We start from the raw sequence: 72,089 nt of genomic DNA on the forward strand, positions 1-72,089 counted from the left end.
ATGAGATTCTTATGGTCAGGCAAATTACTCTTCATCTTCCCAGATGACCATAAATCTGATATCTACAAAAAAAAAATTAACAAAGGAATGAAGAGTACAAATTCTTTAGGTTCTATCTTTAGGCAAGTTTTATATTAATTAAGAGATCATTAACACAAAGACATTTAATTAACTAGTTTAAAAAGTATGGGGTGCCTGGCCGGCTCAGTAGGTTAAAGCTTCTGCCTTCGGCTCAGGTCATGATCCCAAGGTCCTAGGATTGAGCCCCACATCAGGCTCTCTGCTGAGCGGGGAGCCTGCTTCCCCCCTCTCTGACTCTGCCTGCCTCTCTGCCTGTTGGTGATCTCTGTCTGTCAAATAAATAAATAAAATCTTTACAAAAGAAAAGGTAATACACATGCATGTAAATAGTGTAAGGTAATGCAAATTAAAAGTAAATTTTACCATCTCCAGCTCATGATAGATAACCATTATTACTAGTTTCTTGTTTATATTTCTAGAAATGTTAATATATATAAAACATGCATATGTAGATATATATTTATTTCATAAATATTCATATATGCACAGTTATACAAATATCCCTACATATATGTTTGTTTTGTGTATACTTTTATACAAAGAAAATACTGCATTTATATCTAAAAATACCATATTTATATCTAAAAATACTATATTTATATCTTGGAGAAAATTTCACATCAGCTTATATAAATCCACTTCATTTCTTTTATTGGCTCTCCTATTTTATGCACACATCATAATGTAGGTACTTAGACCCTTCCTACCAGATATTCAGGTTATTTTCATTTTTCTCATTACAAACAATACTGCAATGAATGTCCTTGCATATAAATCTTTGAGCAATTTTTCTTCACAATGGATTTCGGATAGATATTTCCAAATTAACCTCGAGAAAGACTATCACAATTTGTACTCCCCTAAAGAAGACAAGAATGTCTGTGTCTCTATACTCTCATTAACTTTGTATTATTCAGTTTATATATTCGGATGATCGCAGGAGTTTTAATTAGCATTTATTTACATATGAGTGAACAGGTGTGTTTGTGTGTGTATATTAAGGATTAGTATCTGAAGTACGTTGGTTCTATATTTTCTTTTATCTTAGATTCTATTATATCTCAATTTAACTCTGCTCTACAGCTCTCCCAAAGTTTATTTTTTTATGCTTTTGGTCACTACTTTTCTGTTCATTTCTGAAGCCCTACCTTTAATACCTTATCTTATTTTTTAAATATAAAAACTGTTCTTCAACATTTGCCTATTTGAAATAGTTGACAATTTAGGTTTATGATTCATATAATGTCAGTTTGCCAATTTTGCCATTATACCCACTCTAGAGCTCTGGGTTTTCACTACCTGCTCACCTAGAGTTAATAATGCTTATTACCTAGCCAACAAGTACAGAAAAAATCTTTTAAAGCTAAGAAAAGTTCTAAATGTGAGGTACATAAAGACTCTTTAGAGTGGAAGGCACAGGCTTCTAGTTATGGAATGAATAATTTATGGGGATGAAAGGCACAGCACTGGGAAAATAGTCAGTGGTCTTGTAGAGCGCTGTATGGTGACAGACGGTAGCTACACTCGTAGTGACCATAGCATAATGTATGGACTTACCAAGTCACTGTGTTGTACACCTGAAACTAATGGAGCATTGTGTGTCAGCGATAGTTCAATAAAAAATAATATTTATTTAAAAACGTGGCATGCTTCTTGATTTTGTGAATCATCCCTGCAGGGGGACCATGCAGATCTCTGTCTCGTTTTAATTTTATCATATGGGCTCCTGAAGCAAGCACTAGACTTAATTTTTCTGATCATAGAGTTGTCTATTCTGGTATAATTTGTGTATGTACACAAGCACTTGAATGTGTGTTCCAGTATTTAATTTAACTTGTCCTCCTACTTAAAGGCTTTATCTGTTGGAGCTGCACTTGAGGAAAAGCCCTAAAATGATCTGCATTCTAAGTTTTGTGTATGTTCTAAGCTTTAGCATATTTCATCTATCTTTATCCAATTCCAAAATAATAAGGGTAAACGGGAGATAACTTTTAGTTATTCTCAGGTTTTGGTAGTTTTTGAACACTGAGTGTCACAGGTATCTTAAAGTATTAGATCTGTTGCCATTTAATATCTCTCATCTCCATTATAAAGTTTAACATCTTGCTTTTTACCACCCTAGTTTTAAAAATGTATTTTAGAATTTTGTGTCTTAGAAGACTGATGCTCACACATAAAGAAATGTTTATGTCCTATAACCTTTTGCAGGGGTATCTCTTTCTCTCTCTTTCCATCTCTTTCTCTCTGTCTTCTTTTCCCTTTTCTCTCTCTCTCTCTCTCAGGAAGTCAGGAATAGAAAGCCAGAAGAGACAGGTAATTGACCTCTTGACCAAGTTGTTCTGTTTGGTGAGGTTGTACCACATTGCCCTTACGAGATTTACAGTAAAAGCCGAGCAGAGGTCTGGAGTAGAGGGACTAACCGTGTTAGGATCAAAGGCCTAATTGTTTGTTTTCTTGAAGTTAGGGTTATTGGCAGCTGCCATTACACCATCCGTGCTGCTGTCACCCAGCACAGCCAACCAGCATGCACTAATTGCAGTGGCCTTTTCATCAAGTAAGATCATCCCACTAAACACAAAGAGCTGTCTTTCCATTAGCACAGACAGTAGCCAGCTAGATCAGCTGGGCTCCTTGAGTATGATTGGACTGTCATATTGTTATGATTTGTTCAAGTTTAGAGCATTTAGCAGATACCCTTTGCACCTCTCTTTGTACCTGAATACTATAACCTGACTGCCCCTATCATTTAAGAGGGTACTATAGCTTTTCAAAGTTCAGCAACGCACAATTGCAGGCAGGCAACTGGTTTCTGACAAGAGATCAATACTGTCCTTCCAAACGCTGGAGTCAAGCTGCTGGGTCTGTCAGAGGGATGTGTGCTGTAATTGGATCATGGATGCTGCGAGTCATCTGAGCTTCCCTTCAGCACTGTCACAGCTGTCAGATGTCATCCCTTTGTACAGCTGTCACTGCGGGAGGGTTGGGGCTCTCTTTCCGTTCTAACCCAATGCAAATGTCCACTTAGCAGATGAATATTGAAGATATTAGACACTTCTTTATGCCTTTATGCAAAATAAAGATCTGTGTCATCTGTGAATTTCATGGAAATAAGTTGCAATTTATTCACTGTGAGAAAAGTGAAGTGAAGCCTGTAAAAATGAGAAATTATTTGGTTCAGGCTATTAAAAAAAGGAATATTTTACAGAATAAACAACAATATGCAGATCTTTTCCTTGAGATGGAAAAACTAATAGTGCGAAGTACTTAAATGGTCACCTTATATTTGGAAGATATTTAAAATTATGTATGCACCCTTTACTTCATCCATATTCTCAGAAAAGAGATAAATCTTGGATAGATTTAGGTTCATTTAGATCACTAAAATATCTTGGAAAATATAAGCCCAATATGTCTTAATGCATCAATATGATAAGATTAAAGGAATGTAGTTATATTTAGAATCAGGTCAAGGAGTCTTAAGAAAGTTGTTAAGACAGACAAGACAATCTCAATAAAATGAGTCTGAGGTTTTGGCCCCAAATAATTTTTTTTCTAAATTATTACAAATGAAATAGAGGGACATGTCCATAGTGGGCAAAATAATTATATAACTAATGAGTGGCTTCTATCAATTTCAGTGACTTTTGCTTCTGTTTAAATTAAAAAGAATGTCCAAATAGAAAACCATTTTATTTCACTGTACTATACTTATAACACTCTGTTTTTAGGAAGTGATGAATGTTTAGCTTTGGAATTGTCTAACTTGAGTCAGGTACATCTTCAACATATAGAAAAAATAAAGAGATGTCACTGATGTGGCTTTGGCAATTATGGGTCCATGAATTTCCCTCAACTACTCCAGAACAGAGTATAATTTTCATTTTTTTTTTCATCATTTTTTTTCCTGCCTCTCTAAGCTGATGTCAGAATCATTTTTGGATGGCCGACAGAGTAATTTTTGATCTGGGTGGCTGACTTCCTTTTTCTTGAGGTCCAGACCACACACCACCTTCTCTGTCAAACAGGCAGCTTGCACTCGCCCTACTGACAGAGTAGCATGAACCCTATTTTCCAATATCTAACCTTAACGTCCTGTCATCTACCAGGGGAATTACACTGGGTCAGCCTCTCAAAATATCTGAATTTTTTGCCTCCATCTAGCACGATGGAGTGACCTCCCCTCATGTGACGTGGCTCAAGGTTTTTAGAGCCTAAAATTAGTGACTGCCAGAATCGAAACATATACATTTGGTCCATGTTGGGGGGTGTGGCAGTGGGAAGAAAGGGAGCCCACAACAAGCAAACACACCCACTGTTTTCATTTAAAAGATGAGGTGTTTGAAATGGTAACATTCCCTAAGGAGGAAAAGAAGTCACATTTTCCTGCCTCAGTTAGCATTTTTCTTTCAATGGGATTTTACTTTTATAAGAAACAGGCTAGAATCCTATGAAAATTAAAATGTTTTACTCCAATGAAATGAATTATTTAGCAATCAACTCCTAGTTGACTATCGCTGGTACAGTAAAATGATCTCTAACAGTTACTTGGGCAGAAAATATAAGAATGAATGAAGTAAAAATTTTAAACTTAGTTTCTTAAGGTTATTCTTCTGTGATGATAACTGTGAACTTTACATGCAACTCTGGTGACTCAAGTAGGCACTCCTTTTTTTTTTTTTTTTTAAACATGGTTTATGGCTAATTACATCAGAGATCCAAAACACTCTTTTTTACATTTGCATTAATAAGGGTGTCACATGACCACATTGAAGTAGAAGTATACATCAAAGGTAGATTAAAGGTTGGTTAAGCATCAAACCATGTTCCATATGTAAATTTATAGCAATGATGTGCTGTAGAAAGATAGCTTACCCTCTATTTCTCTGCTACTAAATAAAATTAAAAATTCACAACTCTGGTTTATGGGATTTTAAATGAATTTGATCTCTCTTTTGGGCAGGGCAAATAAGTGTTTTGTGATGTATTATTTTATAAAAAAAAAAAAAAAAGACCATCGTTCTGGCTCATTTAATTTTGCGAGTGAATGATCTAAGATTAACTACAGACTAGTCAGTGCAGTTTAAAAGCTGAAAGCAATTTTCAGCCATAGATGGTAATGCCACATTCAGTCCACAACCGAATGACTCTAAATGACTAAGCTTCGAGGTCTTTGTATATGACCACAGGGCCTGATAAAGCCATAGGAACACAGTAAAAGCACAAAAATAGTTCCAATTTATTTGGTGCCATCACCTTAATGAGATTAATACAGACGTGTTCATGTGCCTAATTGGTGATTTTGTTTTAACTAGTAATGAAGGATTAAAACTTCAGGCAACAGGCTGCTTACTGGAGAAGGGGATTTGAGGGGAAAAAGTTTTAATTATAAAAGGAAGTCGGTAAAGGATACCACAGCAGAGTTAATAATAATCCTTTAAAAAAAAATAAACTGATTAAAATCTGTACCCTGGATTGCTCTTGCCATTTGAGGAGAAAGCAGGATTTTATGAGCAGTACCACATACTGCTTTTATTTACCGATAGACCATTTGGCACACAAAAACCTATAGAACTGTTACTTCCGGTGAAAAATCCTAAGAATTGAAAAAGCATTGGCCCCCAGGCCACTGTGGGATTTTGGTTCTAATTTATTAGTATTGTGTTCTAATTTATTCTTTTAACAGTGACTACAATGGGATGACCTGTAGCTAGCTGTCCTAGGTCCCACAGCATCCCAGTAAACCAGAGCCCCTTTGGAGGAACGTCACCTATGACTTGCATCGGGATTGCCCTCCTCAAAGTCGAGTTGTAACCGTTTAAATGCTAACAGTCTTGAGCACGCTGCCAAAACACAAACACTCAGCCTATGTCATTAAAATTTAATTATAAGGGGGCAGCTGAGCCCCGTTGGAGTTTTGAATCTGAAAAATCTTGTTTAAAAAAAAAATAAAAAATGAAAGTACCAACCAAATCTATTAGCATCTGTCTCTACCAGCCCAGTGAACTCTATTTAAATAGAATTGCAGGTTTTATCAGAGTTCAACAGTATGTTCACAATCCTCACATTAAAACCTATTTTGATTATGGCTCCTCTGTCATAACCATGAGGTGGACCATTGTTTTATCTCGCTGGTGGCGGTGAGTGATCTAACTTGGGCCATGTGTATCTGCCCGCATGCTCTTTTTTTTTTTTTCCCCTTTCAGCACAAAGAGTAAAATAAAGGAACTCTATCCCCACACTGCCAACGGAATAAAACAATATTATCTTAGCAATTATTCACACCCCCCTTCCCCAAAACTTGGCCCCAACGCTGACGGTCATTTTGATGAGGGAAAAAACCCTGAAATGCACGAATTTTGTCTTCGATGTTCTATTAAGAACCACTTTAAAAGGACTCTGGGTAGTGATATGGTGCAGTGTAAGATGCTACCTTCCCAGAGAATGAAGACAGAAATATATTTTACATTTCTTGTCAGATTGAACTTTAAGACATCCTGACTGCTTTCTCTATAATTTAAACATCACAGCCAAAATGGCAACATGCTTTGTTCAGTTCCAGTTGTGTGGAGTTTTAGTGCTTCATTGATTCAGAGGAAGTCTGAGGCTGGCACCCCGAGCCGGGCGTCAGAATCGCTCTCTCACTGCAGCATGTCAAGCCATTATATCTGGGACCAGAATGTCACCGTGGTCTCAATGGTTCGTCAGCTGAAGGATATGGTTAACAAATGTAAAACCAAACTTCAGAGGAGTTGGTTTTCTGTGCTAAGTGATCTGTATTCCCTCTGAATTTACTTTCCCCTAACCCCGTGAAATTAACAGTACTTTCTGACATTCGACCCCCTGACCTCACACATAATAAGAATTTAAAAAGCACCATGCATGAGTGTGTCTCTGTAATGCAAAACTGGAAAAAATGACCATGTCACAGTTTTATTATACAAAACCTTCTCAATCTCCATTGCATGCTTCATATATGAGCGCTCGGTTTAAAGTTATTATAAAGAAAAACACAATTTTAAGAGTAATAATTCACCGCTCGTGACTTTTATAGACAATAAATTGTAGCAAATACGTATTGCTACCAAAAAGCTTTGTACTCCATTAATGCAGATATTTACCAAGATAAGTGTTAAAAAGAGTCCGCTGGAAGACTCTGGTGGTTCAAAGGCAGGGGCGACCGGGGAGCCGGTTGCCAGGGGTGCAAGTGCAGGCACAATGTGTAGGTCTCGAGGTTTAAGAGGCAGAAGCCGGAAAGTGTTATGTGGAAATGATTTTGTGTTATCAGGCTCAGGGGATGACAGCATACAAGAGTAAGAACAAGGTGCTATGTGGCTTTTTCTTCACTGTGAAGTAAAGATTGGCAGCTGGAAGTAAGGCTTACAGACAGACCTGCACACAGGACCTCTTCACCTAGGACTCGTAATCACTACTCAAAGGAAAACGCATTTACCAGGGAAAAGCGGCTGTAGCCATCAGAAGTGTGCTTAAAACACCACTTAAATATCACTTTATACGCTATTACTTGCAAACTGTGGCTTCGTATTAAATTATACTTGCATAGGCTTTTGCTTAGGTGCTGATAATGCTTTTGAGGTTGCATTGGTGAAGAAGAATTTAGGCTGCTTTACAAGAGACGTGACCAGAATATTCCACGCAGCTGACAGTGACAGGGTGAAAAATTGCAGAACTGTACTTTCTTTCCCCATATAGATTGTAATTTTAATTGTCATTGTGGCCCTTCTGTTTTAATTATGGGACTTCTTTGATATATACCAGGACATCGTATTGAATGAAAATATGGTGCTATAATAGTCTCTTTATAATTAATGACCACATGTAGATCTTGGTGCATAAAAGGGAAGGAATAAATGAACAATTTATTTAACTAGGTTTTGGATTTCTTTCTGTCTTCCAGTGAATATAAAATGATCGTAGGGCTTCTGAGAATGTTTGATGTAAGAACCTCACAGAATATCTAATAAAATTACTTTAGGCTAGATTACAAAACATATTATGTTTTAAAATGTTCTGCCCACAGATGGTAAAATTGTTCTATTTACCATATTATTCTTTTAACATTTTATCTCAAACAAAGGATCTTCTAAATTTATCTGCAAGTGTATTTTAAATGTGGCTTCTTAAACAGATTTTACTTGTGATATAATTAATTTTTACAGGTAAAATGAGGGTTCAGGAAAGAGACTTTCGGAGCTTGATTTATCAAATTGAACAAAAAAAAAATCTCCCTGAACTTTTGCTTTCAAAATACAATAGATCTGTGCTGCATTTTTTTTTTTTTTCCTGGAAGGAAGAATACATTTTTCTCAGTTCCCACCACTAAACAGAAACTGTTTTTCTACAAATCAAAAATAAGTAGTCTATTCCTAGGCGATTTAAAACCCTTAAAATCTGTGAAGAGGACAGGGAAATTCAAAAAAGGCTTAACATTGTGCTCAAACTCTCACATAACATAACAAGCTTACCATATAGGATACTGCAACATAAATATGCTGGGCTCATATACATTTCAAGAGAGCCAGACCTCTGTGGATTTCTGGAAAGCAGACCTATTTGTCCAGAGTCTGTCACTGTAGAACAGGAAAATACCCCCTGACAAGCTTCTGCTAATTTTCTTGTGGCATGGAGTTCTGTGCATACATTCTCTACAGTATGACTGCAGTTCAATTGCAGAGCAGGATGAAATTGGATCGGCAGGGACAGGGACTACCCTGGGGTCAGCTGTGACCATGCCACTTCCATGTGATGTCTAGTTGGGGTGATGGTGTGTAAATAAACGTAGAGAATTGCAAATCTTGTCATGGCCACGCAGAACAGCTCAAGCATTTAAAGATGGTTGCCCGCAAACCTAACTGGAAGGTGGTTGCTCGGTGTGGTGGCTGAGGAAATACTCAATCCTCTGCCCGAGTCGCCGTCCCGTCTTGACATATCAGAAAGTACTGACCCAGCATTATGTTGCTGAAGGGATTAATCACTAAATTGTTTTTCACTGTGGTGGAAAGTAAAGAAACAAACTAAGCATGTTTGAATTTGGTGCTTTTAAAGCTATTATACGGATAAAAAGATACTTTTTATTTATATTATCCTACTTTGATTTATTTGTTTTTTTAAACGAGTGAAGCATCTTAATGTCCTACTGCTTACTGAATTTAGCGCATTAAAGTTCCATGAGTTCTTGTCATTATTGTGAACTTTCCTAATGTTAGAAAATAAAATATTATAGAATTCACATTTTCTGCTTATGAATCTAATTTTATTTAAATACTACTTACAGAACTCATTAAAATATACTTAGGTTTTCCTACCTTCAACCAATAAGATGTATTTTTTACCAGTTTTGCATTTATACATATCTGTTTTTCTGTTACTTTTCCCACATGACAATTACCTTTCATTACAAATTTATAAAATCATTTACATTTTAGCAGTTTAAATGTTTCTGCTGACATTTTGTAACTATTACCCTCTTCTAGAATGGCATATGTTCAGGCAGTTAATAAAAAATTAAATGGAATAGCACTAGACAAGGTGAAGCTTTGTATCAGGGTGTTCTTCACATTTCTGAAAATACCATCTTTGTGTTGCAAACTGTGAAGTGAGGTTAGGGCTGTGCCAATATGTGTATTTGTCACAACTGTCACAGGGACCGCGAACTAGCCAATCACGCAGCCCTTAATTAGACAGTTATATTTTGCTTTTTAGAAATTGTCCTCATGTAAAATGGTGTCTATGATTCAAGAGAGGTGCTGAGAGTTAAGAGGGCAAAGAATGCCAGCAGAAAAACACTTTAATTTTTTAAAGAAGACTTATTAACTGCTGCATGGTATTTTAAATATAGAAATGAAAAGATTCAATGCAAAAGAAATTGTATAAATTTAGCAGGGAAGAAGGGTATTAGAAGGATTTTTGTAATAGCAAGAGGCTGAATTAAACAGCACCATGGTATAGTTTGTTGTCATATGGATTTTGAAATTACAAATTTAAAAATGCAGAAAATAAGCATTCGAATAGTAAATAGATCATAGATGTTTTAAAACATCTTTATATCTGTTCACAATTAGGACATTGACTTCACTGGAAAATTTCATTTAAATTGTTTGTGACAGAAGGTAAATTATGTATCTTTGTCAGAGCTTATTTATGCTTTTGTATTTTTTGAATTCTAGAAACATCTATATAGCATAATTTTATATTTAAAAAATGAAATCAGGTTTCTTCCTTCTCAAAATAAAAGGTATTTAACACCTTGCCTTATTTGAAAACACGCTTTTAACTTTTATAATATATGTATACACAATTATAAAGTTTCATAGAGAATGAAGCAGACAAAAATATATCAGTAAAATTGTGCCAGTGTCATAATTGTATCTTTATATGTATTTTCCTTGTCTCTAAAAATACACACTAATATACCTTTTTAATGTTCTTATCTCCATCCATTTTTACATTTTGAAGATTGGAAACTGAAATTACATTTAACTTTTAAGTAATAAATCACCAAGATACTTGGTAATGTTTGCCAGCAATATTGCCTTTGGATAAAAATGTGATGAATTTTATAATCTTGCATATAAGTAAAAGTAAATCAGAATGATTTAAAAAATATTGTAAAACTTATTATAACCTTTTTCTTTTATATGATTTCTGAGTTCTTAAAGTTTTTAAGCTAATTCCAAGCAGAGCAGAAACATTTTGAATTCCTGGAACCTGAGGGTGTGAGTTTCTAAAAAAAATCCAATAAATGAAAGCGACACTACATCACAAAGAGCCCTTTTTAAGATATTAATTATAAAGCCCAATTTAGATAAAAGAAATATGGCTTATTGGTTGTTGTTGTTGTTGTTTTTTTTAATAGTGAAAATTTCATGTATTTTATGAGCCAAAAAAAGTCTAATTTGGGGTAACTTGCATGGTTCATCCCATTTTAAATCTTTATTCAATAGGCATATCATAGAAGTTTTAACAGTCATAGCAGATTAACCTTGCCTGTGCTTTTGGAGGCTAGTCATCTGATGAATTTACATGCAGCTGGATGAAAATGCTATTTGGAGAGAGATTGAGAGTTTATTTGATTAAATCCCTTTCTCCACTACCTTGACCTCTTTCTTGTGAAATAATCAGAACTGTTTAGCAAGAATATTCAGGCATTAATAATGAATTGCTTTTGAGCTGGTTTCTTCTGCATGCAACAAACCCATTGATGTCTCTGCTTTTTTTTTTCTTTTTTTCTTTTTTTAATAGTGCTTTATTTAATGAGTACTATGCTTCAAAACAGAAACATATCTTTGAGGAGTTTTGTTTTGTAATATGTGGGCCATTTGGCTGTTTGTAGTACTAATTGCTGTGGTTTTATCTTCCTCTTCTTCCAAAGATGGTCTCCCTACAATCTGTATAAAGATGGGATGTGTTAGGCCAGGACAAATGCTTCAGTGTGATTGGATTGCAGTTACACGGTTTATCCTCACCAACTATAAGGATGATCTGGAGAGTTCACAGAATACTAGAAGCTTAAAGAGTAACATAGTTCATGATTCCGTTGTTAGTATATTTATATACTTTGCCTCCAGAGATCTACAGTTTCTAACAGTTTTGTTACTCATTTGAATCAGTTCACAGTTGTTTCCCTGAGCAATTATTAGATCATATTTCATAGAATCTTTTATTTTTAAGGGACTTTAGAGATTGTTTGGTACAAGCTATTTTTTTTTAGAGAAAGAAAATTACCTGCAAGATTAAATTAATTTCCCATCTTGTACAGCAAGGTACAGACAGATCTGGGTTGATTCCAAATCCACTCCAGGCCAGGAAAAAGCAGGGCAAGATGTGACTATTGTCCTCATCTACTTAAAATACAGTTGAAAGACAAGATACATCTAAAAACTAGTCAGCAATTAATACTAGTTACAGATGAATGAAATAGGGGCTTCTTTCCCTGAAAGTTGAAAGGCAGAATTTACCTCCTTCACAGCTCCTTGGAGTATTACTGGATGAATCCCAGGCTTTATTTGGCAAAAATAGCATTGGTCAGCGTTTGGAAGCTAAGATAGCTTTCAAAAGTGTCATTCTGCCATGAAATACCGGGAGCAAGTGGAAATCTTCAAAAGTACACTGCTTATCACTCCTGGTATATTTAGTGCTCTCGACAGTTAAATTTTTCGGCAGGTAGTGTATTTGCTGCATACATACCCTATTGCACTGTCATCCATTATAAAGCTACAGTATCTTGTCTTCATACTAAATTAAGCTTCATTATAATTTGTTTCTTAATAACATGCACTTCACTGTAATATGTAAAATGCTTGGCTTTCATGAACAACTCTATGGAAAAGCTGTACAGTATCTCATTTGCATTTAGAAATTACATTACGATATACTAAGCTGCAGAAAATCTAATCTAACAATTTAAAATAATAATTTCTAGGGCTTTACAAGGAGGATACAAGTCAGATTACAATAACACATTGTACTATTTCTCTGTTGAGTAAAACAGAATTGGTTCATTATTTTTTTAACCTCAAAAGTACCCAAGAAGGATTTAATTCTTTAATAATGAGAATAGCATTATATTGAGAGGAGAAGACCATTTAGATTGCTCATAGATGGGCAAAATTTGTCTTACTTAATCATAAATTAGTCATTTAAAAAATATAACATCACTAATATGCTAAGTTTAGAGAATAGGTTTTATGAGACTCAAAAGATGTGATAGCAATCCTATTATACAGACTATATGGCTTATTTTCAAAAACTTTGTATTCTTAATTATGAAGTAACACATAATTCAAAAATTAATCTTCAAAAGTAATAGAAAACATATAAAATAAAGTTAATTTTTATAGTCCGATCTAAATATACCTACTCTAAAACTTTTGTTATGTTTTTGATGTTTAGGAACCTATAAAGAGCATACAATGTCACAAACTGGATGGATTTGAGGGTAATGTTTTTAATATTGATACATATATGTTAGAGTCCTGAAAAATATGAAATTTTTAAAAATAAATACTTGAGCACCAAGTATATAACTTACTCTCAAGTATGCTGGAAAACACAGTCTTCTTGCCACCAAGTATTTTATGATGTATATTAAAAGTAGTATTTTTATGTATTAATTTTAATACAAGAATAAAATTAGTGGCATAAAAAAATAAAAGCCTCAGCACTTAAGGAAAGAAACCATATTTAAGAGAGAATCAGAAAATGCTTGATAGAGAAAGTTTTATTTTAGATGAGGATGAAGTTAAATTCAATGAAACCCAACGAGCATTCATTATCGTCCACTGTAATATGACCTCTGCTCTGAAGGAACTTGCCATCTCGTTGAAGAAGACATTGGAAGGAACAACCAATTCTATTGAGCAATTCGGGAAAGCTTCATGAAAGAAATCACATTTGACCACGTTTTTAATTAAGAGGTAAGTGGGTGGAGGAGGAACCCTTCTGGAATAATGAAGAGTATAAGAAAAGAAAAAGTTTTAGGGTGTGAAAGGGCAAATATCTCTGGTTAATCACGAGAAGGGGGAGCCTTGTGACAAGTGATGGGACAAAATAGGAACAGAGAGTGAGGCCCCTTACCAGCAGTGACAACAAATGTCCCAACTTCTCTTCTTTTTCATTCACTTTTTTTTTCCTTTGCCTCTCATTTTTTTCTTTATCTTTTTGAAAGGTAACCTTAGCAGTTCTGTAAAACTGGGAGAGTAAAGAGAAATAGTTAAATTTTGTTGCAGATCAAGACAAAGTCAGCTTCTCCAGATAAACTGAGAATTATCTTAACTTCTGAAATAATGTGTTGCTGATAATATTTGTGTTTAAAAATTTCTAGTGCATTTCTGACTCAATTTCCATTTTAGAAGACTATAATATGAAGAGAGATTGTAAGTAGAAATTTAAATGACAATCCTTGCAGCTAAGAAAATCAACTTTTCTGTTTTCAAATTATGCAAATTTATTATAAACAAATTAAATTCCTGGGTTATTGCTCAGCCTTCTCTCTGCTTTATTCCATAAACAAAACTTCATTGAGTTATTGAGTAAGAAGTGAGTAGATTCCTTTTATAAGGCTTGAGTCTTGGGGTCCTCCTGCATAATACTAAACAAATCAGAAGACATGTATCAATTGTTATCAGTTTTCTTTGTATCAAATAAGAAAAACCATAGCAAATGAAATTAATTTTATTCAAATTTATATCTTAAAAAGAACTGTTTTTTTTGTTTTGTCTGCTTGTTTCTTTTGTAAATAAGCTTTATTTAGAATTTAAAATCAGTAAAATGTGCCAATTTTTAAAAATATTTAAAAGAATGATATTTATTCTAAATATACATCATATGTGTGCCAGAGACAAATATTTACAATTTAAAGCCGTGTCTTTTTATCACTCAGAAAATCTGAGATACACCTTTATTATGGAACTAGATAACGTTCTAGAGTGACTCTAGAACAATTATATTGGGAGATATTATGCTTTTGCTACTTATTATTTTGTATTAGTTCAATATTCCTTTTCTGGATAGTCCGCAAGACTAACAGTAATCAGAGGATGTAACCAAGGAACTAATGTAAAAGAAAAAGAGATAAAAGAGAAATATATACATAACCAACAATGTCAATTTATTTCTTAATTCTAAATACTATAATGCCAAGTGAACTTTGACTTTAAGCCTAAATTCTAATGAAGGCTGAAACTGAATAAATAATTACATCAGCAAACAAAGTAGAAGGTCAATTAAAAATGGGATAAAGTTTCTAATGCTCAAAATATTTAGATGTTTAGAAGAAAGTTTTCTCTCTATTTTGTGCAACTAAGATAAGGTTGGCATGATATTTTAGTACATTGCTTTATCTAAAAACTGGACTCTGACTATATCCTAGAAATTTAACTATTTTTCTAAAAATTCAAAATGGAATTAAAAAAAAAAAAAACACAAAAAAACTCCATTGTCTAAACCAAACAGCCTTTCTAGTATCATACAACCTGGTTGATCAGCATAGTCTTCATATCATCAACTTTCAATAAAGTTACTGGAAATTCACATTCAGTTCCACATATTTTGCTTTATGATAAAAGGTATGCAACATAGACAGTAACCCTCTTATAGGAAGGGGTTTGGAGGTTAGAATCAACAGCAAAGATAAAGGCCATGTTTTTTTTCCCCCCATTTTTATTTATTTTATTTTATTTTTTAAATTTTTTATTTTTTATAAACATATATTTTTATCCCCAGGGGTACAGGTCTGTGAATCACCAGGTTTACACACTTCACAGCACTCACCAAAGCACATACCCTCCCAATGTCCATAATCCCACCCCCTTCTCCCAAACCCCCTCCCCCCAGCAACCCTCAGTTTGTTTTGTGAGATTAAGAGTCACTTATGGTTTGTCTCCCTTCCAATCCCATCTTGTTTCATTTATTCTTCTCCTACCCACTTAAGCCATGTTTTTAAAACTGAGTTTGCCCTGAGAAAGCTGTCACGTAAGAAGCATATAAGTTCATTGCTTTAGTGTTCACTCCTCATTTTTCCTAGAAAGCTTTCATTGTGCAGAGCAAAACATGTCAGGCTTCAAATGATCAACATATCCTCTCAGTTGGAAGAATTTCATCCTTAGTTTGTGGCTCCTTCTCATTTCCATTAAGTTTCAGTGTCTCTCGGAAGTTTTAGGTTTCATTCCTTGGCTACCTCAGCTAAAAAGTCTTTAAGTTTCTTTCCCAGGTTTTCTGTGCTTTCCTTAAGACAATAACCACATTCCACAATGAAAAGGGGTGGAATCTCCTAAGATGATCTCAGTCATAGGTTGGTCATGGGACCTGGTCAAGGAAGAAGTAGTAGGGAAAAATGATGCATCCAAGACAATTCCGAGATATTGGGAGGTTAGTGGTCCTACTACAGAATTAGGAAATCAAGAAGAGAGCATATTTGAGAAAAACAGTAAATTCGATTTTACTTTGAAACTTAGACTTAAATGATTCACTAAATTCATGACAACAGTTTTGGCACAGTGGTGAGAAGAAACCCACCTTTCAGGAGCGTAAAAGTCGGTAGATAGTGAGATACTAGCAATCATAAATATTTGATAATAACGACAAACCAAAGATAAGATTACCTCTAGAGAAGGAAAAAGGAAGGCATTTTCCAAGGAGGAGAAATCATGCCTAGGATTAAAGCCTGTAGGGAAATGAAGGATGATGAAATTCAAATGAAAGAAACATCACTTTCTTGAATAAAGAAAGAGAATAAAGGCAAAGAAAAAAAGTTGGGGTGCTGAAATGAAAGTGGATGCTCAAAGCAGATAAACTCCATCTTCTCATGAAATAATAGTCAACCAATCTGCACAAAGTAAATCAGTTATTCTCTTGATCAAGGTGCAGACTCTTTCACAGAGCTACAATTAGGAAACATATTGAAATTCCCACCCCTCTCCACCACACACACGTACACACACACACACACACACACTCCCCCCAAAAAAAGAGGAAAGAAAAAAAGTGAAAAGATACCTGAGACATAGTAAGAGCCTGATTATGGTTTTGTAGAATTATTTTACATTTATACTTGCAAAATACCCTATTAGAGTGGGTTTACATTTTCTAATTGGTTCCTCCATTTATAGATGTTTTTCTTTATTATAAAATTTTAAACAATGTTTCAGGATAAATGTTTTAGAAGCTATCCTGGGCCAACTTTGTGAAAATTTTCCTTACCATAAACTGAAACTTTCTCTGTACCTTTGGTGCTAATTTATCAGAAGAAAACCTACTCCCTCATTAGTACTGCTTATCAAAACCAGCACATCCTTCTTTGGTTTCAAGACTGCAGACTATACATTTTTTTAAAATACATTTTCTAAAATTTTTTGAAAATTCTTAATATTATTAAATTTTTTTCATCAACAAAGAAAAAAATACACATTATTTTGACTCAGAGAACTGTGCATATATGTAGAAATAACTTATGGCACAAATAATGATATGAACAATTACAAATAAAGATCTATTATTGCATGACTTATTTTTTGTTTTGTACATATTTATATGAAAACTATTTTGTTTTGATTGAACTCTATACTATCAATTTAGATGAATCTATACTAATATTTCTGAAGATAGAGTGTCATGAGGATAACATAAAGGCAAAGATTCAGGAATAGAAATCAAAAAGACTTTGAGAGAAATATTGAAATATTTTTATTTTTTGGAATTTTTATTCTTGATATTGTGATAAAATAGATTGCATATTAATCTCCATGAGTAAATTTCTCTCTGATGGTGGTTACAAATGGGTATTTCTTTCCTCATTGCTTTTTTTCCAGAACATAAAAAAATGATTGGAATATAACTTTTTATGGTTGATAACCTGGCTTTATCAGCTTTTTTTCAATGTTATAGAATAAGTCCCTATGTTTATGACCATTTCCTTTATTGTGATATTATTATGACCTATATTAATTAAAAAGAAAATATTCTTCATTAAGTTATACTCCTCATACCATGTCTAGAAAAGGTTAATTTACTTAAACAATATGATAATATTATTCTCCATAGATTGCTTTCTTTATTGACCATCATGTAGATCCACTAGTTATTGATATACATGATCAAATGTGGGAACATTCTAATGTTATAGAACTGCTTTTCTTTGAGATTAAATGTACCTCAGAAAATAACCCTCAGAGAATATAAGAGTATGTATAATGTCAATTATACTTCAATATCAAAAATTAAGAAAAAGTAGTTGTATATAAAAATTCTCGTGTAATATTAGATTTGAAATCATTGTAACTGGCATAGAAATGTTGACAAAACTACAAAGCTACCCACTGGTTGAGTCAATAAAACAGTTCATACCCAGTATTCAGTCCATTTTCTATATTAAAGTTAGTCTAATATTAATGAAAATTGCAACAGAGAGAATTGCATTAGTTTCTGACAAGATTATAGACTGCAAAAGGAAATTTACAATCCCTTGTCATAGCCCGGGCCAATTCAGAATCCAGATACCCTCTGTCTTGTCAGAGGTTTTACCGTAGGCCATATATACCCTTCCCGCCTGCCACATTTGCAGTAGGAATTTTCAGAACAGATTTATTAGTACTTCAACAGCTCCCACACTGGTATAGTCTACACTGATTATTTAAAACACTGATTATCTAAAGCATTATCAGAACTCTTTGAAGAAATTAACCATTACTGGGGTGAATTTTCCCTCCTTTCCTTCTTTCTCCTCCCTTTACCGGGAGAGGGAGTAAATGGAGCACTGGATCTCTTATGCTTTCCTCTTCAAAAAAAATATAAAAAAAAAATGAAACCACTGCACCCAGAAAATTTAGGGTGATTCTAGAAAAATAATATTGGGATGGTGATTCTTTTTGTGTTTCAGAAATACAAACTTAATCTGAAGTTTTCTCTTCTTTAGAGTACTAGGAATTTAATACATATTCAAATGTCTGATTAGTTCTATCATGTTATAGAAACTTGAGTCATTCATTTGATTTAGATTCTCTCACATTTTCTTCTCTTTCTCTGTATTTTTTCTTCACTTATCAATGGTCTTTTTGAATATATCTAGTCCAAAACTAAAATTTTTAAATTCCATATAGCAATTGCAACTTTAGTTTCTCTTATATTTTTGAGATGTAAAATGAAATTTTCATTAATTCTTCTAATTGTGGGTTGATATTGCTTAAAATGACCTCAAATATACTTACTGTATGCTAAGGATTGCTCTAGATTCTTTGTATAAATAATTGTTCTAATTGTAAGAACAAACCTATGCATTATTCTTTGTACCATTATTCCATTTTTCCAGATGGGATATTGTGACACAGAGAGTTTATGTGACTTGCTCTAGATCTAGTTGATGGTAAAAACACAAATTTTAAATTGTGTAGCTTCCAGTTTCCACACTTAGCCATGGGCATGGTGGCTTATCATAAAGTAGGAGTTTCTAGGGTCAGAGTCAAAACTTTATTCCCAAATCAGAACAACTATTTTGTCTTTTTGTAAAATTCATCCTTATGCATAGTGGTTATGGAATACAATTTTAATGGGGCTTTTTAGAAAAAGACCATCAACTTTGAAGTCAGGTAAAATAAGCTTGAAGTCTTATTTTTATGGTTAGCTTGTTGTATGGCTGATTTGGATTATTTTACTTAATTTCTCTAATCTTATTTCTTCAGGAGTACTAAGATTAAAATAGTTACCTAAATAAAGCAACTAGCTCAGAGCCTAGTTTACTGTTGACTTCCTTTCCTTTTTTTACAAGAAAAAAAATAATCTATTTTCTTTTATCTTCTGCTATTCCATGTGGGTGAAGCCTGAAGGAATAGATAATTTGTACCCTTCAGTCTAGTTTACAGAGGAATTGGGCATCTTATATACCCATTTGCAATACCTAAGCATTTAAGCATGCTAGTTTTCTGTCTATTAATTAATTAGATTGTGTCGTAATAGAAACCTTCAACCCCTCACTCCTCCACAGTATCTTACTCTGCTGTTCACAAACGAGCATCTTGTTTTATTGATTTCACTAGAGCCACACAAGGAAGAGGGAGAAACACTCCACCATTTCACAAACAATCACTGCTTGCCAAACCATATTTTGCATTAAATTTGCTCTTCTTTTATGGGGAATATAAGTAGCAGGGGATCAAGTTCCATGTGCTTTGTGAAATGCCTAAATAAACTCATTTAAAACTGGAGATTATGTCTATTGATAAAACACTCTTGTGAATATTTCATGGAAAGCTGGGCCACATTTTTTTTTTTCTTAAGTCATTTGCCTTTTCCGATAGATCTTAATGAAACCTATGGAACTTTTGAGAATGAAGAAAAGTCCTATTGCACACTGGGAGGACATTTTGAATAGTAATATATGTGATCATTTGGAAGGAGTATAATATCTGCTATTTATCGGGACTTTGTTTCATGTGTCACTTTGAGGTACTAAGGCTACATATAGTACAATATGCTGAATGTTATTAACAATGAGCCTCAATATAAGAAAGGTACTTGCTATCTTGTTAATAGGACAGAAGATTCAGGTAAAGCTGAACTTACTGACAGTAAAAATAGATGAATGGAAAGAGTAAGCCAGTTATATAGCTGATTTTTATTTAATACTTTCTGAAGTATTTCTCAAAAATGAAATGTATTTGGAATGGAAATGCTGCTTTGCTAACCATTTGTGTACTGGCCTAAAGTTATTCAACTATCTGCATGCATTTTGAAAGTAGTTGAATTGCATTTAAATTCAGGCTAGTTATGTGTTAATAACATAAATGATTATCAGCAAGAGCTCTTAGGGAGACCCAGGAAGAGGGCAGATGTTACATTTGCCTCATGCAACATTTTTGTTGTTTCTCTTTGTATCACATGTAACTTTCAAAACAAGTCCAAAATCACTGAAATGATTCAAACAACATATACAATTACCAAGAGAACTTTGAGCATATACAAATTAAAATAGACCTAAAGAACCTTTCCTTTCCTGATAAATTTTTGTACTAATTCAATACTTAGGCAGATGCTGGGATAAATTTTAAGAGTTTAATGGCATAATCAGTTATTTACTCTAACCATGTTTGGGTTTGCTTTGTATGAAACAAATTCCCCAAATAGCTCCTCTGAAATTTAAAGTTCACTACCATTTATGATATATGAAAACGAGTTGTTTTTAGCCAGTATCTTTTCCCCCCATATTTTATTTTACATTTCATTCACTCGGTTTCACTGTCTGGGTGATGATCATCTATGTAATATATGTTAGGAATTTTCACTTGAAGGACCATGTATCTTTAAATGTCTTCTTTTTATTCGTCCTAGTTCTAACACATGTAATTTCCCCTTTAATTTGACATCATTTAACGGCACATTACACGTCAATGATGTGATCTGTGAATATTTACAATGTTCATGTCATTTTTATTTTCTAATCCAATTTAAGTAGCTCTGCTTTTTATGACATCATGAATTCTTCAGTCTTTTTGGTCTTTTTGGGACTAATTATTCCATTAGTTCCTTTGAACTAGCTCTGTGTTGTCAGTCATTTCTTCCCTTTTGATCATAAGACCTTTGCTGCCCTCCTTTGCATGTACAATCAGTCTTAGGTTTTTGCAACCAAGCTAAGAAGCGAGTGCAGTCCTCATTCTTGCAAACTGCTAGTCACGATCCTTTCTGTTCTGAAGGCAGTATGCAGGTAAATCTTTCCGTTGTAAAACCATAGCTTCTAAAGTTCCTACCTACTGAAAACAAATTTGGATATGTTTAATAATGATATGTATAGTAACAATAAATGTTTTATGTAAAGAACTTTCATGTGCTGAGATAGGGATTGAAGGACAACAATAACAAAGAGTAAGAAAAATAACCAGATAAAAAACAGACCACATTTCACTTGTCGCAATACTCCACAGCATATAGTCTATGTTTATTGTTTAATGCTGGCTTTGGCATAATTACAAAATGTCTTAGATTCACAACTTTTGACAAAATCTAGGCTTCCCTGGTATTTTCTATATCCATTTGCCTGCTAACTTATATGAAAGTTTATAAATGTGATTAATTTTAAGCAGCATAAAGGCAAAAGAAAATTTGGCGTGATTAAAGCATGACTTTGTCTTTAACCCTCTTGTTTACTGGGAACTTTTAACATTTCCTCTGTGATGCTAAGGAGCTCTGCTGTCTGTTGCTGCCCTCTGTAGTGATGAAGAAGAGAGCACAAGATCAGCTTTGTTAAATGCAATGGAACTTGACTCTAAAAATTTTCTGCAGAATGCAAATGCAGCCTATTTGAGATTCACATACTCTCTGAAAATAAGAAGCCAATGGGAGTATTTTTGCATCTGATGTGCTCTTCTGCAAGCAATAGACACTAAAAAACATAAGCAAACTGCCTTTTTAGGTATCATTTTTATAAATGGCAATACAACTAATTTAGTTAGATAGAAAGTTCCCCCAAGAATATGTAGATCTAGGGCGCCTGGGTGGCTCAGTGGGTTAAGCCGCTGCCTTTGGCTCAGGTCATGATCTCAGGGTCCTGGGATCGAGTCCTGAATCGGGCTCTCTGCTCAGCAGGGAGCCTGCTTCCCTCTTTCTCTCTCTGCCTGCCTCTCCATCTACTTGTGATTTCTCTCTGTCAAATAAGTAAATAAAATCTTTTAAAAAAAAAAAGAATATGTAGATCTAAACTAAAATTAAAATATCTATTTAAAAAGTAGACTTATGATTTAAGGTTTCAGATAGGATAGTAAGGGCTAAGAATGGTTCAGAATTTCTGCTTTTATAAGCCAAACAATCTTAAACCATTTAAGTCTCCATGAGGCTGTTTTGTTTTTGTTTTTGTTTTTTGTTTCTGTTTTTTTTGTCGTTGTTGTTTTTCAGATGGAGATAATTATTGTAAAGCTAAACTCTCATAAGGAATATAGTATAAACTATCAAGTCCTTCGCAAAGAGCAAGCATTTTTATTTCCTTATCTCAATTTTGTCTGATTTAACTATGAAATAGTTAAAACCTCTTCCTCCCTTCTCATTCTACTCTTTTTTTTTTCAAGATTTTATTTATTTATTTGACAGACAGAGATTTCAGGTAGGCAGAGAGGCAGGCAGAGAGAGAGAGAAGAGGAAGCAGGCTCCCTGTGGAACAGACAGCCCGATGTGGGGCTTGATCCCAAGATCCTAGGATCATGACCTGAGCCAAAGGCAGATGCTTTAGCCCACTGAGCCACCCGGGCGCCCCCTCATTCTACTCTTGAACATTGATCCTACTTCCCCTTCTTTTGGGAATAAGGTTCAAGAGGATTAGTCCAAATGACAGGCAGTTGTTGAACTCGGGGGGAACTTACTAGGACACGGATAGTGTCTAGGGAGGGAGACAACAGAAATGTGCTTTCTTGAAAAGAAGGCTGGCAAGAGGATAGACAAGGCGTAGAGCCCTGGCTAAGTGGGCTGAGGCTCAAAACAAGGAATTCTTGGCAGAAAAACTGAAATCTAAGCCCTTCTATAACAATGAGGCTATCTTTGCTCAAGTTAGGGTCAGACTAGAGACTATGGTGGCCCTCTGGAGCCACAGTTCATTTCAGACATCATCTGAAATTGTACTCTTTTTAAACCCCTCATTTATATTGATACTTAGCAGATGTGAGTTTGAGTAGCAGTTCTGCCATTAACAGACTGGCTGGGCACACCATAGCCAAGTTCTTCAATTTCTCTGAGCCTCAGTTTCCTCATTTGTAAAGTTGGGGATAATTGCGAAATACTATTGATGAAGGTCTAGATCTAATGTCCAATATTCAAAATAGTCGGTATTTAATAAAACTTAACTGATTCTAAATCTGATCAAGATGAGAGCGGGAGTTAGATAAGTTAACCTGTAGGTAGCATCAACGACTTTATTTAAAAAGGGCTGTGCAACTGTTTTCTGAAGTTCAGAAATTATATGACACAGGTGATTGCCTATTCTATATATTTCCATTATCTCACTCTAGGAAGTTGGTCTGTGGCCAGGGATCAGTTCATGTACTAAGTGTTCTATGAACCCATTGTCATGTTCATTCTTACGTTGACTTAGACTTTGACTTTTCAAAGACCCCATTCCCGAAGTGTAAGTTCTGCTGAAGTCTGAGTGAGACTCCAGGACATATGTCTACAGTTTGTGAAGGTAGTTCAAATGATTAAGTCTTCAATATTAAGAATCAGTTTGCCTAAAGGATACATGTTATAATTAATTTTGTCTTTTTTTTTTTTTTTTTTTTTTTTTGGTCTAGTGACATTGCCATTGGGAATTTTTATAGAGATCATATTTAACCCTTTCAGTGTATGTTGGGGGAACATTTGCAAACAAGTAAATGTATTATAATGGATCATGCATCCTTTTTCTTTCTTTTAGCTTAAAAAAGAAGTGACCAGTTTTATTTAACTTTAAAATTGTAAAGACTTCAGGGGTTGAATGAAGAAAGGTTGGGGTTTAGGAGTTGAGTGATAGAGCCTCTATCTACTAGTTTTTTTTTTTTTTTTTTTTTTTTTTTTTTTTTTTTTATTTTTATAAACATATATTTTTATCCCCAGGGGTACAGGTCTGTGAATCACCAGGTTTACACACTTCACAGCACTCACCAAATCACATACCCTCCCCAATGTCCATAATCCCACCCCCTTCTCCCAAACCCCCTCCCCCCGGCAAACCCTCAGTTTGTTTTGTGAGATTAAGAGTCACTTATGGTTTGTCTCCCTCCCAATCCCATCTTGTTTCATTTATTCTTCTACCCACTTAAGCCTCCATGTTGCATCACCACTTCCTCATATCAGGGAGATCATATGATAGTTGTCTTTCTCTGCTTGACTTATTTCGCTAAGCATGATACGCTCTAGTTCCATCCATGTTGTTGCAAATGGCAAGATTTCATTTCTTTTGATGGCTGCATAGTATTCCATTGTGTATATATACCACATCTTCTTGATCCATTCATCTGTTGATGGACATCTAGGTTCTTTCCATAGTTTGGCTATTGTGGACATTGCTGCTATAAACATTCGGGTGCATGTGTCCCTTTGGATCACTACATTTGTATCTTTAGGGTAAATACCCAATAGTGCAATTGCTGGGTCATAGGGCAGTTCTATTTTCAACATTTTTAGTTTGTTTTTTTTTTTAACATTGTCTCCATTTTCTTTTGAGAATAAGAGAAAACAGTAAACATTTAAATATGTAAACTTTTGTAAGTAGAAATAAGAAGTGACAATTTTTTTCTTAACACTGTTAAAAGTGAACTTTGTTTCTGAGGAAAGTAAATGGGTAGGTCTTAGAGAATATCTGGATTTGAATCCCAAATTTAATTCACCATCTTATCTGTGTGAACTTAGGCAAATTCTTATGCATGTTAGTGCTTCAGTTTTCTCTGCTTTAAATGGGACTAATTATAGTACTCACAACATTTCTTTCATGAAGAGTATACAAATTAACACTTGTGAGGCATCCACCTATATTTCTAGGTTTGCATAGAATCATATAACATGATGTAAATCCAAGGTTTAGAGATAGTTACAGTTTAAACAAAATGTTGTGTAAGCTTTAGAAATAGTTGCCCAGTTATATAGAATTATTGAATCACTATATTGTATACTTGAAATGAATATAACACTATACATTAATTATATTGGAATAAAAATTATAATAAAATAGTTTTATTATTATTTTATGGTTGTATAAATATGTATCATATAATATTATCTAGATATGTATGTATTATATAATGTATAATGTAATAATGTATGCTTATTATATTATATATTATATATATTTATATTTTATTAGATATGTTTTCCTTGAAATGATTATAAGGCTATAAGTTATGCAAATTCCATAGCATGGTAATGTTAATTAGAAATCTCTGAAGTTTCTCAAGAATTGAGTCATGGGGCCCCTGGGTGGCTCAGTTGGTTAGGTATCTGCCTTCAGCTCAAGGGATCAAACCCCATGCCGGACTCCCTGTTCGGTAGGGAGTCTGCTTCTCCCTTTCCCTGTGCTGCTCCCCCTGCTTGTGCTCTGTCACATAAGTAAATAAATAAAATCTTTTAAAAAAAGAGTACATTGAGTCATAGAATATGGGCAACATTCTCCATCACTATGAGTTCAGAGTTGCTCTTTAACTGTCAGATTATTCTTCAAACATTCAGCAGTTTGATGAAGAGCATCTCCTTTTTTTTTTTTAGATGCATTTCATAAAATATGTTTCAAAGTCTTTTGCATGTTACATTATTGATGACTGTTTGCTTGTAAAAAGTTAAGATAGTTGTTGGTATGTGGCCTATTTTGTGATGCTTCCTATTTTTTAGTACCCTCTTTTGTAGTGTGCAATTTAATCAATGTTTTTTTTTTTTTTTTTAAAGATTTTATTTATTTATTTGACAGAGAGAGATTACAAGTAGGCAGAGAGGCAGGCAGGGAGAGGAGGAAGCAGGCTCCCTGCTGAGCAGAGAGCCCGATGTGGGGCTCGATCCCAGGACCCTAGGATCATGACCTGAGCTGAAGGCAGAGGCTTTAACCCACTGAGCCACCCAGGCGCCCCTTAATCAATGTTTTAACTGTGAGTCAAAAGTACATATTTTATGAATTCTCCTTAAAGGTTTACGATTTTTTCTTTTACTACTAATATACAAAATGACCATTTTATGTCTCTAATGATTGTGTCTCAATAGCCCAATACAATTACTAATAGAGAACTACATGGTCTGAAATGAGCTTTAATATAATTATTTCTGTCCCTGGGTTGTGGGTAATTCAATCTTCAGCACTGATCTACTTAGTTAAACATGGCGGATTTACATACCTACAGTCATAGGTATGTATCTAAAGAGGCCAACTAGTATCATGAATAATAATCATTTCATTTTGCTATTTATCTAGTGAAAATCTGGATCCTGAAAGCCTTATATGATTTTTCTCAGGTGCTCAATATTAATGAAGGAGAAGAAATTTATATGAATTACTAACGCTTATAGGTAATTGAAACAGAGTCTGTCAAAAGTAGAAATGGAACTTCAAAGTTTGTGTTTTAAATTTTTTTTTTAAATGACTTTATGAAAAAATGTTTCTCAAAACTTTTTTTTACAGACAGCTGATGTTTGTTCTTTATTATACTGAAATTTGTAGTTTATTACATGTTCTTGATAAGGTAAGTATTAAAATACTACCCAAATGACTGAAAAAGAATAATGATATAGCTTTGACCGTGTTAAAGTAGTTATTCTGTAGTTTCAGTTTAAGTAGCCTTCTACTCATTTTTGTACTACTCTATAATTTCAAGAATTTAGCATATTTAATTGGCTCTGCCGCTAAGGAAAATTTTGGATTGACTGCTATGTTTATACATTTGTTTAACACCAAGGTTGCCAAACTACAAGGGCTACAGAAAACAGAATGAATCATAAGACTATTAATTGAGCTTTTGCTACCAAAAAGCATCTATTCAGTAAGTATAGCTCAAAGTACTTACAAATCCAACTGGCTTAGAATATTTTTTCCACTTTCTGCTATGGTGCCTGAAATGTCTATAATTAGAGATATTCCTCTGAGTTCAGGCATTATTACAATTATTATTTGGAAGTTTAAACTGTTATTGCACATTGGCCCAGGGACACATATGATCTTGCCCAATATGTAGCTTAAACACTATCTTTTTAAAAGATTTTATTTTATTTATTTATTTATTTATTTATTTATTTTTTTTTTTTTTGAGAGAGAGAGAGAGAGAGAGACTGTAGTGCATGAGCAGGGAAGAGAGGGGGAGGAAGAAACAGGTTCCCCACTGAACCTGATACAGGGTTTAATCTCAAGACCCTGAAATCATGACCTGAGCCAAAGGCAGATGGTTAACCCACTAAGCTACACAGGCACCCCCTAAAACACTACTTTATTTTTTTATTTTTTTAAAGATTATTTATTTATTTATTTGACAGAGAGAGAGAGAGACAGTGAGAGAGGGAACACAAGCAAGAGGAGTGGGGGAAGGAGAAGCAGGTTCCCCAGTGAGCAGGCTGCCCGATGTGCCAGGATTGATCCCAGGACCCTGGGATCCTGACCTGAGCAGAAGGCAGATGCTTAAGGAGTGAGCCACCCAAGCATCTCTAAACACTATGTTAAAAGAAAAAAAGATAGTAAGTTGGATGGAAAAATCTCTGCTCGTGGATTATTCTGAAAAGAGTAATTTTGAGTGGCATAAACAATGTAAGGTTTAGCTCTGATATAAAAAGTTATTATGACTCTAATTTGCTTGCTGTTGAGCCCATGTAGTCATCCTTTATTTAAAAACAGAAAAAAAAAGGTATTCTTAAAGTAAAATTAAAAGTATATGACTTCCTTGGACTTGAAGAGATTCCCTCATTATTTTATTTATTTATTTTTAGATTTTATTTATGTATTTGAGAGAGAGATAGAAAGAAAGAGATAGAGAGCAGAGGCAGTGGGGAGGGAGCAGCAGCAGCAGGGGAAACAGTCTCCCCACTTAGCAAGGAGCAAGCCTGAGGCAGGGCTTGATCCCAAGACACGGGGATCCTGACCTGAACCAAAGGCAAACACATAACCCGAGATTCCCTCATTCTTACACATTTTTCATTTCAATTTTACTCATATATTCTCACAATATAATTTCTTGCCTAATCTTCAAAAGCTTTGTATTTAAGAAAATGACTATTTTTGAATCCCAAAATAATAATTTGTGACCAGAAACAGAATGAACCATAAATATTTTAGTTTATAAGTTTTTAATTTTTCCCCAATAGACACTGATGTGGGAAATAAAGGCAGAAGAAAAATTATTAAATTTGTTACTACCTGCAGCCCATTGATAAGTGCCTGAAATATGCACAGTAACCTTACTCTAGGTATCCAACTGTCTCAATGTTGACACTTTACTAAGGGCAAAGGGCAATCCTAGCTTGCCACTTGCCCTTCTCAGTCCTATAGGCCTTCTTTAACATAAAAATTCCTTTGGAAACTTCCTTGATCTCTAAACCCACATGCATGTTGGCAATCATCCCGCAAGCATATGGCTCAGGAATAAACATCTGATGGGTCTCATGACTAACGTTTTATTAGATGGTAGTAAATGATCTTTTCCCAAGAACAGTTAGCCCCCTCAAGATCCTGGAAACTTTGCTTCCAAATTTCTTAGAGACTTACACTATCCCTAATCCCCACCCAACTTGAAAGTATATAATGGGCCATTCCTCAAGACCCCATTGCAACTCTTTCTGCCTATGGGTCTTGTCCCCTGTGCTTTAATAACATCAACTTTCCGCACCAAAGACATCTCAAGAATTCTTTCTTGGCCATTGGCTTTGAACCCTAACATCACCTTTCCTACATCAGACATGATTAATGTACTCTAGTTTGGTTTTCCCTGTGATTAATGACTCATATTTAGGAAATGGTATGGCCAATAGAAACAGAGTTCATTATGATATTAGGCTGCTCATTTTTTTTTAATTTAAATTTATCTTAAAAAATGATGCTTAACTTATATACTGAGTGGTACAGCATTCTTAGTTTTGTGGCACTCATTCTTTTTATTAAGTGCTTTACCAAATATTTATTACAGTTCTTGGCTACTGACTATGTACAAGTCCATTATTAGGGTTGGTGTAGGGATAGGATGTTTCAGAGTGAAATAAAATATGGCTTCCGATTTTTAAAACATTTTCAGTTTAAAAGAAGAGATAGTTTGCACACAATTAGCAGTGGAGGATAATTGAAATACAAAAATAGAGTTCCTCAGTAACAAGGTTAAGACCACATTTCAAATTGGAACCCTAGAATGCTAGTTGTAATATAGTCTTTCAAATTGTTTCCAAGAAAGTAGTATATAAATGTAATACAAGGGACCATTTCTAAAATTAAAGAAACAAACAAATATAAAAAGTTACTTTCCTTATAAAAGTAGACATTCTTTTCCCAAAATAAAATTAAACTAAAAAAAAAAAAACCATAACCCTACACTGTAAACAACTGTAAATTCATTAACACTTGTCTTTCCATGTAGGCATATATATATATATATATGTATATATATATATACATATATATATATGTGTTTTAAGGGTCATACTAAAAAACTGTTTTGTAACCTATGCTTGAACTTAATATAATATAAACTGCTTTCTATGATTATAAATTACCTTGATAACATTTGCATATTCACCATCTGTTTATTCATCTAATTTAAAAAATACTGAGAATTTGCTGTATCCTAGACATGGTCATTGTCCAAGGATACGATTATATATTTCAAAGTTTGTGTTGCTGATGATGTCAAACCATGCCAGAATTTAGTGCAAAAGAATGGGTTAGGTAGAAGAAGACAAAGAAAAAATAAATATTTCCTCTTTATTTAGTAATCGTTGAGGATGTTAACTAAGTATTTGGATAACAGATTGCTCAGTGAACTATAAGAAAAAGCTATTGAGAATTATTTAAATTTGTTCTGCTTGCAAAACAGAAGATGTGTCTATTATAAACACACAAAGATTATACAATAGGGTTTAAGTCGTGGCTCCATCACCCAAAAGCTGTATGACCTTGGGTAAGTTAATTACTAAAAACTGGTTGAAGACTTTCCATTCATTACTGGACTGGCCTTAGAGTTATAGTTCAAAGGACTCCAGAGTAGGTAAAGAAAATTATACTTTTCTGTCCCTATATGATTCTGAGCATCTAAAACAGGAAAGCGTAAAAGGAATGCAGGTAGAACTCACAGCTTTACTATCTTTTACTAAAGTTACATGTTTTCATTCTACAATAGTCAGTACTTTGTTATCCATCCATCCATCCATCCATCCATTCATCCATCTCCATCCCTTCATTTTAGGGGCCCAAGGCAGGCTGGCCCAAGATGGGCCAAGTTGGCCTAAAGATTATCTCAAAATAAAAGTAATCAAAACCCAGCAGGTGTAAGAAAAACTCTAGGCCTCCCCTGAACTACCACCATTCACATTAGAAAGGCGAACCTAAACCAAGAAGAATGCTATTTTCACCTAAGAACTTCATTTGCATATTAAGACAACCTTGTTTTTCCAAACAACACCTTTCATCTTCTTGCTAATGGCCTTTCTCCCCTTTGTATCTTCAAACTCTACTCCTCTTCTTAGCTCAGATAAGCTTCAGTTACCTCACTGCCTTTGGAATTTCATGTCCCTGTGGATTCCCCATGCACATGTCTAGTAAATTTGATTTTCTCCTGTTAATCTGTCTCATGTAAATTTGATTCTAAATCTAGCTAGAAGGACCATTGGCCAAAGGAAGATCTTCCTCCTTAACGTACCCATCCAACTGTCTGTCTGTCTACCTATCTAATCAACATTACAACATTTTTCCTAGATATAGGGATGTGGACTTAGACTACATTGCAGAGAGAAAGAAACAGAGAGAGGAAATGTAATATTATTTTCATAAATATAAGAGAAATAAGTATTTAAAATATGTGTCTGTATACATTTATGTGTGTACCGGGTCCCCAATTTTTTTTTCCAAATTTTTTCCAAATATTTTTTCCAAATATTTTCCTGTGCAGTTCTTGTTGACTTGTTTGTAACTTTTTTTTTTTCTTTTTACCTAACCAAGTATTAATGTACCAGAAAGCTCCTTAAGTGTATGCTCGCCAGTTGGTAGGACTGGTCCATATGTATCAAGGAACTAAAGGGAAATAGAGTGCTCCTTTCAAAATTAGTGTTCAAAACAGAGAGTAATTAGGTTTCAAAGAATATTCAGCTAAAGTTGTTCCATGACTACACTATTAGAATTAAGAGGTAACTTAGATTTCCCAAGTGATAACAGATAAATTGCCATTTAGACTATAATGAGGTTTGAAAAAAGATGCTCACCAAGATATCAGCTGTAACTAGAAAGGCATTTCTTAGATGGTCCACCCAGTGTGCATTTATTCTTTTATTCTTATAGAAGAGACAAATTGTCTAAGCATTGTACTCTCAATTGTCATCATTGATGCCCTCTTCCCAAATATTCCTATTGACCCTAACTGTCTCTACTGACTATTTCCTCCTTACCAGCTTTTCTAGTTCTCTGCTGAGCTATTCTGTCATAAGCCATCAAAGCCAGATGTGGTGGGATCGTATAGAGAAATAGAAATCATAACTTTCAATGTTGTAGTAATTACATATTCCTTGGACTATCCAGAGAAATATGATGCAATCTTTAAATGCATATGCAAATCATGTGCAAATTATATGCTAATACATGTGTGGCCCACCTAACTATTACATATAACTGAATGCAGCCCTTGGGAAAATCTTATTGGAGATCATTGGTCTAATGAAAATTGCTGCTGCATGCTAATTATAGTGACATGTGTGCTGCTGTATTGCCCCTTAGTGGTGAGGGGGATGACAGAGGTTAGTCAAAGTTGGATGACTGACAGAATTATGTCTGCGATCATAGAAGTAAATAGCAAAATATCTATCTCTATCTCTAAAATCCAATTTTTATGGCTTTACATATGAATTAAAATGTAATATCAGATAACTACTGACAATGTGTTCAGAAGGATAGGCATCTAGAAGACAAGACACAGTTTGTCTTGACTCAGTTTAATCTTTCTTTGCTATCGTATTTTCATGAACTTTTCATTTTTTTTTAACCAGTTGAATCATTGGAAACATGCAGATTATAAAAAATGTACATTTAGAGAAACAATTCTAGCCAAGTACTAAAAGGATTTAATAATTTCTTGGAAACAGGTAAATACATGCTTTGCTCTGTTCTGGCTGTATGACCTTGAGCAAGTCTCTCAACATCTCTGAGTCTTCAGTTACCTAAATATGAAAATATAATAATAAAGTACATACTTCCGTGGGTAAAGAATCACATGAAATAATATTTTGCAGAGCCTAGACTATGAAAGATAAGTGCTCATGAGCCTATAATTGTATTTAAAATAGGTGATTATTAAAATTATTTTTTAGACCTAAATATCTTCCTAGTCTAGCCTAATTTTTAATTTATGATATTTGCATTTCCTAATTAGAGATATTCAATAGTTGAGAGATGGGCCATTCTTATTTAAGCTATAAACCAAGAGAAAAACAAAAAAAAAATACTTTCAATTATGATGTAGAATATTAAACAGGAGTCTAATGTGTGATTGTATGTAGGAGTTCTCATACCACCATTTGAGGCTTATGACTAAGAGATGAAGAGTTTGAATTGTGGGGGGAGAATGAAAGAATTACCTTAATTATTCATTAACCTAATTAGCTTAATTAATTTAAGCTGTTTCCCTGCTTGAAAGAAGTACTTTCCTGAACTTGTTCAGAAATTACATCTACCTTCATTAAAGCCAAAATAGACATAAAATGTTTAGTGGTAGCTTATGAGAAAGTTCAGGAATCAAAGGATTTGCTGATCTTGTCCCTCAGGAAATAGCTCCTGGAAAGGATCCCTTGATTTCTAAGTTTTATTGAATTCTTCCCAGGCCTCCTCATGTGTCTTGTTAGAAGACAGTATTTTACCATTTCTAGAACTATTCCAAGTTGCAGAATTAAGCACATTCAAGAACTTCTTGGTTAAAAACAAGGATATTAAGATTGTGGGGGAAAATTCACTGGCCTTCTAGCTTTAAAATATGTAGCTATTTTTCAGTTTCAAAGAGGGAGCAAAGCAGGTCTTGTTGCATTAAATAACTATGCATTTAAATAACTGTATGTCTGTCTTACACTAGGCATAAGTTTGGGTAGTTGAATATCTCCCTGCCTGTTCTCATTTAGACACATAGTGATTAAGGAAATATGAAGGCTATCTAGCTCTTTATAAGTGTTAACAAAGAAAGATTTTGGAACTAAACACATGTTAGGTCTTGATCCATAAGAAGAGCTATTTTATAGATAGTGTGTGCTTACTTTTAGCAGTTAATGCTTTCAGGTTTCGCTTCAACAGCTAACAGTTTTCTTACCATACAAGCAGCTTTAAGAACAGTCCTTACTAAGTGCTTTTCTATTATGAGGATAATGACAGCAAATACTTTTTTTTTTTTTTTTTTTTTGGTGTTACCCTTTGACTGAATGTGCTCTATTTGACATCTTAAAAATTAAATATAGGGTTGTGTCATGATGGACACCAAGTTGTGTCTTAATCTAATGTCACATTTTCCCTCACACAGATGACTTAATTACCAAAAACAAGGTAATTGTCCAGTTCTTAATGACTTAATTGTTTGGAAGCATATTGATTTATCCTTTTTTATCTCAGTAAACTCTTTACTTCCTGTGTTCAGCAGAAAGAAGAAGTATGTTATGAAATAAAATTTAAGGTTTAAATATGTTTGATCACAGTTTTCTCCTACTATAAAATGTGTGAAGCCAACAGATTCAGCACTTTTAGCTTCAGGAAATGCTTGACTCTCTGCAAGGCATGTAATTGAGTGTACCTGTGGTACAGGACTCTGTCTAATCAGTCGACTGTGTAGCTGGGTAGAGTCAAGTGCCATTCATCTGCCTCCCCTGAGATTTGTGGAAACAAGAAGGAGGAGCAGGCACAAGACAAAGATATATAACCATGTTGACCAGTGAAGTTCATGGTTAACAACTTAATTATCTAAGTTCAGCTATCACTCAGAAACAAACCTGTGCAATTTATGCACATTTTATAATTTACAATAGAAATAGCATAGTGCTAAGGACAGGGCTGCCAGAATTAGAATCTACATTAAGTGTGTTTAATTTAATTTTTCTAATTATATTTCTAATAGCTTAAATATCTGCACTGATAAAACGGTTAACCACCTGCATTTAAATGCCACCTGATGCGTTTATTTTGGAACAGTAACAGATTGGTATAATTTGAGCTTAAGTTCCTCTGAAAATTCTTCTATTAATGGGTCCTAAATTAATCTTTGTGCCTGATCTGCAAATGATGTTATAAGGCAACAATCATTGTGAGAATTGCCATTACACGATAATATCCTGAGTTTTTTTTTTTCTTCAGTTCAAACTTGGATCAGTGGATAGTTAAATTAAAAATAGAAATTTGCACTGGCATTTCCATTTTCCTATAGAACTTCAATGTTGGAATAGTGCCTGGTTAAAAAAAAATCAATTCAGTGAAATGTTTGCATAGCACCATGTGAGGAAGGTTAGGTGAATATGCACTACACCTACTGTACCAAGTGAGCAAACATATAGAGGATGTGTCTATTTGCATGTAGTTTCTATATGTTCCATATATTTTGGGTTGATGATATAATATATGATGGAACTTAAACTAATTCATTGCCCAAGCAGTACAAAGTCTAACATTTTGAAAATCTGATGAATGATATAGATCCTTTCCTCTTCTCTCAAAACAAAAATCTAAAAAGTTGCACAAAGAATGCATCAGCATTTCATCAAGGCAGTCGAATGAAAGTATTCTATTCCCTCTTGTTTAGAAATGAACCTAGTTCTAGCCAAGCTTGGAGAAGTGAATAGATCAAATAGGCCATCTCGTCCATCCTTGGATACACAATTATATTTGAAAACGTTAAGTCTTAAGATACTGAAAGTAAAGACCTCCAAAGCTCTAAATCTAATGATACCCATTCTCATTGTACCGGTGCATAGTCTAGGCTGAAAATGCTGTTTCTCAAGGAAGCATGTGGTAATGCAACCATGGGAAATAATGTGGTAGTCCCACAGAAGTACTGGTGCTAACTCAAAGTGTGATTTCAGTTATCAGTGATGTTAATAATACTGATGATTGTTACTATAAAATCGATATAATCTTTTTAGTTGAACATGATACAAAAGTTGAGCTGGAAATCATGAACATAAGTGTGGGGGCTAGCTAGCCCTAATGCAAATATGTGATCTTGATTAAGATGTAATCTTAATACATCTGTAATGTATTTAATCAATACATTATACTTTTTGCATCTGCAAAGTGTGTGGAAGTTAAACATGGTGCCCTTGCAGGATAAAATTTCCATATTGGACATAATGTAAACGGTACAGGGCATGAGCTTTGGTGATAACAAGACCTGGGCAAAATACTTAGACTTTAATCGCTTTTTATCTATGTGACTTTGTTCAAGACCAACATCTCCCATCCTCACTTTTTTTTTTTTTTCTGAATGCATTTGATATAAGTAAACTGATCCAACAGAACCAAATTCAAGATTAAGGGTTAGTCTTTGGTTCACAGTAGGTAGTTAAATGTTTGTTCGTTTGGTTTTCATGATGACTATCGCTTTACATGACCATGAAAGTGCAGAAGGGCCGAAGCTGCATCTGTAGCCAGCGATGATGTGATCAGAAAAGTATGTACGGGTTTATAGCAGCAACTCCTAACAGGGCTCTCACAGCAGCCTTTGTCCAACATGTCACAGAGTGAATTGACTGTGTTCTTCTGAAACTGAAATCCTTAATTTGAAAGCTTGGCCTATGTGTCAGGCTTGGGAGCTCATGAAGAAACTGCCAGAGGCTAAAGCAATGGCTCATCCCTGAGAAACTCACAGAGAATTTTGTTGTTCTGCCCACAACCATACTTTCAAAATGGACTGTATGGCAAGGTTGCAGATTGTCCATGGTTAAGGGCCCTTCCTGTAACACTCTCCAGAATTATAAGCTGGAACAAAAACAATGTCTTAATCTCTCAGCAAATGTAAAATGGCTAAAGGTTCACTTTTCCTAGATAGTTTGAGTTCTTTTCTCTTGGGCAGAAAGAATTGAGCTCACTATGACTTCTGGAAATATATAGTTATTGGAAACCATGTTTTGGATTGACAGTGGGAATAGGAATGGCATGCATGACTCCTGTTTGGACAGGGGTGACTATTGGAGAGGAAGTCAACCTTGAATGGCACTGAGGAGCAGGATAATGAAGCATGAATTGACAGGTGATGGGAGATATCTAAAACATTTGAAGGGCCTATATAATAAAATGAGTGAAATAGGTTGACTCGATCAAGGGACATTATGGGAAATTATGTCTTTACTATACTATTTGTTTCTGTGATAAATGAAGAACTCTATTTCCTTGAGTCAGGTTTAAGATTTTTTATATGTATAATTTCTTCCAAATCTACTTTGGGGGAAAAAAAAAGATTCATTTGTAAAGTATTATTATATTTGTCTCCTGATCCAAACTCTGTATGTCATTTTGTGCTACCCAAGATGAATATTGTGGTAATGATGGTCTTATTTTCTTTCCCCAGTAGGAAAGAAAAAAACCAATTCCAATTGATGGTCAGTTTTGAGACCATCAGAAATAGCCAGTATATGTCAAAAACATATTTACAAAAAATTACTTAGAAATTTCTTCAGTGATAAATGGATAGGATAAAAATGTATGGCAATTTGGATTCAAGTCATTCTTGACATTAAGGAGAATGATGCTTCTTTACTCTTTCCATTTTTTTTTTTTTTTTTTTACTTTCAACCAGTGGCATATTTTGGCTCAGGACTTGCCAATGGAGTAGTGTTTGCATCCTATCCATACAAGGGTTACTAGTCTTCTGAGAAGAAATGTTACTTTTAACTGCTTTGAAGCCTTGATATCACTGAGTAGAGAACAACAGCAGAAAAGCAGAGAGATTTCAGAAGAGCTGAACTCTGACACAGGACTACCTGAGTGGACCGGGGATAAGGGTTACACTGCCAATTACTCTCCTTTCCCAGCTGGAATAAGGCCAGACCACCAAAAGACATGTGTCAGGAATCACTTAAGAGGTCTACTCGTTGAGATCTAAAGATCATCTGATAACAACTTGTTTGCCAGTACTTCGTCTATGTGAGAAGTGACCTATCTGCTCTATTTAATTGTATGAAAATAAAGATGGCCACTCAAATACAAGTGATATTTTAACACACTTCTAAAGCACTTTGAAGATGAATGCTCCTGGCATTGAGAAGAGCTTAATCAAGCAAATAATGAAATTTATTGAAAATGTTGAAATCACTATGTCCCTCAAACTTGTCCATTGCTCTCATGATAATATTTGAATCTTCATTGACTTCATTTGTATTAGTCATTACCCAACTGGTTCACAGTTGCCTGTAACTTCTCCTTCACCAGTTTCTCCCAAACCTGGCTACTCCTTGCTATTTCCACCACTGCTGTCTTAGTTCAGAATCTTAGCAACTTCAGGAATGACCTCTTAGTGTGTCTTACTGCTTTGATTTCTGTATGAAGGTTGTCCTTCACTTTGCTTCTCATTTCTTGTCTAAAGACCCTTATTACCTGGACACAGTTCTCTTGGGTCCAGATCTGGGGGAAGAGGAAGGAAGTGAGGCCCAGTAACAAAGATTATCATGGAAGAGTCAAGATGGACATGAAGTAAGATGGTAAATGCTTCCCTTTGGTCTTCTTGAAACACATCATCTCTTTTAGCTAAGAAGGTATGCAATTGCTTTTCTGAAAGTATACATTTTTTAAGTCATTGAAAGGAGAAATTTTCTAAGGATCATTCTTTTTTAATAAAATAAAGACTTCTTTTTCCCAAATAAAGTAACATTTATCTTTTCTTCATGCAGAGGATCAGCATGTATAAGAGACATTGGAATCAGAAATTAGGTTTATAGCTTGTCCACTTAAGCACTTAACTAGCTACAGCACCTCAGTTTCTGAGCTATAAATTTTACTGACCTCTCCATGTTAATTTAATGCTACACTCCAGTTCCACCGAATGTTTTTCTAATTCTGGATCAAGTCATGTGTTCTCCCTCCAACCTTCACACATGTTTTTTCCTCTGTCTGGAACATTCTTCCATAATTTAACCTCAACCAGCTACTTCTCACATCCACCTACATACAAATGTGTATACCTAATTTCTTACCATCCTTCTGACCTTAGCTTAAATGACACCTCCTACAGGAAGCCTTCCTTGACACCTGATTGAAGTTAAACGTTCCATCCATTGACTCCCATGTGACCCTCGACTTCTTCCATAATAAGAGGTCTTACTGAATGATGTATTTATGTCTTCCCCAAAAGACCGTCAGCTCTGAGAATGAAAGTCTGCCCCTCCAGCCCCCCACTCTATCCTTAGTCCCCAACCAAGCCCCTGGGAACACAAAGTCACTCAGTGTATATTTATGGAATGACATCCCCAAATGTGTTTCGCTATTTAAGAGTCAACCTATCCAAAATCTCACCAGTTGAGCTGTAGAACAAGACAGTCTGGCACATAGTAGCTACTCATCAACATCTGTTCAAAGAGCGATGATAAAATGAATGACAACGTGGATGAGTGAGGGAGGTAGTAAGAACACAAAAGTCCCTCTGTCTAAAATACCCCTTCATAAAACTTGATGTCCTGAATAATGTTGTTTGTTGAATAGCTATCAACCAGGGCCTGGGAGAATGAAAGATGTAAAGTGACAGGAAGGCTGAGCAGGTTCCAGTTTGAGCACAGGTCATTGGAACCCTGGGAAAGAGACAATGAAGAACCCAGGAAACTGATGAGGGAGGAGAAAGAAGGAAGAGAAAGAAAAAGAATGAAACCACCTGCTTCTAATCATTATTTGACTCCCAGTTGTGGCAAGTGAGATGTTCTTTTTCTTTACTCTCCAGGGAAACATTTTAGAAGGCTTCTGTAGCAAAGACTGCAAAGACAAAGGAGACACATGCAAGCTCAAGAAAATGAAATCAGTGTTTAATTACAAAATATTCTACCTCTAAAATTAAAGAAAAAAAGCTTAAATAATTCAGTTTGATTTGGTCTCATTAGTCTGATTTCCTAGTATTTAGCCTTAATTATGTGATACATAAGCCCTAATTATGTGGTACATATACAGTGCGCTCTCTAAAGTTAAAGATCAGAACGGATACTGACTTAAATGATAAAATATGTTAAATTATTAATGATAATTAATCTTACAAAATAGGCATAATTAGTTTAAGTACTTTAGATATTATTCTTAATAGCATTACAAATAATATGACACAGTTTGATCATTTTTAAAATAATTTATCGGGAAGCAAGGCTATGCACGCAGTGTTTTTTACTCAAGAGGGCCAAGGGATTGCTTGGTGCTGTCAAAATATCTAGCTGTCTTTCTTGAAAATGTGAGTTAGATTTAACCCATTAAGTGCTGTATCCTCAGAAAAATGGGAATATTATTTTCAAAGGACATTTTTTTTTTCATTGCTACAACTATCTGTACAAATACAAGTACAATACAAGTACCTATGCCATTAACAGTTTGGGGTATATTCTTTGTTCAGTGCATCCTGTGTACTGTGCCATGAGTTGTCAGCACTGTTCAGTTTGTTTTAGTGTTTGACCTTTTAACTGCTATTTTTTTTTTTTTTGCCTTCTACAGAGATCAAATTAAAGTTTTGTTATCCAGTTTTGATGCCATAGATCAAAGCCTTCTATATTAATGCTTTTCCCTGTCCTGGAATAAATGTGCTGTTGTCATTTGATAGCTAACATGGATTTAAATCTGAAAAGTTCTAGAGGACTATAAAAGGAATACAGTTTGCCTTTAAAGCAAAATTTTGATATGGTTGTTTCTTTATTGAATGGGGCAATTCATGGAATCAGATCATTGCTCATCTCTGCTAAGTGGAATTTAGAGATGAAGCATAAGATGATACATCACATATTACTTGCTCTCTAGATCTTACTACAGTGTTCCAAGCCCAGGTTTGAGAATAATCTTGCTGAATAGTATTGAGGAAAGTTCATATAATCCAACTGCTGAACATAGCTCAGGAGAATCACCAGAAACATGATTTCATCCAGTAAAATCCTGATGTGATTCTATTAACCCAATATATAAAAATCTGTCTTGAACTTTGACATTATAAGATACCATCATAGTTAAAAGTAGGTAAAGAATGTTTAGGAATATCTGTTCTATAGTTGTACAGGACAAGTTTTTAATATTAGAGCTTTGTTCTCATGGCATCCTTCCACAGTGTTCAAATCCAAATTCTATTCTTCCCAGGCATCCCACTCACCATTTAATGTGTTCTTCAAAGCTTCCATCACCATTTTGAACATACTTATTCCCAATATTCAGTCTCCCCAATTAGATGTAAAGCAGTGTTGATCTAATATTCATTCAAAGTTGGCTGTATTGAATAAACAATTGTGAAGGACAGAGATGAAGGTGGGCTTCTGAGTGGGAAGTCTGGCTAATATGGTATCAGTCAAGGAAAGGAAATTGCAACACTGTCCTAATGATTTACTGAGAAGACTCCAAGGATTGAAGCAGTCATTCCCATACATTTTACTTTTTAAATTAACAATAGCAAGTTTTCTCCAGGTGAGATTTTGCATAGCATCTCAGTATATATAACAGATAATACTACTATGTTAGGAATCAATGAGAACAATAAAGTTACTTCACTGAAAAAAAAAGAAATGCAACATTTGGATATTGCAAATGGCCATACCACTGACGCTCAGCATTTAATTGATTTCTCAATTTGTGTTAGTTACACAATTTCAAGAAATCCACCTAGGTACCATGCAATAGAGTATGACAGATTTTATAGTCATTTTATACCATGGCCTTGAATATTAGACTGCGATTCAAGTGATTATGCCAGTATCAACAAAGGAAATTGTAATTTGAGGTATTAGAGAACCAATTGTTGGAACTGCTGGTTCCTGTGGTTTTGTTTAATCACATTTTATTGTGATCCATATACTAATATGTGTGAATAATTTTATACATGATATCCTTATGAAACTCTTTATTTCATATTTCGTATTGCTTAAGACATACATTATATAATGCACTTTTTTTAAATTTTAATTTTTATTTTTTTAAATTTTTTATTTTTTATAAACATATATTTTTATCCCCAGGGGTACAGGTCTGTGAATCACCAGGTTTACACACTTCACAGCACTCACCAAAGCACATACCCTCCCCCATGTCCATAATCCCACCAATGAGATCTCTGATGAGAAATTACTGTTTGAACTTTGTATTAAAAAGAATGAAAGTTTTGAACCTAAAAAAAAAAAAAAAGTCTTCTGAACACTGTGAACTGTGTAACTGCCAAATCTTTTTTTTTTTAATTTTGGCTGCAAAAAACCTTAGAGCCATCAATCATGGCCAAGTACTAAGGGTATGTGTGTCCTTATACCATAAACTTTTAGCCTCATTTCCAGTCTCTAGTTTTATTTGCTTGAGCTTCTTTTGTGTATTTTTTCCAAATTTCTAAAATTGCTACTATATAATTTTATGTCACCTTAATTTTATCTAAAAAAAAAAAAAAGCAGATCAAGAAACAAATAATGGGAAATTTAAAACAATCTTTCTCCCATTGACTTTCCCACTCAAGAAGAATGAGACCATGCCTAATTCATTCTTTCATCTTCAGAACTAGAAGAGTATTTAAATTTAAAAATTTTATATCTCCATAGATACAGAAATAGAAATAGAAATTCCTATAATCATCTATTGATTACTAATAAAAGTATATGACAAAGGTTTTTAATGATGCAGTTCCTTTTTAACTCTAAACTTATTTACCATCTCAAAAATTTGCAGGTACCTAATAATAACCTATACTATTTAATAATTACTTTATTGCATATAGTCATCTTTGCATTGTTTTTTGTCCTGGAATGCTTTTCCCCACCTCGTTATACCAATATTACTTCCTCTCTGAGAGCTTTTCTAACTCTGTCAAAAGTGTTAATCACTCTCCTCTTGAATTTTTAATATAATTAGCTTTAAAACTGTATATAAGTTCTTACCAAACTGTATCTTAATCATCCATTAATACTGTTTATTCTGAAATTCTGTGATCTCCTTATGGATAAATAAGCCATCCTTCCCATCTTTGTGTCAGATGCATCATGAATGTTCAATATTCTTAACTAAATCTATACTGTTAAATTAAAAATGATTGACTATCAGTCCAATTTAGTCCAATTTTCATTCAGTAGCTTAAATTGTAAAAAAATAGCCCAATGACTGATGTGATTTTCAGTAACTTTGGCTAATTTCTAGTTTTATTTTTACTGCTAGAGATAAATTTTTAAAAGTTTCTGTGGTTCTTTTCCTAAATTTAAAGATAACTGGTCTGATTAAAGTCTTCTATGTTTCTGAAACTTGTATGAATGCTAATATACATTTTTAAGATTGAAATATAAGTCAACTAAACTAAATATACACATATATATGTTATTGTGTTTCAATGAATAATTAAGCAGGAAAGCAATACGTTAAGTTGTATAATATTCGCAATTCTACAAATAAAGCTAAAAATTCGACATTACACGGGTTATACAAAGCAAGAGATTGAAATATTTAGTAACTTCGTGTTTGTTACCTCTGTTCAAGCTTTTTAAATGGCAATGGAGATAAGTTGGCAGTCTCAAATCTTAAGAAATCTAAAGAGGCTAGCTTGAGGTTAGCGTCATAAAACTCAGGTATAATTTTGTGTGTACTTTAATACCTAGCAACTGTTTTCAACCAAAAGGGATAATAAATATTTGGAATGTCTGTTTTGTCAGTGCCAACTCATTGTAACATTTATTTTTGACCAAATAGGACACTAGTAGTGCTTTGACATAGAAGACTTATTTTTCAATTTTTATTTCTATTCGTTCCATTGGTCCCTTGACATACATTTACTGATTTGTAAGTATTTTCCTTGCCTGGTTTGCTTGGAATTAAATTAATGGAAGTTTCAAAACCAAATTTGTCAAAAGAAACTCCTGTTTTTTGTTTGTTTGTTTTTTTGTCTTTTGAAAAGCTACAGAACAACCACAGTTAGCTAATTACATAGTGTTAAAGTTATAGCAGTACGTAGTTTCAAATTGGAATACTTATGAGAGGTTTTCGCACTTAATGAGAGAATTTGTGATAAACGGACATTAAAACTGATTAGCTGCATATCACCTTTATATTTATAATCATTTTTAACAGTATTTAATTGTTATGATACATGATAATAATCTCAATATGGTAATATAGTCATGGAAAGTAATGATCCTAATTTGATACCAGGCTGCTGCCTGCATTGTCCAGTTTAATAATTATAACATCAAAATGTTAGTGGAAAGTAGATTCATTTTTCATAGGTATTTTTATCCTGGGTTTCTCTTCCCTGAGCATTCCACTTGCTTATCAAACAGTTAATAAGATATCGAAGTCAAGATGTCCAAAGAAAACATTAAAGTCAATTGTTAATTCTATTTTTCCCAATTTCTCATTTGTTAGCTAACAGATGCAGAGGCATTTAATATAGTTTTGATTCTGAGGAAATGTTTACTAGTTTCAATATTATAATATTGTTTTTCTTTTCCTTTTCTTGCCTAATTTTAGTTTTTTTTTAAATTATTCATTTGATGAATTTCAGTGCCATGTTTGTTTTTTAGTCCTTAGGAAACAAATACATAGGTCCTTCCTATGTTTTTTCCATTCCTCATTTTTCTACAATTCATAATTCAAGGGAGGGGAGAGAATAAGTGAAAAGGGAGAAGACAGAGAAAGAGACAGACTCACTTTCCAGATCCAGAGCTCAGGAAGGTAGACAGAAGGTTGAAGCTGTCCCAGAAAGATGGGAGAGGCCAGTAATGGTTAGAACTCTAAAGAAAAAACAGAGCAAAGCATCAATCTACCACAGGCTACTTCTAAACTAATTGAAGACATTCTGGAAAATTTTGTGTGGATATACAACTGGCCAAATTTCAGTCTTTAATCAGCTTTCACTCTGCTAAGCAGGATAGATCATACCAAAATACCTATTATACCCCGCATTAGGTGATGAATTTCTTTTGAATCTTAAGCACTAAGTCCCATCAGTTTGGAAGGGAAGAAACCCTGCTTTCTGACTGTAATAATCAGGTAAGTCTTCAATGGAAAAGGTGGCATTTGAGTTAGACCTGACACACTTGTCACAAAGAAGGACAGAATAGCAAGCTTTTTCTCCATGTCTTGAATATTCCATGTCAAGGGAACAGAATGCCTTGCTTAAGGAGAGGTACTAGGTAATTAGGTAGGGCTGGCTGATCAAGATTGAAACCTATAATAAGGGTTTCAAAAGTTAAGAAATAATACTCATTTTACAGACAGAAATTTATGTGATTGGAATTTAGTCATATTAAATTTAGTGGTGATATTTTAGGTGGTTTATACTGAGGGGAATCTGAGAGGCTAAAATAAACCTAGTAGTTAAGCTGAGACCCTGGTATATAGAAGTAAAAGTGAGACTGACTGAAATGAAAAGTCATAAAATGTTCTTGAAGATGCTTAAATTTTTTAAAAAAATTTATTTATCAATAATTTCTTATATTCTGTTAGATATTGTTTTGAGTACTTATAAATGTTAATTCATTTATTTTATAAAATTTATTCCTAAATATTTGGATAGAATGAGAAGGAATTTTAAAATAACCAAATGTGTGTCAGAAAAATTAGCACAACACAAATCTAATGGAAGTATAATTTAAAACAATTTATGTCACTGGATGGCCTATAGTTGTATGTTTAATGAGATAATTTATGAAAGAATTTAATAAACAGCAAAGACTTGAACAAATCCCAAGATGTTATTCTAACCATTCAAAATTGACCAAAAACATTAAAAAAAATCATATTTGGATAGGGTTGGAGTGAGTCATTAGATTATTAGAATTACCAGAGAGCTAGTTAATATATAGCACTTGCATCTAGGTAATGTTGGGGAAAAAAATGTTCGCATGGTAACAGAGCTATATAGCCATTATCTGGAAGCTGTTATGTGATTATTTTTCATGTGCTTCTTAGCATTTTTTTTTTGAGATGGAAAATCCATGGAATGCTCCATTTTCCTTTTTGCATTAAGAAGGCTTTCATAAGAAACTCATTGTGCCAGAGTGATAATTTTGCATAGTTTAATAGTTCCCATGAATCATGAAACTACTTTCAACCCACACATCCTTTGACCCTTGTCAGCTTTTATACACAGTCCCAAAAGACAGAATTGCCAAGCATGAAAAATTATTCTGGATTAAAGACAAAGATGAGGGAATTATTTTGATTGCAGTATCAATGTGCTTTATGATATGCGGCAAAATGATGCACCATATTTGTGTGCATTAAACAGAAGTGATAGGATTAAGTCAGAAAATGAAATTCTAAAAAAAAAAAAGAAAAGAAAATGAAATTCTGTGGATCTCACAATGGAAAGAATTGGCTTGACTTTATTATTTTTAAAAATGATAACCATGCTAACTTTTATTTGAGCTACTGCGTAAGTGTCAGTTTCCATTCTGTTAGTTACATAATCCAGAAAAAATATGTTGTGGACTTCTTGGAGAAAAATCTACTTTGTCCTTTGAAAATTTCATCTACTCTCATTTCAAATAGTATTTGTAGGCTTCATGTTATCAAATGTTTATCTGTAGGACTAGCCATTCCCAGATTTCTAGATTCATACAGTTAACCTGCTTGAACTTTCTTACTGGTTGCCCCTTAGATACCTCAAGCTTCACATGTTTAGAACTTAACTGATGGTCTCATCAGTGCACTCACTGCCACATATGTCAGTCCCCAGATTTCCTCCTCTTTTTCTTGTTTGCTAGAGTGTGAAAGCCTGAAATCTAAGCACTTTCTTTTATTCCAACTCATACCTATATCGCTAATGAAAACTTGTTGAATTTTGTCTCCTAAATATCACAAATATGCTTCTTTCCTTCCTGCCCAACTGTGACTGACATCAGTATCTCTCTCCTGGTTATCAAAATAAACCTCTGAGTTGATCACCTGACACCACTCTGCATTGCCCAGTCAGTGCTTCACACGGTTATCCAAGTGATGATGCCAAGATGCAAATCTTGTTGTATGCCACTTCAGATTTTGCACGTGTTTCCTAATGCCTAGATCATCAATCTGAACTCCGTTTTGTTGCTGTACTACACAAAGTTCATGCCCTAGGTTTAATAAACTCTCTGAAATGTGTTTGATAATGTCAAGACAGGACACGGTAGGTCTTATCCAAAACAGAGGGTGGGGTGAGGTCGCCTGAGGAGTGAAGTGAAAACTTGGGTAGAGAGACACACATGCATGCGTTCATTGTTTCATTCATCAGCATGTGTTTAGTAGGCATATACTAGGTACATGGCATTGTGCACCCAAAGACTAGTACGACACAGTCTTTACCCTTGAGTTGTTTTTGTCTCCCATGAAAGACCTCTAAACTGCCATTTAAAGCTGTACATGTATTTGTGAGTAGGTTAAGAGGGGACACCTGAGCAAAATCTTGAAAGACAAAGGAGTGTTATTCAAGAAGAGAAAGGAAATTGAGTTCCTTGCAATAGTGTAAACAGAGCTGTTCTAGGTAAATTGCAGAAATGAAGGGCAAACACCAACCATATGTTTATATATTCTCATTAAATGTTTACTTGGGAGGATCAGATTCATTTAAAGTGGCTAGGATGCAATGAAATAATTAATCCAGTCATGGTCTTAGAAAAAAACAACAAAACCAAAATAGATATATATCATTCAGTTTTTTAGGAATTACAATGTAAATGACACTCATATTTTCTTATTGGAGGCACAAGGGGTTACACAATACATATAGTTCTTTATTTTTCAGTTTATGACAACGATATCCATTTGAAGTAGGGAAGCTGTGTACTAAGTTGAGGATATTGGCTCTGAACACTCCCTGGTTGTCAATAATCACCACTACTCCTATTTCTGTCTATTATTTATGGACATAAGAGAGTCAATAAGGGTAAAATGATGACAAAAGGGTGTGAGGGAAAAAAAGGCAGTGACATTAAGATCTACTAGGATATTGCCCAAACTGCTGAGCTTGATTTAAGATTTAAACACTCAAACTAGTTTAAAAAGGGGGCATTCTTCAACAGTCTAACCTTGAGTCCTGAATATAATTAAAACTTTATGATCAAGCTTTGATGGAATAATTTCCAGGTTTTTCTTCTTTACTTTTGTAAGTTTTTTTTAACTTTAATTTTTCTTCTATTTAGAAGTATAATTGCTTAAATTTACCACTTGAGCAATTTTAGTTAACCAAAAGAGCTAGAGGATAACCAAATTTTCTGTTCCATTTTTCTTTTATCTTTTAATACCAATATGTTTACTGTTAACTAGGGACTTAAATGTTCAGCTTCTTTTTGCTCTGTGTCAAAAACAAACTGGTGGCAAGTTAGACTTGTAGCTACTTTGATGAGAAGTTAAGATCCCTAATGAATTCTAGAAACTAGGAAAGTTGGTTTGTGAGGGACATGGATATGCGTGAGAGATGTACAGAATTAATCCCATGAGGAAATTTGAATCATGCCCCAAGGCCCACGATGCCTGTGAACCAATCATTACATAAAGACTTTTTTGTTGCCCCATGCTTTTGGCCTCTTAGTGAGGTTATTCTTTTGGCAAATGATCTATCTTAATATTACACAAGAGAAGCTTTGTATGGGCAGTGCATCATCAGAGTTCTCTTGTTCTATAATAATGTAAGGAAAAGAATGTGTGCAATATCAAAAACGAGGGTCCAGAATAAAAATAGTATTCCTTTGCTACATAAATGTAAAAGTAATAGCAAAAAGCAACAACTAAAAAAGAACTCTGGAATTATAGAACCTCAGAATCTTTAGAAGATTATCTTCAAACTACATGTTCAGATCACCAGTGAGAACATTAATAGTAGTAAACATGCAGTAAGAGACTTCTATATGTGTCAGTCTTTACATTATGAAATTGTTAGGGGTTGTCTCACCTACTTCATATACCTACCAAAGCAATCAATCGAGTTATTAATTACATAATCCAGAGGAGAAAACAGAGGCTCCCGTATGTTGAAAGCTTACTCACAGTCATGCTTTCTGACCCAGAATTTCAACCAAGTGACTTTTGATGTGGTATCTACAGCCACCATCTGGATATTTCCTTCCAATAATAATGTAAATTTTAATTTCCCAAGAAATGCTTAATGTTATGTAAGAAAATGTTTTGTGTATTTTTACACTAAAAGAGATCTTTGGTATTAAAATGTTCATGTGAAGCAGAAGAAAATTCTGAAACTCTGTTTGCCTGTCTTCCATATTCTTAATCTTTATAAATTGTATTTGAATCATGGGTTATTATTTTAGGATTCATGTATTCCTAGGAGGCATACAGATGTGCTTTGGAGGACTGATAGCCTTCCAGAATTGTATCTTAAACTTCAGGTACATGCAGTGTGTTATCTGTTTCAGCAATGCCTGTATCACAATCCTTCCCTACCAGCTTAACAAGATGGAACCTCTACTCCAGGAGGATGCTAAGATAAAGCTCCCTCTCCCTTACAATAAAGTCCAGGACTTAGGTTTCTCCCAGAGTGCTAGGCTATTAGCATTTATAATCACCCTCAATCTTGATGTTGCAAAGCCTCTATTCTAGGCAAAAGCAGCAGTGAGGTTGGGAGCAACCTTTGTCCATTCAGCTCCCACATGAAGGGCACAAGCTCTACTCCGGGTATGAGAGGCTGAGAATTCCGAGTCTGAGTCCTTACTACAGCTCACTCATAGCCCAACGGGTTTCACAATTGAGAAGGGTAAACTCAAATCAGAGTCTACCACCACCATTCAGTGCCCTACCTGTAGAGGAGGGCTGTCACTATGAGAGAAGCAGGGTGCTGTTCCCACCCCAGCTCTGGAGCAATGATGCAGAGGAACTGCATCAGGGGAAGGGGCGATGTAGGAAGAGAGAGCTCCATGACTCTGCTTGAGGGGATTGACTCTGGAATAGAGTGGCGAAGTTCAAGCCTAAAGACACTGTGTCTAAAGCAATGGAGATTTTGATGGGAAGTATTTAAGAGGAGGCTGGTAGAAGGATGTCTGGGTGTTTGGTTAGCTGATCATTTAACTCTTGACTTCAGCTCAGATCATGATCGTAGGAACAAAACCGAGGGTCAGCCTCTGTGCTCAGCATGGAGCCTGCGTGTCCCTCTCCCTCTGCTCCTCCCCCGGCCCTCTCTCTCAAAAATAAATAAATAAATAAATAATCTTTAGAAAAAGAGGAGGTTGGTAGATTTATGACAGCAACAAGAACAGTAGACTAGTTAGAAGTTTAGAAGTCAAAATACATGCAGGACATTTATTTGGACTTTACCAGTTTTCAATCTGACTACCTCTGCCAAGGTTTAAGTCTGTGGACTGGAGCTCCTGGGTAGCTCAGTGGGTTAAAGCCTCTGCCTTTGGCTTAGGTCATGATCCCAGCGTCCTGGGATCGCGCACCACATTGGGCTTTCTGCTACGCAGGGAGCCTGTCTGCTGTTTCTCTGCTTACTTATGATCTTTGCCAAATAAATAAAATTTTAGAAAAAGAAAGAAAGAAACAAACAAACAAAAGTCTGAGGACCAATGATTCTAAATTCCATCTGATCTTTCAGTGGTCCTACCCACCATCCTTCCTCCAACACTTGTCAGCACTGTCATTTCTGCACACATTTTTTGATGTCTCCAGCAATTGTCCCCAAATTGGGTACATTCCTCATCAATTATTTCTATTTACATGCTAAAATGGAATTTTAAACAGCCAAAACATGACGGAAAATACTGTCTCTTCTTCGGCATGTACATCAGTGATTTTGAACTCCTATAATTAGACCTACCAGTACTTCCTCCTGAAATTCTTAATGCCTGATTCAGTTACTTCCCAAATCAACTGTTGGGCCACTTCTTTCCATAACACCAAAGTTGGCAAATAGCCTTTAACTTCAGCTTGAGAAACATCTCATGTGTATGTAAATCCATGTTCATTAATTAAGAGCAGTAAGTTAAATGAGTTTTTCTGTTTGTTTGTTTTCATGACTATGCTTTTCATTAACAAATAAATTGTGGAAGGCAATAGAATTTGTTTCCATTCAGTATCTTTTTTTTTGAAGACATTACATAGGAGTTTATAATTATTCTGACATAGAAGTTTACTGAATTTAAATTTATTTAGTAAATAAATATGCATAAAAATTCTAACAATACCTAAAAAATTCAGTTAGAATGGAGAAAAAGTTGATTACTATATAAGGAAGGAGTCAATGTAATACTACTAAGTTATGGGTTTTTTTTGTTTGTTTAGTGTTCATCTTAATATATTCTAAACGTATTACTAGTTTAACTTCAGTTAATATACATACTTGTGCCCTGTAGAGGATCCTGTATTAAAATAAGAAAGCAGTTTTATAAGAATGGCACACTAAATCTTGAATATGATCTTTGAAAACACTTATATATCTAAAATTCTGAGGCTTTTTCAGCTGTTTCTGCCAATAGAAATATGATCTATGGTTTAGAAGAAATGTACCTTTGTGAACTTCTCTGTAAATTTCCTTTAACAGAATTCTCTATTCTTACTAGTAAAATAGAAGATTTTATTTTTAGAATAAAAATTCCCTCCAAAGATTAGGCAAAATTGGTATTTAAGTGTCCAATAACCTACTATCTGAACACTTAATATTAAAATAACTGATAATATATGAATACTCCAATCTGCAAACTACAAATAATTTTCTAAGTCTGAAGTCTTTTCCAGGAACATTTTGTCTTTAGAGGCCAGAATCATATAAGAAAATAGATCCTTCTGGTCCCTTGTACCCATCCACGCTCTTCCTTTCTTTTTAATACTGAAAATTTTTCTTAAATATTTTGTAGGGAGATTTTAGCTTCCATTTCAACAGTTAATATTATGGCAGAAAATAGCATTTGTAAGATTTAGGGCTGGAAAAGACAATAGAAATTTTATAGTGCTATTACAACCGTGAAGTTTTATAGCTAGGGAAACTGAGTTCCAAAAATTATAACAAATTTCTAAAGCATTCACTGAAGTAGTACTAGAATCAGGATTTCTTTGGTATACTGGAGTCTTCTCATAATTGCAAGAAGTCAAAACAATTGTAGTACAATTCTGGTTGGAGAATTTTTGAGGGAAAGTGAAACGATTTAGTTTTTATTATTCTCTCTTCTCTATTTTTCTGTTTTTCTAAATTTCATAGTCAATCTTCTTCTGCCTGTTTCCCATAAACAAATTATCTATTTTCGGTAAAGGCAAATTTGATGTCAGGACTTCCTCAACAGCCAGTCACAAATGCCTTTGTAGTAGTTGGTAATTTAATTCACTGTTTTATCAGTCAAATCCAACAACCACTGTTTGACAGGCAAGGGTTACCAACCTGGGTAGCTTTTGACATAGACTGTTTACTAACCAGAATCACAAATCAATGACTCTGGAGCGGGGTCCTGCTGCAGGTGTGTATTTCCTTGGTTGCATAGGGTTTTTAAAAATTGAGTCTGAATGTCTTTATTGAGGACAGACTCACCAGTGTGTCACAGTTCCTACCTGCCTAGTACTTTTGTGTGTGACACCTGATGTTCAGTTAACGTTATGATTATGGAGCTGAAACCAACGTGAATATTGCTTTGTGTTTGTTTCCTTTTGTTATTGGAGAAGAGGAAGCATGGAGGTTTTCTTTTCATAGAAATAACGTTTGGAGAGGATGACAACTGTCATCAGAATAATAGTGCTATGGATGCTTCAAAGTCAAAACCTTAAGAACACTAAAAACGTTCCTGACTATGCATAATATTCAAACTCATTTCATTCCGTCATTTGCTAAATAGAAAGTGTCATAATCTCTAGCAATGTGATTAAAAGGGTCAGTTTCTAAACATTGTCTTACTTAATATTTCTATCTTTGAAATTTCCTTTTAAACAGCTGATTATAGAACTTCAAAAAATGACATTTAATTTTATTTTTTTAAAGATTTTATTTATTTATTTGACAAACAGAGATTACAAGTAGGCAGAGACGCAGGAGGAGAGAGAGGAAGGGAAGCAGGTTCCCCTTTGAGCAGAAAGCCCAATGCGGGACTCGATCCCCGGACTCTGGGATCATGACCTGAGCAGAAGGCAGAGGCTTTAACTCACTGAGCCACTCAGGTGCCCCCACAAAATGACATTTTAACATATATCTTTGAGTACTATGGTATTAAATCTTTTGTACTCATGATTTTAAATAGAAACACAGTAGTAGTATTTTACTTAGTCTTTCATAATATTATTACAATATTTTTAAAATTAAGTATTATTCAAAATATTGCCTTTTACCATAAATGCAAAAGGAAACAGCTAATTGTAATGATTTTATAAGCTAATTAAGTGACATTAATGAAAGCCTTAAAATAAGTATAAATTGTAGTTTCCTTTAGTAAATTGGAGAATAATCATATTTGACTATAGTGGTTAAAAGAACTAGACTTAGTAATGATTTTTTTCTATAAGAAATTTGTCATGAAAATTATATATTGCCTGTATAAGTAAATAGGAAACATTATAAACATTATGTTGCAAATTTTGTTTCAAATATGCCTCCTCAACAAATGTTTTACAAATTAAAATCAAAGAAATTATAATTTTTCTTTTCAACAGATATTAACAAATAATGATTAATCTGAATCTGAATGAGCACATCAAAACATCGGATAATAAAAGGGATTGAAATCTTGTTTACAAACAACCAAAATTATGAAAATTAATGTTGTATGATCTAAACATCTTTTAGTTCTTCATTGACTAAGAAAATGTGATCTTTGTTTTGGGTATATGTAAAATATATTGTAATTGTTCATACAGTTTTATGAAGAAGAATTTCCTAGTGTTAAAGTTTTTAAAGTTTTTAGCAATAATATTGACAAATGATGTTTATCACTTTTTCATTATAATATTATCAATATTTCTCATAAGCATCTATTCAATTTCATGTAATTATTGTAGTATTTGATACTTTGTTTACCCTTTCAAAGTGTGAGATATATAAATATGCTATTTTATTTTTTCAATGGAATAGAGCTTTAGTTTTTTTTTTTGTATTTTTCTTAAAAAAGCCCACTTCTGTTGTGCATTGGATCTAAACCAATGGTTTGATTAATATTAATACAGCCATGGATTTGCGTGTGTGTGTGTGTTATGTGTGTGTATTTCAAAATTTGTATTCTACATCACAACACTAGGAAAAAAAATCTGTCCCTCGGCCGGACTAGTGTTAGTTTGATGATTATACTAATATTAACTGCTTCACTTGAGTAAGCAAAGAAGAAGTAAAATACCAGTCAGACCAGCTGTTAATTCACAGTGTGTTGTACTATGCTTATTAAAAATACCCAAAAGATGTACCTTTGTGGTTCAGTCTTTTGAATTAGAATCAGAATATTAATCATGCCTCAGGCCTAAATTAAACATTGGAAGGCCCCTTAAGAATTTTCACCAAATTTTCTTGGATTTTTCTTTATTGGGTCTTCCTGGACTCTGTTTAGCTCTGTAATTGCTTTGCTCCTTTGTTGATAGGTTAAAGCACAATGTGATTTTCTCCATGTCATAATATTTAAGAGGACGGCTCAATGGTCTACTCCAAGTTGCAACGTGCAGCTGAGACACTGATTTATAACAGAACTAGTGTTTACAATGTCAAATAAAGTGTGAAGTAAGAACAATTATGTATCTCAAAGTCCATAGTTATAAAAGGATCTGAATCATTACTGTCTTCATATCATTTATACCTAAAGTGGTTATCCTAAGTGATCCTACCAGATTTGGTTGAGTATACCAATGGAAGAAAACACAAGGAAAACCTATCAAACATGTTTTAAGACATATTATTGTCTGATTTTAAAAAATCATCATTGTTACTAATGAATTACTGATTGCTTATATACGAACACAGTTTTAAGAGTAGAAGTGTGTGATTAACAGTTTCATTTGTACATAGAGTTATTAAAGAACTCTGTCTAGATTATATTATTTATACTGGAGTGTCATATGAATTCCCAAAAAAATGGCATGATCTTGAAATATTTTCTCAATGTTTAACATATCTCTACCATTTTACTCTCAAAGTAAAGGGATGAAATGAAAGCGTATGTTAATTTGAGAGAGACTGCATTATTTTAAAAAAATGATAATAAAACACCAGTGTTATTCATATATCATAGAATTTCTCTTCCCATTCCTCAATTGAATTTATGATAAATTACTAATATTTAAATAAGAACTCCATTAATTATGAACCCCCCACAATTATTTGTGGAGAAGAGAAAAAGAAAAAAAAACATGTCTGCCAAATTGATATTTCAATTTATGAACCCATTAGTTTAAAGCAACATGTTCTGATTTTTAAAGGTTTACTTAATAGTATTTTGGCCGAACTGATACTACATGTGCTTTACCTTAACGATATCTATATATTATCGATATCTATATATTATCTAACACAACAGAATAATAAGTATAGCTGTGGGTGACAAAAAGAAAGGAAAAAATAACCCTTATCAATTCCCAGTATTGTTAAGACAAAAGCAAAAATAACTATATATTTTTGGGAAATGATAACAGCTGATTCACTGGTATGTTCACTAGTCCCCATTAAAAGAGTTGACTAAGGAAATATAAATTCATTTGAATTGATAGGTATCTAAAAAAAATAGTGCTATGCCCTGTTACAAGTACTCTTAGTGGTTATGAATAACCTGGAAAAACAAGCACAGTAACCAAAAAAATATATATATAGAGAGAGAGAGAGAGAGAGAAAGAGTGAGAATGAGAGGAAGAGAGAGAGTGCATTCATTCATTTCAGAATGAGCTGGTGAGTACCAGGGGAATCTAACATTTTGTGGCACCAGTAATGCTGTGTTGTAAAACAGAATTTCCTTGATATTCTGAACTAGACTTCAGCCTTATTCTAACCTTCTTTGTGAAGTGTTTGTAGCTCCTTGGGCAATAGACAAATGCATTACAATTTATACATAGAAATGTATGGGTTATAAAATAATCTAGTTTTCAAAAAATTCAAATGTAATTTTGTCATATATTTCTATCAGATATCAAATTGTGCAATAAAGTATAGGCAGCAGAAAAATATTTTTCCAAGAACCCTTTTTGCTAGCATTGGTAATGAAAATTAAAACAAATTCAATATAATGTCAAATATTTTGTAAGCAGAAGCCATACATCTATGAGTTGAGGTTCTGAACCTCTTATATTGTCCCCAAACTTAGATTTTGTTTTTTGTTATAATTATTGTTTATAACCCAACTCTAACTATTATAACTATTTTGCCAATTTAGTTTTACATGTCCTTCATTTTTTGTTGGAATACTTTCTAACATATCTTAAATAACATATCAATTCAACCACAAATACTTTAGGATGTATATTAGCAAATAATGTTCCAATATTTTTGTTGCAGTATTTTAAATCTAATTCCAAAAGTTTGTATCGCAGCACAAATCCTTCAATATATACCCCTAACAATTACAGCTTATTTAAAGCAGATAAAATTAAAAATAAAATTTCTTAATATCATCTAATTTCTCTACTTTTTAAATGACTTCTATTTTTTTTCAGTTTCTGAATAAGGATATAAATAAAGTTTAAATGTTACACTTGGTCAATTAAGTCCCTAAAATCATTTAAAATATGTAATGACTCATCCTTTCTTTGTTTTTTTTTTTTCTATTTATCTATTTAAAATCCTGAATATTGCCTGAAGAACTTCCCACATTCTGGATTTGGTTAATTCTCCTGTATTTACAATAAAGTTAGAATCACATTTAGAAATTTGATGAGGTTCAAGTTCAACATATATCTGTTATACTCCTAATGACAAACTAACAGAAATATGAAAATATGCTTCACTATTTTTAACAGCAAAAGATCAGAAAAAATACATATGTCTATCAGCAAGAGATTGGTTAAATAAATAAGAGAATATTATGCAACTGATTAAAGAAATATAGGGGTGCCTGGGTGGCTCAGTTGGTTAAGCAACTGCCTTCGGCTCAGGTCACAGTCCCGGAGTCCCGGGATCGAGTCCCGCATCAGGCTCCCAGCTCCATGGGGAGTCTGCTTCTCCCTCTGAACTTCCCGCCTCTCATGATCTCTCTCACTGTCTCTCTCTCAAATAAATAAATAAATAAAATCTTAAAAAAAAAAAGAAATATAATATGATTTCCAGAATATTATATTCAATGAAAAAAAATTGGGGACATGCCTGGATGTCTCAGTCAGTTAAGTATCTTACTCTTGATTTTGGCTCAGGTCATGATCCCAAGGTCCTGGGATCAAGCCCCTCATCGGGCTCCCTGCTCAGCTGGGAGCCTGCATCTCTCTTTTCCTCTGCGGCTTCCCCTGTTTGTGCTCTCTTGCTCTCTCTGTCCAATAAATAAATAAAATCTTTAAAGTCAATCAATCTTTTTTAAAAAAGCATTTGGGAGAAATAGAGTATGCTGTATGTATAAAATATATGTGCATGCTATAGGCATTGTCTGTGTATAGTATGTCACCACTTAAAAATGAAGAAATATGCATATATGTATTATATTTAGTTATAAGAAAATAAGCATATAAATTATGAAATTTTAAAAGTGCAGATATTGTCTAGAGTGGGAGGGAAGGAACAGAATGGCTAGGACAGTGTTAGAGGCTGGCACTTGCTGCTTCCCCTTGCACTTTTCTGTTATGGAGAGGTTTTCTTAAACCTCAAGAACCAACCTCTGCCAGCTTCCAGCTTTTCTTCTGCAGCTTCCTCACTTCTCTCCGGCTTCACAGAATTGAAGAGAGTTAGGGTTTGTTTCTGGATTAGTCTTTGGTTTAAGGGCATGTGGTGGCCAGATTGGTCTTCTATCCAAACTACTCAAACTTCCTCCATGAGAGCAATAAGCCTGTTTCACTTCCTAATCATTCGTGTGATCACTGGAGTAGCACTTTAAATTTCCTTCCAGAGCCCTTCCTTTGCATTCACCACTTTATTAACTGATTGGACCAAGTGGTCTAGCTTTTTGCCTATCTTGGTTTTCAAAATGCCTTCCTCACTAGGCTTAATCATTTCTAGGGTTTGACTTATTTTTAATTTTTTTTAAATTTTTCTTAAATATTTTATTTATTTGAGAGAAAGAGATAGAGAGAGAGAGAAAGTGCGCGCACAAGTTGGGGGAGAGGGAGAGGAAGTAGCAGACTTCCTACTGAGCAGGGAGTCCATGTGGGGCTCAATAACAGGACTCTGGGATAATGACCTAAGCCAAAGGCAGAGGCTTAACTGACTGAACCACTAGGCACCCTTCTATGTTTTGATTTAAAGTGAGAGACCTGTAAGTGTTCCTTTGAACTTGAATACTTGACTACTTAGTGGCCATTGTAGAGTTATTAAGTGGTCTAGCTTTAATACTGTTGTGTCTTAGGAAATAGGGAAATCCAAGGAAAGGGAAAGATACAGGGAAACAGCTAATTGGTGGAGAAATCAGAACACACACAATGTTTCTCGATGGAGTTCATCATGATATTAGGGCTTGTTTTGTGCTGCACAAAACAGTTAAAATACTAATACCAAATACCACTGATCATAGCTCACTATAACAGATGTAATAGCAATCAACAAGTTTAGGAGGATTACCAAAATGACACAGAGACATGAAGTAAGCAGATGATGTTGAAAACATTATGGCAATAGACTTACTTGGTGCAGGGTTGCCACAAACCCTCAATTTGTAAAAAAAAAATTTCAATCTCAGTGAAGCACAATAAAGTGACATAGACCTGTACAAATATTTTTGTTTAAAAGTTGTTTAAAAAAATTTTCCCAATTGCAGCCAATTTATGTATAAACTTTTTTTTCAGTTTGTTTGTAAAATTTAGGAATAGTTTCCTATTTTTTTATTTTTATAAATTATGGGAAATACATCATATTTCTGCTTTTAAAACAAGGAACTTTCAAAAAAGGCTTGTGTCTAGAACTATCTCTCATTCCTAAACCTCCCTCCTTTTTTAGGTATCTGTGCTTATTTTTTTCCATGCATAGGTATTAATAGAAAAATTGTGGTGAACTTAAAATATATTGGCCAAGAATTCCCCTAGAGTAACTACATAAGAAATGTTAATAATAAAGAAGTAGAGTTAGATATCATCAGTCCAAAAACTGTGCCAGCAATATGACAAATTATATTTCAAAAGGTAGTAGGAAAATTAAATAAGCATTAAACAAGAATATACCCTCAAGGCATATCTAGTACCTCAACAAGGCATAGCACAATACTGAATCCGAATGTGTATAGAGACCAGTAAAATAAAACAAATAAGAGAATTGAAGGTATTTTAATGCTACAGATTTTAATAGTACACTTAAAGTCTCATAAAAACAATAATTCAATGTATTAAATATTAGTTAATGTAAGAGAAAGGGAAAAATAACTTAATACTAAAATACAAGAGGAACGCCTGGGTGGCTCAGTTGGTTAAGCCGCTGCCTTTGGCTCAGGTCATGATCCCAGGATCCTGGATCAAGCCCTGCGTCTGGCTCCTTGTCCAGCAGGGAGCCTGCTTTTCTCTCTGCCTCTGCCTGCCACTCGGCCTGCTTTTGCTCTCTCTCTGACAAATAAGTAAATAAAATCTTTAAAAAAAAAAATACTAAAGTACAAGGTATCTAACTAAAGACCTTTAACTTTGGAAATCTTTGGAAAATGCTGTGTTTTAGTCCATCAGGTAGACAATTATCAAAAATGACAAGTTAGTAAAGAGTTGGCTGATGTTTGCCTTGCCAAATATTGCTGCATGTTAAACGGACAAAATCCTTCTTGATCATAATCAGGGAGATAATTTCAGTATTATTGTTAAGACTGTTTAACAGGTCAAGAATTTTACAGAAGAATTAAATAGATTACTATAGAAGAGTCCTCTAAGCTTTTGAATATTACAACTCTAGGTCTCCACTAATTAAAGTATTTAATTGGAAAACATTTTGGTTTGCAACCATTTCTTCACTAGTTAAATGAATTAAAGAATTATGTCAACTATCACTTACTTTGAAAAAGAATATGTTTTCTTGAAAATTTTAATAATTGAAACTTTTTAGATTGTTTTGTTTTCTTAGATTACCTACACAATTACCTAAAATCTTCCATTCCTTTGACTGAAGAAGTATAATAATTTCTAGTCTTGTTTATGTTGTATGCATCGGGAGAGAAATATATTTAATATTTTATATTTATTGAAATTGCAGAAAAACTTTGTAATTTGGATCATGAAAGTACATAAACAAACACAAGATTTGCATGAAATATCATGTATATTCTGGTCAGATTTTTCTATTTTTATTTATTTATTTATTTATTTTTTGATTAATTTTTTATTTTTTATAAACATATATTTTTATCCCCAGGGGTACAGGTCTGTGAATCACCAGGTTTACACACTTCACAGCACTCACCAAAGCACATACCCTCCTCAATGTCCATAATCCCACCCCCTTCTTCCAAACCCCCTCCCCCCAGCAACCCTCAGTTTGTTTTGTGAGATTAAGAGTCACTTACGGTTTGTCTCCCTCCCAATCCCATCTTGTTTTATTTATTCTTCTCCTACCCACTTAAGCCCCCATGTTGCATCACCACTTCCTCATATCAGGGAGATCATATGATAGTTGTCTTTCTCTGCTTGACTTATTTCGCTAAGCATGATACGCTCTAGTTCCATCCATGTTGTCGCAAATGGCAAGATTTCATTTCTTTTGATGGCTGCATAGTATTCCATTGTGTATATAAACCACATCTTCTTTATCCACTCATCTGTTGATGGACATCTAGGTTCTTTCCATAGTTTGGCTATTGTGGACATTGCTGCTATAAACATTCGGGTGCACGTGCCCCTTTGGATCACTACGTTTGTATCTTTAGGGTAAATACCCAATAGTGCAATTGCTGGGTCATAGGGCAGTTCTATTTTCAACATTTTGAGGAACCTCCATGCTGTTTTCCAGAGTGGCTGCACCAGCTTGCATTCCCACCAACAGTGTAGGAGGGTTCCCCTTTCTCTGCATCCTCGTCAGCATCTGTCATTTCCTGACTTGTTGATTTTATCCATTCTGACTGGTGTGAGGTGATATCTCATTGTGGTTTTGATTTGTATTTCCCTGATGCCGAGTGATATGGAGCACTTTTTCATGTGTCTGTTGGCCATCTGGATGTCTTCTTTGCAGAAATGTCTGTTCATGTCCTCTGCCCATTTCTTGATTGGATTATTTGTTCTTTGGGTGTTGAGTTTGCTAAGTTCTTTATAGATTCTGGACGCTAGTCCTTTATTTGATATATCGTTTGCAAATATCTTCTCCCATTCTGTCAGTTGTCTTTTGATTTTGTGAACTGTTTCCTTTGCTGTGCAAAAGCTTTTGATCTTGATGAAATCCCAATAGTTCATTTTTTCCCTTGCTTCCCTTGCCTTTGGCGTTGTTCCTAGGAAGATGTTGCTGCAGCAGAGGTCGAAGAGGTTGCTGCCTGTGTTCTCCTCAAGGATTTTGATGGATTCCTTTCGCACATTGAGGTCCTTCATCCATTTTGAGTCTATTTTCGTGTGTGGTGTAAGGAAATGGTCCAATTTCATTTTTCTGCATGTGGCTGTCCAATTTTCCCAGCACCATTTATTGAAGAGGCTGTCTTTTTTCCATTGGACATTCTTTCCTGCTTTGTCAAAGATTAGTTGACCATAGAGTTGAGGGTCTATTTCTGGGCTCTCTATTCTGTTCCATTGATCTATGTGTCTGTTTTTGTGCCAGTACCATGCTGTCTTGATGATGACAGCTTTGTAATAGAGCTTGAAGTCCGGAATTGTGATGCCACCAACGTTGGCTTTCTTTTTCAATATCCCTTTGGCTATTCGAGGTCTTTTCTGGTTCCATATAAATTTTAGCATTATTTGTTCCAATTCTTTGAAAAAGATGGATGGTACTTTGATAGGAATTGCATTAAATGTGTAGATTGCTTTAGGTAGCATAGACATTTTCACAATATTTATTCTTCCAATCCAGGAGCATGGAACATTTTTCATTTCTTTGTGTCTTCCTCAATTTCTTTCATGAGTACTAGATTTTTCTATTTTTATAACTGATTTGGGATCATGAAGACAACACTTCTCCATATTATTATGACCATCGGGCAACTTGTTCCTTTAGCATTTTTTTCTCTATACCACAAAAAGGTTACATAAGTTATTATTACAATTGCTATTAATATTACTATTATTATTCATAATTAGGCTTTCTAACTTTGAAATGCATGACTGTTAACCAAAACAACTCTTCAAGTTGTTTCTAAATTTTACAGAATGTTGGTTGTATGTATTCTTTATATTCGTTCTCCTTTTGGCCCTCCCTAAAGTACCCAGATTATGGTTAATAAATATGGTAGGCTGAGTAATGGCCCCCAAAGGTATCCAGATACTTAGTTAATTAGATGTCTAATGCATTACAGATGAAATTAAATTAAGGATTTTAACATGAGGAAATTGTCTATGTGGGTCCTAAATGTTGTCACAAATATCCTTACAAGAAGGAGGCAGAGGAAGACTTGAGTATAGGCAGAAGAAAGGAAGGTAATAAAGCAAGGTGTTCTGTTCCTGGCTTTGAAGATGGATGAAGGCATCAAGAGCCAATACAAGGAATGCAACTCCAGAAGTTGAAAAGGCAGGGAACAGATTCTTCCAGAATCTCTGGAGAGCACCCAGGTCTCCTAACACCTTCATTTTAGTCTAATGAAACCAATTTCAGACTTCTGGCCTTGAGAACTGTTAGGATGGATAAATGTATATTGTTTTATGTCACCAACTTTGTTGTAATTTGTTATAGCACCCATTAAAATAGCATACAATGGAACTACTGGTAAATCCCATGAGTGACTGAGAATGTGTACTTGACTGAGTTTGAGCTAATGAGAGGTAAAGACTTTAGATTTTAGCTAAAGTTTCTGGTGCAGGAAAATATATTCCTTTCCCTGTAGTTCTTTCTTTCCCATTGGCCAAGAATATGTTCTGTCTTTTGCATTTATTAACCTTTATCCTTCAACTTTGCTATAATCACTTATTAGTTCCAGAGAATTTTAAAGTCAGCTCTTTCATATTTTCTCATTTATAATCATGTCATCTTGAACACAGACATTTTTACTTCTTCCTTCCCAATATGTATACTTTTATTTCTTTTCTTGCCTTATTGCATTAGCCAGCACTTCCAGTATGATATTTAAGGCAAGAATTTGAATTCCTAAATTCTCTTTTTGAAGGAAGAAGTCCTCTCTCCCCAATCTTGGGAAATTGATCTTTATCTGTATATAAATCTATAACATTTTCATGTGGGAGAGTTGTTTCATAAGTGAAAGTTGTTTCTTTATGAAAATTCTAAGACCACACTTCCATGATCATAATGGAAATTAGATCCAAACATAACCCAGATAGAGAGAAAAGAAGCCTGATCCACAATGAGGTAGCCTTTATATTAATACATTCCAAGATTTTGAAATAAGAATCAGCGTAAATCTGGAGTACCTGAAGAAGAGTTAATTTTAAGTATGTAAGAAAAAGAGATAAATATTAGCTTAGAGTTAGAAGAATTCATTGATGTAGGTACCCTGTCCTGGGATTTGGAATTTATTATGTTGATTTCAACTGGGCATCTGGCATTGGCATTAACAGTCTTTTATGTAACTTAATTAAAGCCTGCGTTTAACAATAGTCTAAAATCAATGAGGTTGAAATTCTGGCATATTTCTGGCATGCTGTAGGTTCAGAAAGAAGGGATACTAGAGTGAATCTGTGATCTGTAACCCAGTCAGATCTCTCTTCGAGCGTTTTACAGATGAGGCTCAGGGTTTTCTCCATCCTTGCAAAGATAATTGCAAGGCTGTATTCTGTAGGCAGGGGAAAACAGCAGAAAGCATCACCATAGAATGGGGTTCTGTGGCTTTTGGGGAAATAGTGGAATCACTGAGTGAGAGAGGCCAGATTATGGCTTTCAACCATTAAACAAAATGTGCCTACAAGACCATATAAGCCACAGAGATATAGACTAAGAGACAGGCATCTTGACATTGTCTAATTAAGAGTGTTATAGGCAAAATAAATAGGGGGCTACTAAATTATTGTTTGATAAAAAACAAAGAGAAAAATTATGTTTGACCAACACAAACCTGATATGAGATGGTATTTGGGGATTGGTAGCTTTTTATTTGGTTCATTGTCCTAGCTTTGTCTTGCATAAATTTACTGATTGAAAATTAATCTTGGGGTACCTGGGTGGCTCAGTGGGTTAAGCCGCTGCCTTTGGCTCAGGTCATGATCTCAGGGTCCTGGGACCGAGTCCCACATTGGGCTCTCTGCTCAGCAGGGGGCCTGCTTCCCTTCCTCTCTCTCTCCCTGCCTCTCTGCCTACTTGTGATTTCTCTCTGTCAAATAAATAAATAAAATCTTAAAAAGAAAAAAAAAAAAAGAAAATTAATCTCCATGAAGTGGTCCATTCCCTTTTTATAATATAGTAAAAATCTTTACTATAGTAAAGTATAAAGTATATAGTAAATTTACTATATACTTTATAGTATATAGTACTATAAAGTATATAGTAAATTTAAAAATAAGTTCTTGCTCTTCTCTCCAAAGCCACACAGATGGAATTCCTATTCTATCATGTAATTCTTCAAAAAACTAAAGACAGTTTTATCATTAAAGTTTTTTTTTTTTTTTGAAAGATTTATTTATTTATTTGAGAAAGAGAGAAAAAAAGAGAGAATGCATGCAAGTAGGGCGAGGAGCAGAAGGAGAGAGTGAAAATCTCTGACAGACTCCCTGCTGAGAGCAATGTCCAACTCAGGGCTTGATTTACCACTTGGTGATCATGATCTGAGCCAAAATCAAGACTCAGATGCCTAACCAACTGAGCCACCAGAAGACCCTCCTCAAAATTCTAAGGTTCCTTCATTATTCTGGTTGTCAATTGTATTCATTTGTTGATGACAATGTCTTGAAAGTTCCAGTTGAAGCCTAGAAGATGGTCAGAATTATCACTGCCATGGTTTTTTTCATAGTGCTTCTAATAATGAACCTAAGATTGAAATAGCTCTGTTGCCAGTTTCATTGCAAAGTTGATGTAATAAATCTACTCTTTAAAGTTCTGGGAAAATGGAATAAATATTTGTTTAAAAATGTATTCTTATTACAAATACTTTATAGAGTGTGCTTCTCAAACCCATATTATTTGTCCATTCATTAAAACATATCAGAAACTCCTTCCTGAAATGGGCTTCATGCATTTTGTCTTGGATTTAATTACTTTAGTGGTGTAAATTGTCCTATATTCATGATTCATTTCAAGCTGAGGTACAGCCAGAGGAAACGTGGGGAAAATTTAGGCCAGAATGGACTTTGTACTATAAGAGATACATTTTACCCACCAAGATTGCTGTTTCATGTGACATGCTCAGTTTTCAAGACACTCAAAATTTCGCATTTTCGAAGGACTCTTATATGTGCTAACACAAATAAAATCAATGTTACTTTAAAAATGGATCTAGAACAACATGCTCATAAGAGAGGTTGCCATAAATTCAGTCTGCCTCATTCCCCCACCACCTTGTTAGTAATCACCCCATGAACAGAATGCTTTGATTAACATCTTAGGAAAACCAATCCAGTATACTCTTATGTTGTGGGGGTTTTCCCCCCTCTTATGCTGCTATTAATAGACTTATTTTATTTGGTTACTATTTATATAAAGACATCAAAAATTTTGCAGTTTATCCTCACCCTGAAATCTGAGAAAACAAAGGAAAGTAGCTCATTTGTTTCTAATTAATATTTGGGAGGAAAGTTTTAATGAAATAATCTATAATCCCTCCTGGGATGTTTAACTTCCAAGCCTAAACTATTTCTAACATTAAAGTATATATTCTCTGAAGAGCCTAACCATACCAAACCAAACTAAACTAAACCAAACCAAACCAAACCAAAACACCAGAGCCACTCTGGAGATAAGCATACTTAGTAAAGGAGAAACAGACATATAGGTCTGCAAGTTAAGTATCTATTTCAGTGCGTATTAGGGCTTTGCACAGAATTGCATGAGCCATACCAGTTAGGGTTCTTTACTTGGGTCTATGAAGTAGACATTTGGAGGCCAGTGAAATCTTAGAAACTGTAGACACAGTTTTCAAGATAAATGTACATTTATCCAAAAAAATTTCTCAGATCTATCAGATTTCCAAAGTAGTGGCAAAATGCACTCTCCAAAAGATTAAATAGCTTTGATAGATAAATAGGATGTGTGATCTCTTCATAGACTGATAGTCTGTGCTTTTAAAATTAGGGTTTTTGAAGGAGATACTGGAGCTTTCAAGTGGGATATTCATGGGTAGCAGGAAAGCAAACTCTAGACAGCAGATACAGTTTAGATTCGACTCTGCTTGATCTGGCTAGAACACTATGGAGATTTGTTCTTTTAAAATATCTCTGGAAAGGCTAACACAGTAGGTATATTTATAGTTCTTCAAAAGAACCAGATTGGGAGACCTGGAGATTAATGATCTTTGTTGTATGAGGCCAAGTATAAACTCAGGGAGCCCCCTAGGCTGTCCTCCACATTATCAAGACAGTGGATTTATGACTTGCCCTAGAGAGGTAACTTCTGTTGAAGACAGACAGATCCTTCACATCTATGGGCTGTAGTTATTTAAGAAATGAAATAAAATATTTTATTGTAGAATTGAGGTTTTTTTTGTTTTTGTTTTTGTTTTTAATGCAGCTATGTTTAATGTATAAAGAAACAAAGCTAGAAGAAAAACACAACTGTTAGATAAACTGATGAAACTAAATATCGTCGGAGAGGAAATCTACAAATTTTCTAGTCAGTGGGACTCACCAAGAACCCAATTCTTTGTGTCTGATTTTAATTTACATAGTTGTTAAGGCAAAACTAACCTTTCTTGAAAATACACAAGTTTATATTTTAGAAGAAGGATTCAGTCCTGTGGGATATCATTTAAAAAGCATTTTGGCCATTGCCCTGCAAAATAATTCTCAATAATATGAACCTTTTTCCTTTGTGGTTAGAAATTAAAGTGCTCCAGTGTGATCAGCTGGGGTTAAAGTATAGTTTTGATTTTTGCTAAGAAAATATTGGTATTTTTTATATATTGCTAATCTGGCTATTGTTTTATATCCATGTCTCTCAAACTTTAGTATCCACAAGAATCACAGAGGAACCATGTTAAAATGCAAATTCTGATTCTGTGGTTCTGGATGGGGTCTTGAAATTCTACATGTTTAACAAGCTCACAGGAGGAGCCAATATTGCTGGTCTCTGGACCACACATTGGGTACCAGAGTTCACTATGGCATGCCTAATATGTTTCCTCAATATGTTACACAATTTAAACATGTCTAATTTCATATAAGAGGCTTATTTTTATAGAGACAGAGCATTCCCTAAATGACATTGAACTAAAAATAAATTTATTACATAGCTCTATGCTGAAAGAAATAGCAGTTGGTAACTGAAGTAATATTAAAATACCATGCTAAAAGTCAAAGTTTTAGGTTAGAACCTTTCAAAAATTGCCTTCAACTGATGATTCCAGAACTGTATAAAGTATCTGTGCCTAGTACCATTGCCATTAAATGCTCTACTCCATTTTAGGGGGTATTTTTACAGCTTATGAGATAAGAAACTGGGGCAGTCTTATTGACAATTTCTCTATCATTTATTCAAATTGTGAGATAAGTTCTGGTAATAGTCTTTTTGGAGAGTGACTTAAACGTACACACACATACACACACACACACACCCTGCCTTCAAAATTCAATGTTCATATGTAAAACTGGGTAGGATGTACGTAGTCAAATCTGCAATCAGCACGTATTTAACCTGCTGAGAACTGGCAGTGTTAGGGACCACTGTGTGGCTTGCTTCCTAATGTACAGTAAATTTCTTTTAAAATGGAGGTGCATGTGCTTTTTGACTTTGGCAGAAAGGACAAAACAGGAGCATAATGAAGTATAAATTTTAGTGTATTTATGAGTATTTATAGTTCACCGTAAGGTTTTGCTTTCTGTGTTTTTCATATTTCCTTTGAACTTGGCTACAGCAGCAAGTTCAGTATGTTTGACCTTCTGACTGGAACAGCTACATTGGGTCCACATTAGCTGGCAAAAGTTTTATTTTGTGGAGAGACTTGCAGCATGAGGAAAGGCTAGAATGTGTCCTAATGAAACACGCCGGTGGAATTACTTTCAGACAGGAACTTGTATTTATTTTCATTTCAGTTGCATTTTTAAAGATAGAATTAGTGACTGACTTTATAAGTCATAATACTAATTTTTTTAAGAAATGCAGCTGCCATCATCCTTCCAATATGCATTATCATTTTTCCATGGGGGAGTTTTTTAATATGACAGTCCTTTTGAATATGAAGGGGCAGGTAACTATGCGAGCCTTCTGCCAATCCTTGGGACCCTCAGCAAATTTCAATCTCTGGACCTAATTGACTTGCATCAGTGTGGGGAAGATTATCCAAGTTAACCCTGTTAGGCTTGCTACAAGGAGAGGATAAGGTATTGATTGACAATGATGTCTCTGCCACTTCCATTGTGGTCTAGGACTTTACGTGAGATGTTTCTCTGCCATTCTAGCTTATTTTCCTGCATGCCAGCGCAGCATGTCTGCAGTGGAATAAGGGAGGGAAACTGTGTGTGTGGCCTCCCCAGCAGGAGCAAGTCCTGCAGACCCACTGGTGGGCGGAGGCCTGCTGGGAAAGGTGGCCGAGAAAGGTCCACTCTCGGGACCGAGGCTGTCACTCAAAGAGCCCCTACTAGGTGGCAGGGCTCAGGGGGAGGAGTGTCCATCAGAACAAAATACTCTTATTTTCATTAAATAGAGTAAAAAAAAAAAAAGTTTACAACTGTGTTCATGCAGATTAAGTATTTAAAGCCTCTCTTTCCTCTTTTTGCCTTTTTTTTTTTTCCTTAATCACCTCATTAATTTCCAGTTTGGCTTAAAATATTCAGCAGGCTGGAACTATATGGCTCATTTATTCTATGTTACTTTATTTACTTTTTCAAAGTAAAATGGATAAAATCAATTCATAAATTTAAGCCCATTGAGTGTGATTTCAAGAGCTGCTAAATAATACATCTTTCTTCACTAAAATGCTATGAAGTAATTCATCTGTGGAAATAAGGCATACTCTTTCTCAAGATTTTTAAGAAAATGGCAGAGCGTTATCATTCTGAGGTTTAAGTCCCATTCGGCCCAGACCCAAGATATGGGCTAACTTGCCCAAACAGAGATTCTAGCGTATGCTATCAAAGGAATACTTCATCACAGGCTTGGGTTACTTGTAGGCAAAGCATAAAGAATTAATAGATCGATATTCTGATTCTCTTCCACCTGGGTATAGTAATGGCTCTCGTTCTAAAAATCATGTGTTTGGGTTTTAAGCTAAACATGTAGAAGGAAGGACAAAACCACTCTTAAGCACAATTTAGGAAACATATGATTAATAATAGTACACATACACACAATCTCTGAAATATTATCAACTACGTTGGAATGAGTAAAGATATGATATGTCCAGTGGGAAGATAGAGAAGATACGACTTAAAATGGGAGGAGGCAAAGGAAAAATTTAATATTGCCCAGAAAAGAGAGGGGGAAAAAGAAATAGCAAAAAGTCTAGAGAAAAATATTCAGGTAAACTTCTGCCTATAATAATCTCCTGATTTAGGCACAAGTGTTTTCCTAGCTATAAGGAAGGAAGGAAGGAAGAAAAAAAGAAAGGAAGGAAAGAAGAGGGAGAGGAAAAAAAGAGAGAGAGAGAGAGAGAGAAGAGAAAAAAAGAGAGAAGAGAAAAGAAAAAGAAGAAAACCACCAGAAAAGAAGCTATCAGGAACACAGGTCCATCAGTATGTGATAGTAAGGGGAAAGTGCACAGGGCTGTCGGGGTACTGAGTGGCATATGAAAGGCACTTGGACCAACTCATAGGGTACAGTCAATACTCCATAAACATTAGATGTAATGGAGATAGGCACACACACACACACATGCAAGCACAACATAAACATGCCATGAGATGTGTGTGTGTGTGTGTGTGTGTGTGTATCCGTAACGCTATCTCTCAATCACTATCTATCTCTATCTCTATCTATATATACACTGAGTGTTTATGGAAGGGATAGAAAAAGAAATAGAGGGCTATGAGGCAAATGTGCACAACTTTCATAAGGCTGGAGATATTTATCTTTTCCTTTTTAGTTTTTAATTAAGTACCCATATGCTTATTGTGGAAAAGTTGATAGCTATTTTTGTCACGCACAGCTGTATTACAACTCTTATTTCATAGGATATAAACTGACAAGGTTGACATTTTTTAGATATATATCTTCAGACAAATATCTTCATCTATATCTTCACTGAAAAATTTAACAACATAAATGTGGCTGCTCTAACAAACATCCAGTAAAAGATATTTTTTAAAAAGTTTCTCTTAACCATCTGTGTTAATGGCCTGATAACATTTTGTTACGGCTTTCTGAAAATGTGTGAAGTGTTCTGACAGTGTGTCAACAAAGCATCAAACATGGTGAGAGAGAAGCCAGGAATTGGAATCATAGTGTCACCAAGTGTTAAAGCTGGAAGGGACCTTAGACCTTCTTCATGTTGGAAATGATGGGGCTGCACCCCAGGAGGATTAAGTGATTTGTTCAAGGTCACACTTGGACCAAGGAGGAGAACCTGGGTCCCCTGGCTCTCAGTTCTGTCTCCTGTTAGGTTTGCAATTTTGCCTCTAACCATATTAATTGTTTTGTTTTGTATAGAACAAAATATAGATTGTAGAAATGAAAGAGTCAGTGCTTTTTTGGAGTCTCAGTCATTTTAAAGGTCATCCGATCTCTTATTAGTCCAAGTTTGTAGCTAGCTACCCCCAGTCACTTATTTAAACATTTAGTCCACATATAACTCTTGGAGATATTAGCTTCTCTGATAATGACGAACAGTAGTTGTGGTTTTAATAAATATAGTTACTTTACATTTACTTTTCATTGAGGAAGCATATTTTCTTCTTTCTTTTTTCTTTCTTGCATTCTTACTTTTTTAATAGGTACATATTCTCTCTTAGTACCACTAGATCCTGACAGTCAAGTAAATAGAAATTTTTACCGCATATACAGACACAAAAACATCATTCATGGAACACCTGACAGATTACAAAGCACTTCCATATATGAATTCTTACCATAATTGCAAATTAGTTGAATGTTCTTAAAACCCTTCTTTACAGATGGGAAAATGGAGTCAAAGAGTTGTGATTTTCCAAAGTAAAGGTCAAAGCTAGGTCTTTTATCTTTGAAATATGTTCTCTTTTAATATATATACACATACAATGGATTATAGACCTTTAATAGATAATTAAGGTAAATGAGACTATTGCAGATTGTACTCTATTATTTTAGAGTTGATATAAAGGAGGGTTAAGTAAACTTTTCTACATAGTCCTCAGTGATAAAGGCCGAAATAGTATTAGAAATGCTAAACTTAGGCTACTTTTTTTTGTGTGCTTTAAAATCTAATCTTTAACATGCTGAACATATGTTGAAAAATAAGATTGATTTCCCATATTTTAAAATTAATTTTATAGCTCTATGTGTTTGTATATTCAGACAATGTACTTTACTTATAATCTCAAAGATATCTATGTTTAATTTGAATAACCTTTAATTGGTTTCCATTACTTTCATTCTGTTTTGCTATTTTGCTTTTCCTCCTTTAGCCATTTAAACAGTTAACAGCTTATACCATAGTTTGGGAAAATTGAAATAACCAGTCCTGGGACGTAAAAAGGAAGTCTTAGACCAAGAGTCACAAGACCTGCATTCTATTCCTGTCTTGTCCAGTGGGTTGCAATGTACCTTGAGTCCAATCACCTAAATTTTTGGATCTTAGTCTAATCTCTTATAAAAGGAAGGTGTTAGATCAGATGGTCAATAAGGCCCTTTGATTGTTTTAAATGACTATGATTTATAATGTGTCCTTTCCACTTATTGACTTTATTAAATTAAGATTTTATATTATTATTTGTGTTTCTTAAAGAAGATGCTAAAGAGAAAAATCTAAATATAAAAGCAGAAAAATTCTATAATTATTATATACATATACCTGCATGAAAGCACAATCATAATTTCTGGGGCTTCATTAACATGCCAGCAAGGTTAACTACCTCTCTTGGTAGAAAACAATAAAAATTAGTGGTATATCTTTAGGATAAATTGGTGTTGAATGTAATTACTCAGTAGTAGATCTATTAAGTAGTTCAACCAGTTCAACTACATTAGTTCAAATGGTATCTTGATTTGGTTGAGAGGTGGACACAAACTAAAAGATATAAAACAAAACCTTGGGATGCCTCGATGGTTCAGTTGGTTAAGCATCTGACTCTTGCTTTCAGCTCAGGTACTGAGATCAAGCCCCAGGTCAGGCTCTATGCTCAGCATGGAGTCTGCTTAGGACTCTCTCGTCCTCTCCTGCTACCCCTCTCTCCACTTGTGTGCGAGGCTCTCTCTCTCTCTCTCAAATAAATAAAAAAATCTTTTAAAAAATAAAAATAAAAGAAGTAGGACAAAGCCTTGAGGACATAAGCTATCTTTCACTCTTCAGAATATGTGAACCTATTTTTGGTTATATTTTTGAACATGGTAACATGTTTAATAAAACCA

General features: G+C 34.4%; 1 non-coding gene across 1 annotated transcript; it reads right to left on the reverse strand.

The window, feature by feature from the left end:
• Nucleotides 1-1,716: 1,716 nt before the first annotated feature.
• Nucleotides 1,717-1,820, reverse strand: LOC123388043. The gene has a single exon (XR_006602576.1). It is a non-coding gene; the product is annotated as a U6 spliceosomal RNA (small nuclear RNA).
• Nucleotides 1,821-72,089: the final 70,269 nt, after the last annotated feature.

The sequence above is a fragment of the Mustela putorius genome, unplaced genomic scaffold (genome assembly GCF_011764305.1).
Source record: "Mustela putorius furo isolate JIRA1106 unplaced genomic scaffold, ASM1176430v1.1 tig00003869_pilon_pilon_pilon, whole genome shotgun sequence".
Classification (NCBI taxonomy): domain Eukaryota; kingdom Metazoa; phylum Chordata; class Mammalia; order Carnivora; family Mustelidae; genus Mustela; species Mustela putorius.